The sequence below is a fragment of the Arvicanthis niloticus genome, chromosome 8, assembly GCF_011762505.2.
Source record: "Arvicanthis niloticus isolate mArvNil1 chromosome 8, mArvNil1.pat.X, whole genome shotgun sequence".
In the NCBI taxonomy this organism is placed as follows: domain Eukaryota; kingdom Metazoa; phylum Chordata; class Mammalia; order Rodentia; family Muridae; genus Arvicanthis; species Arvicanthis niloticus.
In genome coordinates this window covers 40,349,423-40,420,966 of record NC_047665.1, presented here as the reverse complement: position 1 = coordinate 40,420,966, position 71,544 = coordinate 40,349,423, and the positions used below count along the sequence as shown (strand labels likewise).

The 71,544-nt window shown below is 41.4% G+C and overlaps 3 protein-coding genes across 13 annotated transcripts; all 3 read right to left on the bottom strand.

Moving 5' to 3' along the window:
* Nucleotides 1-773: 773 nt before the first annotated feature.
* LOC117713644 (zinc finger protein with KRAB and SCAN domains 3) lies at nt 774-16,790 on the bottom strand. 8 transcript variants are annotated; one of them, XM_076939279.1, is made up of 7 exons: nt 16,713-16,790; nt 13,085-15,903; nt 10,006-10,483; nt 8,629-8,776; nt 8,290-8,354; nt 7,736-7,850; nt 774-2,490 (listed from the first exon to the last, which is right to left on the bottom strand). In XM_076939279.1, the coding sequence occupies exons 3-7, from the start codon at nt 10,420-10,422 to the stop codon at nt 1,583-1,585; spliced, it is 1,653 nt and encodes a 550-aa protein (XP_076795394.1). In that variant the 5' UTR covers nt 10,423-10,483; nt 13,085-15,903; nt 16,713-16,790; the 3' UTR covers nt 774-1,582. The 8 variants fall into 8 exon arrangements, with proteins under 8 accessions (XP_076795394.1, XP_034365907.1, XP_076795397.1 ...); XM_034510016.2 differs by having other exon boundaries at nt 15,723-15,903; XM_076939282.1 differs by lacking the exon at nt 16,713-16,790 and having other exon boundaries at nt 13,085-13,255; nt 15,723-16,666.
* An 18,845-nt stretch (nt 16,791-35,635) lies between these two features.
* Nucleotides 35,636-55,636, bottom strand: LOC117713616 (piggyBac transposable element-derived protein 1). Its single transcript, XM_076939310.1, is given in 10 exon segments — nt 35,636-38,678; nt 38,681-38,780; nt 38,782-39,123; nt 39,125-39,267; nt 39,270-39,502; nt 46,469-46,536; nt 46,538-46,577; nt 50,997-51,009; nt 51,012-51,147; nt 51,978-55,636. Coding segments are annotated over 10 exon segments (1,620 nt in total). The 5' UTR covers nt 52,491-55,636; the 3' UTR covers nt 35,636-38,646.
* A 1,128-nt stretch (nt 55,637-56,764) lies between these two features.
* Zscan26 (zinc finger and SCAN domain containing 26) lies at nt 56,765-68,742 on the bottom strand. 4 transcript variants are annotated; one of them, XM_034509954.1, is made up of 6 exons: nt 68,507-68,698; nt 63,865-64,050; nt 63,680-63,739; nt 62,540-62,857; nt 62,177-62,282; nt 56,765-60,197 (listed from the first exon to the last, which is right to left on the bottom strand). In XM_034509954.1, exons 2-6 carry the CDS (start codon nt 63,877-63,879, stop codon nt 59,299-59,301), a joined length of 1,398 nt encoding a protein of 465 aa, XP_034365845.1. In that variant the 5' UTR covers nt 63,880-64,050; nt 68,507-68,698; the 3' UTR covers nt 56,765-59,298. The 4 variants fall into 4 exon arrangements, with proteins under 4 accessions (XP_034365845.1, XP_034365846.1, XP_076795399.1 ...); XM_034509955.2 differs by having other exon boundaries at nt 63,865-63,939; nt 68,507-68,666; XM_076939284.1 differs by lacking the exons at nt 62,540-62,857; nt 63,680-63,739 and having other exon boundaries at nt 68,507-68,742.
* Between the last annotated feature and the right edge of the window lie 2,802 nt (nt 68,743-71,544).

The following is a 71,544-nucleotide window of genomic DNA, read 5'->3' as shown; positions in this document are numbered from 1 at the left end:
CTCATTTAAAAAATGTTTAGATTTATTTGTGAGTGTTTTGCTCCTATGTACGTCTGTGCACCAAGTGTGTGTGATGCCCTCTGGGGTTGCAAGAGGGTGTTAGATCCCCTGGAAATGGGTTATGGATGGTTTCAAGGCACTGTGTGGGTACTGAGAATTGAACATGGTTCATCTCTAAGAACAAGTGCTTTTAACTTTTGAGCCATCTCCCCAGCACTTCACTGAAATGATTTTTCTTTTGTTTTTGTTTTCAGACAGGATTTCTTTGCATATCCCCGAATCTTCTAGAACTTGCTGTGAACCTCGAACTCAGAAATCTTCCTGCCTCTGCTTCTCAAGTGCTGGGATTAAGCGAGACTATTGAAAATACTCTTAAATAAAGACTGAGAGCCAAGCCAGGTGTTCACACAGTTAATTCCCTATCAGTATAGTAGGAGATAGGCAAACATCTATGTATAGTTCTTCCTTGGGAAGCTGGTCATAAAGGACACAGCAAGCTAGCAGTGTCACTGCTTATGGAATGTAACTTATGAAACCCCTGTCCCTGTTCTAAGCACTGTGGGACACAGCACATCAAGAGACCACTGCTGCTTACTCAGTAATGAAGCTCCTGCCAACTCTCACCCCACACATTCCAGATCCTTGAGTAACTCTGCTGTATCATATGGACCACATGGACTAACCCACTGCAGTAGCACAGTGGTTATGACACAAGAGGATGCAGGAGCTCTCCGTTAGGCCCAAGATAACCACCCAAGTGAGAACCAAGAAGCTGAGCTGTAGACATTGATCACTTTATTCTGAAACTGGTTTTCACACTACATGAGTAGGAAAGGTTTTTTTTTTTTTTTTTTTTTTTTTTTTTTTTTTTTTTTTTTTTAAATTTTTTTCTTTTTTGTTCTCTCGAGTAACAAAATTAACAGGGAAAAAATATTAGTGGAATTCCATGGGTGGCACATTCACAATGACTTAATGCTAAGAAAGCTGTTTAAGGCACTCTCACAGAATTCCTAAATTAAAGAATTAAAGGACTCTAGCACAGTAACCTCCCCTTCACCTCTGCCCTGCCAAGTTGGGGTACTTGGCAAAAAACAAAAACAAAGCAGTACTACATTGATTCAATCTAAAACATCATTTTTTTTTTAAAGATATACAAATGGCCTTGGTGAGAATTTCCAGATAATGGGCTTTCAGAGCTATATAGGAAATCTCACCAGTATATTTAATAAATGTTTATTAGCACCTGTATACAAGGCACAAAGCAGGACATAAGAGTTCCAAGTGAAGGGCTCATTAGCCTAACGAAGGGTCAGAGTAACACCCAAAGCATAACCATTCCCTCAAGAGACATGAAGTGCAGGGCAAGGGAAGGCAATTTGACAGTCAGGAAGCCCATTTAATTCCAATGGGTGAGAACTCTTGCAGACAACTCTCCTATGAAATAAGGTTTTTTTTTTCCTAGTCACCTTCTAGAATGTAGAAGATAATAAGTCTCAGCCAGACTCCTAACATCTGAGCATGTACATTATAAATAGAGCCCCAGCCTATGACTTCCGCAGTCACTAAGAGCTCCAGAGTGGCTTCAGTTCAATGACAGTTGAACACCAACTTCGGAATGTACAGCAGGGGTCACTGTGACAGAAGTTTTCTTCCCCGTGTGTCTTCTCTGATGTTGAATAAGGTATGAAGGTCGGGTGAAGCCTTTTCCACAGGTTTGGCACTCAAAGGGCTTCTCACCAGTATGTACTTTTTGGTGTTCAATAAGGCTTGTAATCCTACTGAAACTTCTCTCACAATCATTGCATTGATAAGATACAGGAGTTTCAATATTTTCCCAATGGCTTTCCACCCTACTCTGACTTTCCCAGTAAGGTTCTGGAACAAAAAAATCTTTATCCCCGGTATGGGTCCTCTGATGTCTCAGGAGATGTGAGCTACGTCTAAAGGCTTTGGGACACATGTTGCACTGGTATGGCTTCTCCCCAGTGTGAATTCTGTGATGTTCAAGGAGGCTGCAGCTCTGAGTGAAGGTTTTTCCACAGTCATCACACTCGTAGGGCTTTTCCCCAGTGTGGGTTCTCTGGTGCTTGATGAGATCTGAGCTGTGACTGAAGGCCTTACCACATTCTTCACACTCATATGGCTTCTCACCAGTGTGAACTCTCTGATGAATAATGAGAGCTGAGCTTCCAATGAAGGCTTTGCCACACTCCTCACATTCATAGGGTTTTAATCCAGTGTGGATTCTTTTGTGTTTACTTAGGCCTGAACTCTGAGCAAAGCTCTTCCCACATTCACGGCAATAGAACCGCCTGTTTCCCGTGGCACTCTTCTGTGCTGTCTGTAACTTGCCTTCCTGCTCACTGGCTTCTGCACCTGTAGGAATCTGGACAGTGTCTTCACCCAGGAAGCACACTGTCTGCTCAGGCTTTTGTTCCATGTATTCCTCAGCTGGAGGCAAGTCCCTAACCTTAGTCTGCATGTCCTGATCTGAAACACAAATGCCAACAATTGTCAATTATGCTTTGCATAGGAGCACTGTGATGAATAGCATAGAGACAATAACTACAAAGGTCTATATGTTCAGCAAGGTTAAGCATTTAAGTGCAGAAATTAGGATGGAACAAAAAAAAAGGGGTAACAGAAAAGCTACTGAGACGTGAAGGCAGGAATGAGGTTGTTGGAAGAAGGGCATCACCAGGAATAGTGGGCGTGGAGAGAAAGTGGTGAGAACTAAGGATTCCTGTAAATACATAGTGGAGGTCGTAGGGGAACCCTGAAGGTGTAATAATAGGAATGCAGCAAAGACATGTAGCCAAGATTAAATACTTCACTTTCTCTGCTGGAGCGAAATAGAGCTAAGCCCTTTGGAAGCCAGAATGTCATCAGGGAGTCATAGATCTTGAATACTAAACTACAAAATTTGAAGCTATACTGCTAGACTTTGGCTTTGCTTAAATGTGATTTTTATGGCCCAATGCTTTCTTTCCTTTTGGAGTAAATCATTGACTTGTTCTTTTTTGTTTTTTGTTTTTTTTAAAGATTTATCTAATTTATATGAGTACACTGTAGCTGTTTCAGACACACACCAGAAGAGTGCCTCAGATCCCATTACAAGTGGTTGTGAGCCACCACGTGGTTGCTGGGAACTGAACTCAGGACTGCTGGAAGAACAGTTAGTGCTCTTAACCACTATGCCATCTCTCCAGCCACTTAAATAATTATTTATTTATTTATTTATTTATTTATTTATTTATTTATTATACAGTACAGTGTTCTGCCTGCATGTATGCCTGCCAGCCAGAAGAGAGCACCAGACCTCATTACAGATGGTCATAGGCCACCATGTGGTTTCTGGGAATTGAACTCAGGACCTCTATAAGACCTCTTACAGGACCTCTGTAAGAGCAGCCAGTGTGCTTGACCTCTGAGCCATCTCTCTAGCCCTTGACTTGTTCTTAATTTCACAGGATCTAAAAGTTAAAGAGATTCTGAATTTTAAAGTTTTGAGGTCTTTTTTAAAAAAGACATCGAGATTTAAAAAATTATACTGTTTTATATTGGAATATTAACATAAGGTCTAAACAAGAAAGGAAAGGTTATGGTTTAATAATGGATGTATTTGACAAGGCTCAAGTGACTTGTGCTGGTGACTTTTTGTCAATTTGACACAAACTATAAGGGTATTTCAAGTGATGAATCACCTCCATCTGATTGGTCTGTGGCAAGTCTATGGGGCATTTTCTTGTTTAATCACTGATGTGGGAGAGCCCAGCATATTATCAGTGGTGCCATCTCTGGGCAGGGAGTCCTGATTGTAGAAGAAAGTAAGAGAGTAAGCCAGTTAGCAGCATTTCTCAATGGTCTGTGCTTCAGTCCCTGCCCTTAGGTTCCTGTTTGAGTTCCTGCTCAGAATTCCCTCAATGAAAGACTGTGGGATAAAAATAAAACCTTTACTCCCTCAAGTAGTCATAGTATTTGGGTCATAGTATTTATTACAGAAACATAAAATAAGCTAGAACAGAAATGAGAAGGACTGAACCCAGAAAGCAACAGAAAGTGGCAAATGAAAGATTTCTGTAGTGTTCACATCTGTGATAAAGACTGTACTGGTTGGTATTGTGGCAACCTGACACAAGCATCAGAGGTAACAGCCTCAGTTAAGGAAATCCTCCAGGAGATCCAGCTATATGACATTTTCTCAATTAGTGATTAACTAGGGAAAGCCCAGCCCATTGTGGGTGGTTCTATCCCTGGACTGATGGTCCTGGGTTCTATAAGAAAGCAGGCTGAGCAAGCTGAGCAAATCAAGGGAAGCAAACCTGAGTAAGCAGCATTTGTCCATGGCTTCTGTATCAGCTCTTGCCTCCAGGTCCTTATGCTGTTTGAGTTCCTGTCCTGACTTATTTTTGTGATGAACAGCAATGTGGAAGTGTAAGCTGATAAACCCTTTCCTTCCCAACTTGTTCTTTGGTCATGGTGTTTCACTGCAGCAATAGAAACCCTAAGACAAGTTGGTAGTAGGATTGTGGGGTATTACTGTGACAGACCCGATCATGTCTTTGGGAGGACTGTGGGAGAATTTTGAGTTAGAAAAGCCACTGAGTGTTGAGAGTTCAATGTGATGGGCCATTTTGGTATTTTGAGTTAAGATTCTGTCATTCTGGTTAGCTGGGGTTTAAGAGTCAGCCACAATTAACAAGAGACCAGCACCACTGAAGTGAAACCTTTGTTTTACTAGAACAATTGATACTGGCTAGCTGGAGCTAAGAAATTAGAGGTGATTAAGAAGAGACCAGCATCACTGAGGTGAAATCTTCTGGGAAGTGTTTTCTGAGAATCAGGACTTAGAAGGTATGTTCAGAGGTGGTCAAGGTTGTACTTATTGCTAGCAGCAAGACTTGGTAATATGTTAGAGGCACCCAGGTGGTACTGGTTTTGAAGGCATGAAGGGGCCATGGAGAACAGCTGAGGCTTGACATTGTGAGAGGCCATTGGAGAAGGTGCAGCCTCAGTTGCAATGAAGCCTCAGGTCTGAAGGGATCGTGCAAGGATTTGAAGCTTGGCAACATGAAGAGAGCCTATGAGAGGCTATTTGTGAAAGTACAGCCTAGTTGCAACAGAAGAGCCTAGCTTTTTGGAGATGTCAATACTATGGGATGATCACCAAGAAAGCAGCAGCACAATGGAGTCAGCCAGAGCCTAGAAGATAAATTGTGTGTGATACAGAGGGCAGAACCAGAGAAGTGACTCAAGTCCTTTGGAGGATCCCAGAAGACTGAATGAATCCAAGATAATTGGACATTGAGTCACTTATACTGTTGGTTTGGTTTTGCCTGGTGCAAATGGTTTCTGGACCCTGGTTCTTCCCTCTTGGAGGTATTTCATTTAATTTTGATTTTTATTGGTCCCCACAGCTGAAAGACTTTGGACTTTTTTACTTTTTTTTTTTTTTAAGATTTATTTATTTTATTTATATGAGTACACTGTAGCTGTCTTCATGATACACCAGAAGAGGGCATCAGATCCCATTACAGATGGTTGTGAGGCACCATGTGGTTGCTGGATTTGAACTCAGGACCTCTGGAAGAGCAGTCAGTGCTCTTAACCACTGAGCCATCTCTCGAGCCCGACTTTTAATTTTATTTTTTTCAAGATTTATTTATGTATATGAGTGCTCTATCTGCATGTACACCTGCATTCCAGAAGAGGGCATCAGATCACTTTATATATGGTTGTGAGCTAACATATGGTTACTGAGAATTGAATTCAGGACCTCTGAAAAAAGCAGCCAGTGCTCTTAACTGCTGAACCATTTCTCTAGTCCTCTGGACTTTTAATTTAATGTGTTTAAATTTGTAAAGACTGGGATTTTAAAAGTTATTCTTGAATGTGGAGGCTTAAACATGCTGGCCCAGGGAGTGCCACTTTTTGGAGGTGTGGCCTTGTTGGAGTAGATGTGGTCTTTTGGGAGGGTATATGTCACTGTTGGTGTGGGCTTTGAGACCCTCCTCCTAACCATGTGGGAGCCAGTCTTCTCCTAGCATCCTTCAGATGACTAGGTAGAACTCTCAGCTTCTCCTGCACCATGCCTGCCTGGATACTGACATGATCCCACCTTGATGATAATGGACTGAACCTCTTAAGCTGTAGGTCAGCCCCAATTAAATGTTGTCCTTATTATAGTTGCCTTAGTCATGGTGTCTGTTCACAGCAGTAAAACCCTAACCAAGACAATTATTTTAATGTTATATCTTGGAAATGAATAAGAAAAGAAGGGTTGTAGCTTAATAGTGATGTGTTTGTGTGTCATTAGAGAGGAAGGCGCCTCAGTTGAGGAAATGCCTTCATGAGAACCAGCTGTAAGGCATTTTCCCAATTTGTGATTGCTGGGGAATTGCCCAGCCCATTGTGGGTGGTGCCATCCCTGGGTTGGTAGTCCTGAATTCTCTAAGAAAGCAGGCTGAGTAAGCCATGGGAAGCAAGCCAGTAAACAGAATTCCCTGACCCCCATCCCTCCATGGCTTCTGCACCAGCTCCTGCCTCCAGGATCTTGCTCTATTTGAGTTCCGGTCCTGACTTCCTTCAGTGATGAAAAGCAATGAAGATGTGTAAGCTGAATAGACACTTTGCTCCTAACTTGCTTCTTCTTGGTCATGGTGTTTTGTTGCAGCAATAGAAACTCTAACTAGGACAAAGACAAAGGTAGTAATGTAAATTGCCCTGGCAGTGGCAGGCACATCAGAATAGATCATCAGTTCTCTGAGAAAAACTGGAGGGCTTACCATGCTACCTAGCATGTGACATTTGACAAGTCTGATAACTTTCTGTGTTCTTGCCTTTAGGGTCAGGGCCTATAGCTGGTGTCTAATGCTGCTTCTAACTCTTATACTGTGATTCCACAACCCAGTTCTCATGGAGAGGCTCCTCAGTCTTTTTACTAGTCGTGGACATGAACAGGAAAGGAAAAGAGGAATTTTTGTTTGCAGTTCATTGAAGCCATGATTTCATGCATGCTCAGCAAGTGTGCTGTCCCTGTGAGATGTTCCCCTCAGCACTCAGTATTCTCTGAGCATCTTCTCTGAGCCAGAATACAGGGAACCCTATGCTTTATCCTGTTCACTGTCACTGCAACACTCTGAGTGTGTGCTACTGGTTCTTGTCAATTTGACACAAATCTAGACTTATCTGGGAAGAAGGAATCTTAATTGAGAAGATTCCTGTCTTGACTGGCCTGTAGGCAAGTTTGTGGGCATTTCCTTGAGTAAATGTCAGTGTGGGAAGACCTAGCTCATTGTGGCAATGCTAGTCTTGAACAGGTGTCCCTGAAGTCCACAAGGAAACAGACTGATGAGGCCATGAGGAACAAGCCAGTAAGCAGTACTCTCATGTAGCTTTTGTTTCTACCTCCAGGCTCCTGCTGTGAGTTCCTGTCTTGACTTCCTTTGATGGTGGACTATGATGTGGAACTGTAAGTTGAAATAAACCCTTTCTTCTCCAAATTGCTTTTCCTTATAGTGTTTTGTCATAGCAATAGAAACCCTAACTAAGACAGAGGACAAAGAACAACAATTACAAGCAGTAAGGAGCTAGTCAATAACAGTGTTTCAAAATGTGTTTATAATTTCAAACATAATGAACTCAACAGCTTCTAACAGCCTAACAGGGGAAGTAGGTTCTATTATATAAAAGATAGCAAGAAGCCTGAGAAGAAATTAGTACCCATCAATCTTACCCAGGGAAACCAGGCTGCCAGCGTTCTCCTGCATTTCATTTTTGTAAAGGTTCATCTGAGATGAATCCTGCTCTGTCCATCTTGGGGAAAGGACATCTTCCATTTTCAGCAACCCCTAAAAGAATAAAATTCCACCAAAGAGATGGAATAGAGAATATCTGGGTTGCAAGCTCACAGCCTTTCTATCCCACTCCCAAATGGTGAGACCTCAAGAATGCTGTGTGAAGGGCTAGAGTGATGGCTCAGTAGTTAAGAGCACTGTCTGTTCTTTCAGAGGACCTGGGTTCAATTTCTAGCACCCACAGGGCAGTTCACAACTGTCTGTAATTTCAGTTCCAAGGGATCTGATACCCTTATACCAATGCACATAAAATAACATTAAATAATTTTTTTAAAATGCTATTCAAAGTTAAACAGTAAACAAACCTTGAGATGGATAAGGAAATTCAATCCCAAGTGGGAACTGGGTGGAGACTTGAGGATAGGGATATCGATGAGTGGGAGAAGACACCATTAGTAAAGAATGCTGAGCAGGGAGAACAGCTCTAACTCACCTGCAACTCTGATGTGAGCCTGGTGGCTGCCACTCCATCTTCTCCACAGTGCCCCACCTGGGTGACTACAACAAAAAGACACACTGGGTGAGACACACTAGCATCAGCCTTCTTGTATTGTAAAACCCAGGTTTAAAAACTTGACTACTAAATTTATGCAAATACAAGTTTATAAAATGTTTTCCTTTCCAAATACCTGATTGCTATGAGATCCAAAGATGTTCTCTAAAGATACGCAAAGCACTTAATTAGCATGTGTGAAGTCCTAGATTACCATCTGCACCACTACAAAAAAGGGGGGGGGGGACCCAAACACCCATAAAGCCTAGTAATACTAACCTCTGACTTCTGAAGACAGGGATCCCAAAGACTCCTGTTTAAGCAGAGGCTCCATGGGCTCCATCTGGCTACTTTCTGAGCTCTGAGATGATGTCAACAGTACTGCCTTGGAACAAAGGAGTTCCTGCCCATCGTCATCATCTGGAACCTAGAATTCATTCATTTATTTTTATGTTTCATCGGTTTATTAGACATTTCCAAAGTACTTCCTATCAGCTTGGCACTGTATCCAAATTCTACAAATATGTGCTCATTTAAAACAATTACTTCATAAGGGTACAACGTATCCAAAACCATGCTGCTAAATGGCGAAGCTAAGATGGGAGGTTAGCAAGTATTCCTTAGCTCATTCAGCGCTTATTACATGTATATGGATTTATGAAACACTTTAGGAAAATGGTGATATAAATCCATCGCCTGTAAATTTCTTATTGGAAAACTGAGGGTGGTATTTCTAGTTTAGTCACAGAGTGGGTGAAACCAGTAAGATACATGAAACCACCCATTAATCAGGGCACGGGCCTGTCCTGTCAGATGCAGGTTTGCTTCTAGATCACTAACTCACAGTTTCTACGTTCCTTTCTCTTATGCTATTCAGCCTTTCCACATTTTTATGCAGAATAAAGTTCAGAGAATTGTAGCGACTTTTCACTGTTACAGAAGTCAGGAAACAACTCCCAGAACCTTGGCCTTGGCCACTGCTTAGAAGGCAATGGGTTCTCTGATACAAAAACACTAGGGAATGAAAAGAGAAAATTCTCTGCTAAAACAGGCCAGAAGATGGCAGTTAAACCTGGCCTGATTTCTACCAGAGGTTTAAACAAGGGACCCATAAATTTGGATAGAAAAAAAACAAAACAAAACAAACAAACAAACAAAAACCCCAAACCCAAAACCCCAACCCCCAAAATAACTCCTTTATATTCTAGGTTCTAAGATAACCTAGAATTCCCCTCCACTGTCAACTGGAACTACAAAGGGGCATGGCATAAGCACCACAGTACTCCCAGCAAGCTACTGCAGATGTTGTTACATGTGACAAGCCAAGAAAACACCTACAAAGTCGTTTGTGCCTATTGCCACTGTGCTCAAACCTGTCCTAGTGTCTTACTCAACACACGAGTAAGAAGTACATATATAACCTTTCTTCACTCTGCTCGACACATTCTACCCCAGCTTCACTGGGTCTGAGTTCTCCCACAATCCTTTTCTTCTCCTTTATGCGATTAACTACTCTGAGGGGCCCAGGTCAATTTGCTGGTTGCCTCGGGTTCGAGCACAGACTGGGACTTTGCGGGTTCTGAGCAATGCCTCCCTTGGATCTTGCTTGAGGTTTCTGAAAGGCACAGGGCATGGGTCTAAACCTGTTCCTTCTACCTGTGGAGGTGTCTCATCCAGCTGCCTGTCCAAGTACTCCAGCAGTGCCACCACTTCCTCCCCGCTGTCGGGATGCTGCTCGCGCACCCAGGCCTGCAGCTCCCCTGGCAGGATGGTCAGGAACTGCTCCAGCACCAGCAGCTCCAGGATCTGCTCCTTGCTGTGCATGTCTGGCCGCAGCCACTGTCTGCAGAGCTCGCGGAGCCGGCTCAGCGCCTGGCGGGGCCCGGCTGCCTCTGGGTAGCGGAAAGCACGGAAGCGCTGGCGGGATCGGTCAGGCCCAGGACTGCCCAGCCAACTGGCCTCCTCTGCTAAGGGGGAGGACTCTTCTTGTTCCACTTTTATGACCAGTAGCTCCATCTGGTCCTCTGCAGAGTGTGAGTCCAGGGCTGTGCTTTCCCTCGATTCTCTAGCCATCCCGAACCAAGCAGTTCTCCCGTTTCACTGTAGCTGTGAGCTGTATTTCTGCAAAAGACCACTGAGAGGTAGAGATAACTATAAGCCACTATCATTGTAAATGCTCCCCTTCGCCTAGGCCCAGAACCCCAAGGAAACTGCCAAGGCGCAGCTGTAGAGACCCCCACGTTCAAATGTCTCTATACCATCTTAGGGGATTCAGAATCGTATATGTCTGTGAGGGTGTTCTGGAAGATTGAAGATCCACCATGACTGTAGGTAGCGTCATTCTATGGGCTCAGGCCCCAGCCAAGGAGATAGCAAGTAGCGGTCTCGATCTCTGCTTCCTCACTAGATAGAATGTGAGTAGCTGCCCCCATCTTGGATTGTACCCTCAAACTGTCAACCAAAATAAACTCGTCCTTTGTTTGCTTCTGTTGGTATTTTGTCATCGCAACAGGAAAGTAACTACTGTAACTAGTCCAGAGCAGAGGCCACTGCTGTGATAAACTTGACCATGTGTTTCTTACAACTATGGACTGGTTTGTGGAGAAAACAACAATTTACAGCTATAGGGTAAGATTCTATGGATACAAGTAAAGCTTAACAGGCCATTCTGGTGGGAGTTTGGAATTTCAGAATGCCAGAAATATGTGAGCAGTGGAGGCCTAGCTGGTGGAGTTTCAGAGACTACAGACCTTTCAGGAACTGGAGTAAAACCTGTTTATGTTTGTATCCTAGCAAAGTATATGGCTGCATTCTGTCCTTGCCAAGAGAACTTGAGAGTGAATTAAAAAAAAAAAAAATGGAGTAATTTAGCAGAAGAAATTCCAAATAGGATAGCATTCAGGCTATATGTCATGACTAGTGTTCACAGCTCTTATTCAAATCCATAGGGAGAGACCAAAAGTCTATGAAGAATGTGGTTTGCTAGGAAAAGAATTATACTAGTGTAAGGTTAACAGTGAGGTGCATGCAGACTAAGCTTGTGTAAGAGAAGCTTACACAAGATGCATGAGAAGCGTGTATAATTGTCAGGCTAGCATCATAAAGAGAAATCTTGTATTCTACATTTAGAAAACAGAAAAAGCTCCATGAGGGCAAGATCCCACCCATCATCCAGTCTACTACCCCTTTAAGACCAACACCCTCCAAACTCCAACTCTAGTTTTCTTTCTGCTAGGGTTTCAACACAGATGTAGACCATAAGCCTTAGTAGCCAAAAAAGCTTCTTTCAGTTCCATGGCTGTTCAGATAACCAGGCTGAAGTTATTCTTTGTGTCTAAAAACTCTCTTGTCCCTGGGTTATGGGACCTTTTTTCTTTGTTGCCTCCTTATTTTCTCTTCAATGCCCTCCTTTGGTCTGACTAGGTATGTAGACCACCAAGCTAAGATTCCTGGTCTCAATTCTGGTTTGGCTCAAGCCAATGGGTAACCTTGGTAAATCGCACATCTCTGTGCCTTGATTTCCTCACATATAAATAGGTTAGGGACAACAGATAAGAAATGTGAGCACTGTGAACAGTAGTTAGCATGTGGTGAGTAGTAGTATTAGTGTCAACTAATAAAGTAGTACATTACCATCAAAACCATTTACTTTTTAGTAACCTTTTAAGTAAGAGTGGGCTCTGGCATTCTGTTCTTGATCCCCCACCAAATATTCTTGAGTCCCTTGCAAGATTTTATTTAGCTTCTATTTTTTAGATAAAGACTCTTGATCCCTATCTTGAGTTGCTGCCCAGATAGTTCTGAGTAGAAATTTTACAAACAAATCTAAGTCAATATGCTTCAAACAAAGCTGATTCTCTTGCTTTCTCCCACTTTCCTATTGCAGCATTCTCCACATGCAGCAGCTCTACCCTCGGCATCCTCCTCATCATGTAACCGCCTCTTCTCACTCAGTCTCAACGTGGATCATCTACTCCAATCTGTTCTACCCTGGAATGTCTCTCAGACCTGTTCTGTCTCTGTTCTCACAACTATTAGCATCACTGTTTCCAGCCTAGTCAACACGCTTGCACACACATGTTCCTATTCTCCAAAACTTCCATCAGACAGCAATCTAAAATTCCTAACCAGGGCATGAATGTTTTCATTCATGCTAGCACTAGTTTCTATACATGGCCCCTGCTGGAACTTTGGGAATGTCAAATAAAACTTGTCAGCCAGGCTTGATAGAGAATACTTGTAATCCCAGCACTCATCAGACAGAGACAGGAGGACAGCTGCATGTTCAATGCCAGGCTGGTCTACATAGTAAAATCTAGGGCAATTCAGGCTTTATACTGAAACTATGTTTCTAAATACATAACTAGATTGTCTATCCCACTGGATTGGGAGTTTCTTGAAAACAACTGTTCTCACTTTGTTTTTCTATTTCTCAGGCATTAATATATAGTACAAACAATAAATTTGTTACTGTGTAAGAGAAAAGACTGAATAAACACAAATGCCTTCTTTCTAAAATTCATTCCAAGGCCATTGTTCTCAAGTTCAGGCATTTTAAGTGAGGTTACCTCTACGGTATAGAAAAGAGGGGACTACCTGATAGCTATGAGAATGGTTAACAGCGCTCCTGGACTCTGCCCACTAGGTGACAATAGCATTAAACAACTCCAGAGTAAACCACTACTATGAGAGTCCAAATGTAGGGGCTAGGAATACAGCTTAGTCAGTAAAGTACCTTCTACACAAGCTTGAGGACCTGAATTCAGATCCTCAGCAACCACGTAAAACAGCACATGGTGGCATGCATCTGTAATTCCAGCACTGGGGCTGTAGAGATGAGAAGATTCCCTAGAGTCTGCTGGCCAACTCTTACCCATCTGGTGAGCTCTAGGTTCAGTGAGAGACCCTGTCTCAAAAACATACATAATTAAATAAAAATAAAGGTGGAAAGCAATAGAAAAAGACATTCAATATTGATCTCTGGCTTCCGTGTTTACACATGTGTGCATGTACCAGTATACACACATGCACAAACATTGGAACACATACAACACACACAAAAATGTAAACTTAAAAACTGGAAAACTGGCTGATATATCTTGGTGTTACAAGCTTAGAGAAAACTTTGACCAGAGAAAGGAGTTACCTGGTAAGAAGGTAAGGACGAAGGCTGCCTCCAGTGCACACAGGCAGGCAAGCTTATTTTCATGGACAAAGGACAACAGATGGATAGCCAGATGTACTGGAGATCTCTAACCCATACAGAATGAGTGAAGGAAGCACCCTCCTTTTCCCTCACTGTGTAACCTCAAAAGCTGTAAGTGTCAAATGGGCATTCAATGGCTGCCCAACGTGCCTCACATGGGAGCTAAAGCTGGCATAATGCATGCCGGAGAAGGCTGGCTGAGAATCCCACTTGAGTTACAACATGGCACTGTAATAAGACAACATGTACAGATGCTCTTTCCCTATCACTATCAGATGTATGACCTTAGGAACGTCACAGACTAACTAGTCAGTTCCTCAGTTTTTCACAGCTTCCCAGAGCTGTGAGATCTAGGCTCCCTAAAAGGGACAGAAGATGGGATTACTTCGAATCAAAGGGTTCATACTAGATTTTAAATTAGAACTGATTGCAAAGTTCTCTAGGTACACTGAGGTGGCAGTTCATCCCTCTTTACTCAGGGAAATGAGACCAGAACAGGTAAGCTAGAAGTACTAAGGGAAAGAGTTCCAAGTCTGTGCCCACTTGAATTTCTATTTCTCACTCCAATTTTCTACAATTTATGGGATAACACAGGTGATGGAAGTTCAGTAACCATGACTCATTAATTTTGTTTTTTCTTTTTCCTTTTGGCAATCCTCCTGCCTTACCTCTCAAGAGCTCAGAGTACTGTAGTAAACCATCACACCTGGGTGAACACTATATCAACTGTTACAAAGAATCAGGAAATACTTCCTAATTGGCTGTCACAAGAAATCTGAATATAATTTTATTCAAATAAGTAAACCTAAATTTAATCAAGCCTCTAGATCCACGAACTCATGTACAGGTGAAAACACAACAAATTAAAAGATTAAAGTTATCCTATGCAACAAAACCATTGGGAAGCTTTTAAAGCCTCCTAATAGTTACGCAGCCAAGGTGAATTGAACCAGCCTCTGGGGGTGGGTCAAAGGCCTCAGTTTCTGAGAACTTACTGTGTGATCCAAAGTGCAGCCAAGTTTGAGAATTAAGAAGCTAAAGGTAAGATTTTTTTTTTTCAAAGTATCAGTAGAATTAAGCAGCTGATGTGAGAATATTGAAAACCCAAGTTCTCCCACAAGTGTTACTTTTAAAGAGGAAGCAAAATGAAGGTGAACTATCCTCGATTACAAGGGACAGCAATTCTATACAAACTGTGTAGTTTAAACATAGTATATCTTAACTATAAAAAGACACTTTGGGTCACTCAGGAAAGCATGAATGCAATATTAAGGAATTACTGTCAATTCTGTTCATGTTAATATGTCTAAATTAAAAGTTCCTACATTATAGCACTGCTGTACCTGCAGATGAAGGGATTTGATGCCTTGGCCTCTAGTTTGCTGTAAAAAGAATAAAAGGAAGAAAGGGGACAGAGAGCAGAAAAAGGGAGGTAGATGAGAACAGAAGGAGGAAAGGGAAGAAAAGGGAAACTGCAGGAAAAGCATGACTGAAGAGGATCACAAGATTATGGCCGGACGGTGGGCTTACTATTACAGTTGAGTTGAAGTTTCTCTCTGGCTTACATTTAAATCTTTACTAATGTAATTTTAAATAGTAAACAAAATCCTATCTTCTTTCTTTCCTGAGTACAGTCCAAAGCATTTTGTTGAGGTCAAGGGAGGTGAGAGTAGGTCTGAGGCTGAGAGGGAGTAGGCCATTGGGAGAGGCAGTAGGGAGAAAAACAAACATTGATACAGTCTTAATAATCATTTCACACACTCGTGTTTCATCGGCTCTCCTATCTGGAATCTCACCAACTGCGCAGAGTACAAAGGTATAGGATCAGAAGACTGTTTAACAACACCAGTGTTTGTCAAATAAGTAAACCAAAGACAAGGTTTTTGTTTTTTCTTGTTTTTTTTTTTTTGTTGTTGTTGTTAAGTTACAAATAGAGAGAAGACTACCACAGGGATCCCTGCACACCCTGAGGAAGTTAAAGACCCAAAATCCTTAAGAAAAAAGAAGGAAGATGAAAGGACTTTCAAAGATCACAAGAAGCATCAACTCAATGACAATGGTAAATTGTATATGGTCAATATTAGCTTTTAAAACCTGCAAAAAGAACAAAGGTGTTAGTGTGAAGTCAGTTTCAGATCTGTTTATCTCTAATCTACCATCAATCTACCTATCATCAGTCATATCTATCAGCCATCCATGGGATTCTCAAGCTGGTGAGGATTCTTGCTGAGGGTCAGAAAGCTGGCAGGTTCGCAGCACCGAGCAAAACAGCAATGTCTGATTACACCAGGGTCCTTATCCTTCTTCACTGTTAGATGCTCCTCCTGTTTCTCAAGCTCCTCCTCCCACTAAAAAAATAAAAACAACAACAAAAAAAAGGCATCCCCAAGATTTTGAAACTGTGTGAGTCTGAGCATCACAAGACACTGCACAAACCACTTTTAGTCTTTGCTGTGTGATAGGCTCTTTTCCAGAATGTTTTATTCTCCCTCCTAAAATACAGAAGTCATTTATTACAAAGAGAACTGGTAAACAGCACTAAAATTCAAAAGACAACAGCCAGTACCGAGGCTAATCAATGAAGAGAAAGTGCTGTCCTAGTTAGAAATAGCAACGGTAATAACAGCTATCTTTACACTGTGCAGATTACCCCGTGCCTGGTACTATTTTAAGCACCTTTGCACAAATGAAGCCATTTACTCATCACAACAATCCAGTATATTAGGCGATATCATTAATCCCTAAAAGAGTAAAACACAGAAAGGTTAAGGGACTGGGAGAAGTCACAAAGTAGCAGAGGCCAGATTCGACCAGGCAACACGATTCCAAAGTTCTGGCTCTCTTCCAGTACCCCAGAATAAAGACCTTGGAACTGACCTTGTCTCCAGGAAAAGCAAAACTGTGACGTCTCCCATTTTCAAAGCTTAAGTACAAGACCCGAGAATCCCATCGCCAAACGCCCTGAGACTGACCAGACACCCGGAACCGGCCTGAGGCGAGGCGCCCGAGGCCCTATCGGGCGCTCGGCCTAAGTCGCCACCGAGTTTATTTTCCCGGCGCCACTAGGCCACGGAGGAAGGTGTTTTGTCCCACCCCCACCACCCACAAGCAGCCGGCCCCCGCGGAAGAACCGTAAAAGGAGGGGACCCGAACCCACCCGCGAACGCAGGACCTCGCAGCACCCCGCAGTCACAAAAGTGTCGAAAGTCCGACCCCAGGGGCGGGGCACAGAGCACTTCCGGCTTCTCTAGGCACCAGCGACACTCTATGATTCGTCTTCCCCTTTTCTCCCTCCTCTTCGTGGTTGCTTCGTAAAAAGACTTGTAAAAAGAAAATTTTTAAGCTGAAGTAGAACTACATCACTTTCCCTCCTCCCTTTCCTCCCTCTAGTCTTTCCTCCTACCCTCTCACTCTCAAGCTGATAGCTTTTTTTCTTTATTATTGCTATATTCATGTATGTGTGTGTTTGTGTATATGCACATATGTATGTGCAGGAACAAGTTATATATATACATATATATGTATACACACACACACACACACACACACACACACACACACACACATATATATATATATATATATATATATATATATATATATATATAGTACTTACCTCTATATATTATCTTCACAGGCTAAGTTGGGTTTTTTGGTTTTATTTGTGTGTTATTTGTGTGCTTCAAGATTTCAACGCTGCATTGTACAACTAATAAGAGGGCTCATCCCAAGAAGAGACTAGTCAATAGTTGCCAGTAGTTCTTTGGTTTAGAGTGGTACTCTGTGAAATTTTACCCCTGTCCATTGATATTGATACTATGATATTGCAATTGTTTCAGTCTTGTGTATGCAGTTATTTCTTGGAGACACTGTTTCACAGCTGACTTCCTAGGATTCTGGTTATTACAATCTTTTTTTTTTTTTTTTTTTTTGCCTCCTGTTCCTCCATGTCCTCTGAGCCATAGATGCAGGAAATGTGATATAGATGTATCTGTTGGGGCTAGGACCCCCATGACCTGTCGATCTCTGTACTGTATCCAGTTGGGTTTTTAGTAATGGTCTCTATTTGTTGTAAAGAGAAGCATCTTGGATCAGGGGTGGTAGCTACATTATCCAGAAAAAAATGACTCTAGCACCAAGTGACTTTCAAAACTTGATTTTTCCAAGGACAACTAAGGGAAGATAGTAAAAGAATGAGTCCTTGTATAGCCTGACATCTCTGTGATGGCAAGAAAAAGGAAAATTATATTTGCTGTATCATCACAAAGAAGTCCTAGGGAAATGTGTAAGAAAATGTTTGTCTAGAAACTGGATGAAAAGGAGAAACAAAAGTGAGGAAAATGTGTTTTTAAAAATTTACTAATTGCACTTTTTAATTAAAGTATTAATTATAAATATGTAACAGTTTTAAGAACCATTCTGAATGACTTTTATAGGAAATCCAAGATAATTTTATCTTTAACTTATAATTAGCAAATTTAGCAAAACTACTAAATTTTTAAAATTGATATTGATAACTACATTTTCATAACAAACACAAATAAGAAAACATTACCTAAAAAGCATAATAATTACAGTAGCAAGAAAATATAAAAGAGACCTCAACAGAAAAATAAGGCTTTATTTATTAAGGATAGATCGTTGAAAGCCAGAGAGGTTGGCTCACTCTTATAATCCCAGCATGTGGGAAGCTGAGGAAGAAGAATCACTTCAAGTTACAGCTCCAAGTTCCAGGTCAGCTTGGAGTTCTGGATTACAGGGTGAGATCCATCCTCACAAAACAAAACAGTCCACTCGTGGTCATGCAAGCAAACACAATTAAACTCAGTGGTTCACACACACACAGAGACATCATGTTGTGTGACCCCAGCCACAGAATTATTCTCATTGCTACTTCATAATTATAACTTTGATGTTTTGAATCATAACATAAATATCTGATATGCAGTATATCTGAACCTGGTGAAAAAATCATTTGACTCCCAAGAGGTCACGACCCACAGGTTGAGAACCACTACTCTAGAGAGCATTGTTTCTATTTTTGTGTCATAAGTACACGTGATTTTACATATCTATATGAAATCTAGGAACTACAGGTGAAAACATGCAACATTTGTCTTTTTGAATGTGGACTCATTTGCTTAGTGTGATTATCACTAATTATATTCATTTTCCTGTAAATGATATCTTTGTTCTTTACAGCTGAAAGTCTATCTATCTATCTATCTATCTATCTATCTATCTATCACGTTTTAAACCTATTTCTCTGTTGAATGGATGCCTAGTTCAGTTCCAGAACTTAGCTATTGTGAATAGTGATATAATAAGCATTGATATGCAATTATTGCTGTGTTATGTCTACCTAGAGTCATTTGGATCATGTTCAACAGTGGTATAACTGGATCATATGGTCCATCTAATGAAGGTTTTTCTCCCATTCTAGGTTGTCTTTCTACTCAATTATTTCCTTTGCAGTACAGACACACACACACATGTATATAAAAGCTGTCCTTAGAAACACCAGAAGGAATCAGATTTCATTACAGATGGTTGTGAGCCACCATGTGATTGTTGAGACTTGAACTCAGGACCTCTCAAAAGCAGCCAGTGTTCTTAATTTCTTTAGACACCATTTGTTAACTGTTGGCATTTATTTCCTGAAAGACTGGAGTCATCTTCAGGAATTTCTTGCCCGTGAAGCTTTTTTTCCTACTTTTTTTTCTCCTACTTTTTTTTTCTAAGAGTTTCAGCATTTCAGTTCTTCCAATAAGGTCTGGTTTATTTATAGTTGGTTTTTGTACAAGATCAGAATAAGGATCTGTTTTCATTCTCTTACATATTCAGTGTTGAGATTACAGACACATCAGGCTGAAAACAGTTCTTTAGGAAAAAAAATGATGAGCACCTGAATGGTAAAGCTCACTGTAAATGAGACTTTTTCTTTTTTAATTTCACTATTTTTTAAATATGCATGAGTATTTTTCCTGCATCAACATCTGTGCACTATGTGAATGTGTGGCACTGGAGAAAGCCAGAAAAGGATACTGGATCTGGAATTGAAGTTACATGTGGCTGTGAGCTGATACGTAGGTGGTGAGAATCAAACCCAGGGCTTAGGCAAGCATAGCAAACCCTCTTAGCTGTTGAGTCATCTCTCTATCCCCTATTTCTAGAAATTTTTAATTAATAAATACAGAGGCTTAAGATGTGGTTCAGCTGCTAGAGTTTATTCTTAATGTGTGCAGAGCACTGGTTTCAGTCCTCAATACCACAGAGTATGGTGGCATTGCCTGAAATCCCAGTACTTGTGAGATATATGCAGAAATTTAAGGTCATCTTGAGCTACACATTGAGTCTGAGGCCTAGGATATCAAAAAGAAATTCATATAAATAAGTAGTTCAAGGGCATAAGTTCCAAGAAATAATCTGAAAATATTATAGATGTGTATCAGGTATTTACATAATTAAACTGTTACTTTTCTGATTTTTGCTTGTGATGTCTGAAAGGCTTTAAAATCTGTAACATATGACATGATTTTTTTCCCAGACTAAATCTGCATTTGGTACCTATGTTTATAATTTTGATTTATTTTTCTTAGATATGGTTTCCCAAAGAGTATTTTATTTTGTATTATAAAATTTATGAGGATGAGAGACTTGTGTTCATGATTATTATACACAGCCCAAGAGCAACCCTTTAGCCCTAGATTATGTTAAACCGACTTTGAATAATTAATAAAATTTAAAACATCAACTAATAGCATAAACTTGTAATTCCCATATTTGGTAAGCAGAGGCAGGGGCATCACGAGTTCAAGGCCATCCTGGGCTGAATAGTGAGTTTGAGGTCAGACTGAACTATCTGACAGTCTGTTTCAAAAACACAAAAACATCAGTGTAAACTTTTGACACGTGGTGTCTGTTCTCTTCTCTCGTTCTGTGGTTACTACCTTGATCTCCACTCACATTATTTTCATTAAGGATTCTTCTATTGCAGTCTCTTACCGATCTTCCTGCTCATATTCTTACTTCCTTACAGTCTGTCTTCCAAAAGAGCTGCTACAATAACATTTCTGGGTGGGAATTTGATCACATTACCTAGATTCCTCTTTTGGGGATACAGGAAAAATAAGTGTTGGTGCTATTTGCTGTGCATTCTACTTTCTAAGTCAATCAGAATCGATCAATTCTTTAGATGCATCAAATATCTCAACATAATAATAATCTGGGATACAACTTTCCCAAATAATATTTGCCTAAGCATTTGAAGTACTTTTGTTAAAGCACTTTTAACACTGCAAAAGCACCATTAAAATTCATGATACGGCTTTATTAACATCACTTCTTTGAATGTTTTCAGTTCTATTGAGAACTGGGGCTATTTAACTCACTTAGTAATAGCTGTTTTATTTGGTCCTAGCTGCCCTGAGCAAGGACTATTAGCCACAGCCCTTTGGACTGATCTAATGTCAAATCCGTCTGCCTTAAGCACTCCAAGAATACCTTAAGGAAACTACATGTCACCTGCAGCAGCTTGCTCAGAAGGCACTATCTCAGTCATAACGTTTCAGTTTATGTAAGACCGTTTTAAGTATTCCATGCTTCCATGAACTCTGGCATCCATTTTCATGCAGGCCAGAGGGAAAGTGCTTTTTCTAGTGACCCAACAAAAGAACTATACTGTGATTGGCACAAACAGTTCTTGAATCAAAAACAGCCATGACTGGTACAAACACCATTGTGTCATTCTAGCTATAAAGCAGGCTGTTCAGCTTACTGTTTCCAGTCATCCAGGCAACATCCTCTCATGTGTCCTTGTGGAATTATCTGTTTGCAGGGCCCCCTTTCTCTGCTGTCCATGTCTTAGGACCATAACTGAGGACGTTCTGGTGCCATTTCAGGATCTGGAATAGGAAGTGGCCAAAGCTGGCCATAAGTGCTTCTGTTTCTCTCACCTTTGTGGCTTTATCCTTGATGGGGGATGAATATCATTAAGTTTTTGGCAGAAACGACTTAGACAATTAACATAACCTATATGCAGAGCTGAGCAGGAACCTGATTTAGAGACATACAAAAGGAAGGCAGAGATGACAGGCTTTTACATGGATTTAGTTTCCTCCTGGGTCCAGATGGAGCAAGGCAGTTTTTAATACAACTCTAACTGAATTACAAGGTTTTATTTTAATTCATTTCACATCCAAGTAATCCCTCTGCCATTACTTGCTTCCATACTTGTCTTGTTCCAGAGCTTCTTCCTAACGCTGGGACCCTTTAATAAACTTCCTCGTGTTGTGGTGACCTCCTCCCCAAATCATGAAATTATTTTGTTAATTCTTCATAATTTTAATTTTGTTACTCTTATGAATCGTAATGTAAATATCTGATATGCAGGCTATCTGATATGGGACCCCTGTGAAAAGGTCATTGGCTCTCCAAAAGTGTTGCAGCCCCTAGGCTGAGAATCGATGTTCTACAGTGAAATTCCAGAAGAGAAATACAGGAGGCTTCAGGAGGGAAGGAAAACAGCAAAACAAAAACAACTGCCAAAGATGAACAAATGTATGTTTTTGCCGCCTCTCTTCTCTCTTTACACCGGCAATTAGAGTCAACAGATTTGACTTCGGAATGAGGAGGAATACAGGCTGGGAACTAGCAGTCACTTCCAGTCCTCCAGAGACTGGAGGTTTTTGTGCCCCTGACAGCGCCCCCTACAAACTAAGCCTCCAACGGTGGGGCTGAGATTTGGACCCAAGCTTGACAGCCTTGCGTCATCGAAGCCCAATTATCTTGTAATTCCCAGAGAAAAGCTGCTTTTAGAAAGAGGGAAGGAAGGCTTAATTTGGCGCCTGGCCTCAGGACCGATGACGCACTTCCTGTCTTTGTAGCCGGACAGCTGCTCCGGAGCTAGAAAGTTGAGTCCAGGCAGCTTTGCAGAGTCTCAGGTTTCTAGGAGATTTAAGGCCCTTATTTGGAAGGAGGTGAGGGAACAATTGCGCCGGCGCGATCCAACCCTGATTCGGGGCTCAGAGCCTGGGTGAAATCCGGAGGAAGCTGGATCGTCCTGGCTCAAACCCAGTCCTGAGATACCTGAGACAGTTATAGTCGTTGATGATTAATTGATTGTGCTGGGAGTGGAACCCAGGGCATCTTCTTATAGCAGGCAAGCATTCTACCTCCGAACAGGATCTCCAGCCCTTATTTCTATTTTATGATGTTGGGTCTTGTAACCAGGGACATGCTAACTAAGCACCATTCTACCGGTGAGCCCATTCTACCGGTGAGCTCAACCTTTAGCCATTCCATCACTCTTATCTCATAAACGGAAACGTGAGGTAGCATCTGTTTTATATCATTTTCTTTGTTGTAAAATAAGCTACAAGTATCATGACATGTCACCCCCAGTATATTATTAAAAGAATTATTAATTTTTATTTATGTGTTTGAGATTTTCATCTGAACCTGTGTATGTGCACTGTGTGCTGCCTGGTGCCCACGGAGACCAGAAAAGTGTATGGTACCCTGGAACTAGTGTTACAGACATTTTGTAAGCTGCCAAATGGGTGCTCAGAACAGGGTCTTCTGCAAGAACCACTGAGCCAGCCCTCCAGACTTTAATGCATTTCTACGGACATTTTCCTATATCATTATATTGTTAGCAGACACAATATTAGGAGCAGGAGCCTTCTCTAGTGCTATCTGACACCTAGTTTACACTCAAATTCCCTCTGTCAGATTTCTTTTACAACTGATTTATTCCAACTAGGATGCACTTGAAGGCCACTTGTATGTAGTTTTAAAAACCCATCCCCTGACCCCCGTTCTTCCCATTCCATCAGCTTGTGGAAGAGACCACTGGCTTGTCTGTAAACTATTGTCTTAATAGATTTGCTTTGAGTCTTCAGGTTATGTAAGTTATTTCTCTATTTCCTTGTAATTGTGACCCAGTGTACATTGGGAATTGTGTTTGCAATAGGTGATTGACATTATTGTTCTTCTGTTGTTGCTAAGTATGCCAGTGCTAATGAGAAAATGTTCTTATACTTTTATGATTTTAGCTCATTCTGGGAAGAATATGGGAACATATCAAGCTGCAGTTGTTTCACTGCCTGACACACAGTAGGCACTTAGTAAATACTTACGAAATGATTTTTTTGTGGATTACAGGTAATCCATAGAGACTGGATGTTAAATTTAGGAAGGACATTTCTAGTTTGTACAGGAATATACCTTGAAAACAGCTTCCAAATTACAACTTTTCTTTCAGTGCGTTAGAATCGTATCCAGGAGCTCTAAGCTAGTCCCAGTTCCATAGATGTCTATTGAATGAGGGCACTGCATTTTCCAAACTTACACCATTTCTCCTTTCAGTTGTATCTGTTTTTCAGAACTGGATCTTTTAGCCACCTTACTTAAGTGGAAGTCTTTCTAGATGACCTGCGATAGCTTAGGTCTTACTTTCGCTCAGCTGTCTCTCAGGCCTCCACTCTTGCTTTTGTCACATTGTTTCCACTCGGTAGCAAAACTTTTCAATACATGAAGCCAGTTTTGTCCCTTTTTAAAAAGCCTTTATAATTCCCCCATAATTTATAAAATCTAAGCTCCCGCGTTTCTAATGTCCTGCCAGCCTATGCTTTGTCACTTTTCTCTTCTGACACGGCCATAGACATTCTAGCTTCCTTTCATTCCTGTGGCTATGGCTTTGAGCAGGTTCCAGTGCACTTCACTCCTTTTGTACTTAAGAATTGAACTTAAGTGATCCCCAGCCTCCCACTGCAAATTTCCATGAAAGAGAGTCTAAAATTTTAGCTTTTTATTTCAGTCTAATGAATCTAGTATGGATGTGTTTGTGTGCACACACTCTGGTGCTCCTGTGGAAACCAGAGAATGACTTTCAGGAATTGGCTGTTTCCCAGTATCTAATTCAGTTGTGAGGCATGGTAGCAGGCACCTCTGCTGGTGGCCTGCTTATGAATCTTTTTAATCTCTTGCATCACACATTTTGTTTTTCACTGATATTTAATGTTTCATCACTAAGTCACCAGAACCCCCTGCCTATCATTAGAGACATGATGTGTACCCTTAAGCAGCTTCTCTTCATGTCATTTGTCTGGTCTGTGATATTGGATCCACCTCATTTGTCTTTTCTCACCAGGCAATCCCAATTGTTTTAAACCAATCCTCCTGCACTGCATTCAGTACTTGCTTCTAATCCATAGTTTTCAATGTTTCATGCCCACTGAGAGGTTTTTCTAACTCTTCTTTTGCCCTTTTTATAGCCTTCATTACCTTCAGCTACCATATATTACCAGATATTTGAATCATTACACTGTGTGTTCTCACTCTCTCCTTGCAATACGTGTTTTATTCTAAATTTTCACAACAATCATTTATACAAGTGTACAAACTACATAATCAAAAGCACGCTCATTTTCCTCATTTTTCCATAATTATACCACATCCTCATTCCTGTATTTCAGTTATCTGTTGCTCTGACAGAATAGTAGAATATCACTGGACCTTGGGCCACAGCTGGCCAACAGTGGGCAGGGTATATTTGCATGTTTGCTGTCTGTTATAGAATGGCCACATACTTCTACAGGTCTTAAGATAGGCACACCCATATGTCTATCAATCCCTCCATTTTTAGCTCGTCTAGGCTGGTCTTATCAATAGTTGGTGATTTAACTCTTCTTGAGTCTCAGATCATCTGAAGACTTTTGCCTGGATATAACCTTATGTCAATTTGAGAAGGAAAAAGTAAGCCAAACCCAGTCATACAAGTATCTTTCAGGTCTCTGGTTTTTGGCCCATGAGCCAAGTTAAGTCATGTGTTTGAGCTCAGAGTCACAATTCAAGGGTGGAAAGTATTGCAAATACAAGAATGTAGGGAAGGAGCTAGACTTGAGGTCATTAATATGTCTTTTACCATATGCTTTTCCCAAACATGCAAGTAATATGCAAGTAATACCTATCTGTGCTTAAAAATTATTTTTATTTTCACACAGGCTCTCACTACATAACTCTGGCTAGTCTGATCCTCACTAAGTAGACTAGGTTGGCCTCCAAATCTCAGAGATCTGGCTTCCTCTGCTTCCCAAATGAAGCCAGAATTAAAGGCTTGTGCCACTGTGCCTGGCCACTATTACCTAATATCAATTCTATAAATTGTTTCCATTCTCTGTATTTTCTCACTACTTTTATTTACCATTGACATGTCAGGTTCATGCTTCTTAAGAAGATTGAATCAAAGTGTCTTTAATCATATTTTTTCTTTCAACTCAGTGCTGTAGACCCTCTAAATCCCAGAATGGCTTCACCACAGGGACAGGATGTCCTTAAGAATGTGAAGGTCCAGGAAGGTCCTCTCCGGGACCAACAAAGCTATCTTCCAGTGAACAGCTTTTCTGGCCAAGAGGCTTCACACCAACATTTTAGACATTTTTGTTACCAAGAGACTCCTGGGCCTCGGAAAGTTTGGGGCAGGTTGTGGGAACTCTGCAGACCCACAGCAAGGAGCAGATCTTTGAGCTGCTAGTGCTGGAACAGTTTCTGAGCATCCTGTCTGAGGAGCTGCAGGCCTAGCTGCAGCAGCAGCACCCAGACAGCAGAGATGAGGCAGTGGCTATTCTTGAAGACCGTAGCAAACTTGGAAAGGAGGTGAGGTGAAGAGGATTGTTGTTCTAGACACTGAATATTAAGTGAAGAGCAGAGTTTGGTTGCCTTTGGTTACAAGTCTGAGTTCCCTGTTTCTGTGTAAACAATCAGCCCCTAAATGTTAATGGCTTATAAAAACAAGTGTTTGAGGTTTTGTGAATTGGTAATCTGGCTGCTGCTTACAAGGATCTAAGGTTTTGAATGAAGATATCAGTCAAGACTAGTATAGCTGTCTGATAGCATAAATAAGGGTGACAGACCCCTTCTGGAACATCCCTGTTGTTGTCAACTTCAGTTTCTCTCTGTCTGTCCCTCAGCAGGAAGTTTTAGTTCTTTGCCACACTGACTCATCCCTAGGTCTTCCACACAGAGAATGATCCATGATAACGTTTCCATTTTGAATGTATGAGTTTATTAAATACTTAGCAAGCTGAACCAAGGGAGCAAAACAGCAAGCAGCAGGTAAACAGTAGAATGCCGAGACACATCACCCAGCAGAAATGGCTGGGAGAGCATTGGTTAAGCATTGGTTAGGGTCTCTATCCTTTTTTTTTTTTTTTTTTTTTAATATTTACTATTGTCCATGTGCATTATGTGTGTGTTTATGAATTAAGGCATGCACATGCTATGATATATGTGTGTAAGAAAAGGGCGATGTTTGGGAGACGGTTCTCACCTTCTTTCTTGTTGAGCCATTGTTTCTCTTGTTGCTTCTACTTTTCTGTAGACTCCATGCTAGTTGGCCTTTAAACTCCTGGACAATTACATGTCCAGTTCCTGTATACATTAGTGGGATCAAACCCAGGGTATCAAGCTTGCATGGAGAGTGCCTTTACCCACTGAGCCCTCCTGAGGCTCACAGTCCATTCCCATAGAAGGAGTAACAAAAATACTCAAGGGAGCAAATATGGAGACAAAGTGTGGGACAGAAACTGAAGGAGGGGCCGTCTGGATACCATTCCACCTGGGTATCCATCCCATGTACAGTCACCAAAGGTAGACACTGATGTGGATGGCAGGAAGTGCATGCTGACAAGAGCCTGATATAGCTGTCTCCTTAGAGGTCTGTCAGAGTTTGACACATTCAGAAGCCGATGCTCACAGCTAACCACTGATCTGATCAAGGGTTTCCCAATGAAGAAGTTAGAGAGAAGACTGAAGGAGCAGAAAGGGTTTGTGGCCCCATGAGGAGAACAACAATACCAACCAACCAGAGCTCCCCAGGGTCTAACCCATCAGCCTGGGAGCACATAGGGAGGGACCCATGACTCCAGCTGTATATGTAGGGGAGGATGGCCTTGCGGGCATAGGTGGGAGAGGAGATCCTCGGTCCCATGAAGGCTGAACACCGAGTGGGGGGGAATTCGAGGGTGGGGAGGTGGGAGTAGGGGGGTAGGTGGGGGCACATCCTCATAGAAGCATGGAGGGGGGATGGGATAGAAGGTTCCTGGGTGGTGGAAGGAATGGGGGTAAGGGGATAAAATTTGAAATGTAAATATAATATCCAATAAAAATAAACAAATAAATAAATAGAAAAAAAAAAAAAGAATCTTCCACGGTTCTCAGGAAGTCACTGCAAAGGTGTCATCCACAACTTTCGCTGTGCTGCTCACTCCGGGTGTGAAGGGGGTTCTTCGGCTCACCCTCACATGGATCAGTAGCCCAGATCCCCAGCTCTATTATTTTTTTAATCACTTGGTTGCTTGGATTACTTGTCTCATTCACTAGCAGAGCCATAGTAACTTGTTTCTTTGCAAGAGGAACAGCTTTAATAATCCTGATCCAGGTCCTTGCCTTTAAGTTATCAACCACCCCAGTAAACACTTCACTGGTTCCTTACCTTTTTTTTTGCACAGTTTTTAAGGAGTGCCATAGGTGACTAGGTAAGGTCCTTGAGTCAACAGTCAGGCCTTTGTTCCTTGTACCCCTCCCCCACAGCCCCCTCCTCACAGCCAGTTTCAAAATGAACTTTTCTTGCAGTGACCATCCCCTTCCTTTTCCTGTGTTTATAATGCATGTTTCTTGGCAACGTGACTACAAGAAGACCATCTCTGATATGTTTTGTAAGGGTCAAGGATATGTTTTGTAGAGCACGGTATGCTGTGGTAGGGGGGACATCCCATGTTGAGGCATCCCTTCCCCCTGAGGTGCCAGCCATAAGGTGGGTGTTGTATAGAACAGAGTTTATTTAGGGGCATGGGAACGGGGGGGGGGGAGACACAGAAGGATAGAGAGAGGAAGAGAGAGAGAGAGAGAGAGAGAGAGAGAGAGAGAGAGAGAGAGACAGAGACTGGCCTGGCTGTCCAGGAACACATGGGAGGGGGAGAGGAGGGAGAGGAAAGGAAAGAGAGAGAGAGAGAGAGAGAGAGAGAGAGAGAGAGAGAGAGAGAGAGAGAGAGAGAGGTCAGAGAGGGAAAAGAGGCAGAGAGAGCTAAGAGAGGCCAAACAGTCCCTTCTATAGCAAGCTAGGCCTACCTGGCTGTTGCTAGGTAACTATTGGGAAGAGCCCAGAAGGAATGCTAACTTGCTAACAATCTCCTTTTCTAATTGAACTTTTTACTGTTTTATTCAATTTTGTTCCTCAATAGTTTCCCCACCTGGCTGAAAAGGTCATATTATTTCTCCCTGTAGCCACTTGCAAAGCCTGAGCTACATGATGTAGCTTAAGTCTTTGAGCTTCTTGGACCACTGACTGCTCGTGAAAACCACCCACTTTGCTTGTTCCCAGGCCACCATGCAAAAGGGGAGGTATTCCCAGCTGGGGATTTCCTCAGCAACATTGGACTGTTTCCTCAGAAATGGCATTTTGTAGATTCTGACAACTTTTCCAATTATATTCATCATGGCTAATGATCTAGCATGGCTATGCTTTTGGTTTCAAAATGAGTGAGATTATTAAACATAAGCAAGCAGACGAGAACAAAGCCACAATCAGACGATTAGAACATCAGAGCAGAGCAGATGAAAAAAGACTAAGGCATGCAGTCACATACAGTCAATTGGAGCCTCTGGTCAACAAAGAAGGTCACAGGCAGAATTTCTTCCTCTGGTGAGACTTCACCACGGGCATTTAAAAAAAATTACATATATTTGTTTCTTAAATTTTTATTTTATGTGTACAAGTGTTTTGCGTGCAGTTATGTGTCCCATGTGTATGCCAATTGTCCACAAAATTCAGAAAAGGGTGTTACATCCCCTGGAACTGTAGTTATGGGCAGTTATGAGCTACCACACGTGTGTGAGGAACCAAACCAGGCTCCCAAGGACATGGCGGCTTTATTCTTTAGCAATCTGTTGTCTTTTCCTCTTGCCTCAGGGCCAGGGATGGGGCAGTCTACCCTTCCCTAGACAAAAGGTTCTGAATGATACTTCTAGACAAACGTGCTTGGGCCTGAAGTAGAGGAGCCAAGCCCTTCTCCAGAACCAGCTTTTTTTTAAGTGAGCACAAACAGCACTTAGCAATTTACCAAGGTAAATTACATATAATAAGGATATCGCAATGGGATCGCTTGTTATCATATGGCATGTCAGCTAGTTTTCTCCAGTAGAGAAAAAGCAAGAGGGAAAAGCTACAAAGCTTTTTCAAAATTAGGTATACAGAAGTTACAAGCTGTCACTTCTGTCATATTTTCAGAGAAATGAGCCATGAGCACTCAAGGACAGGGAAATTAGACTCCCCCAACCCTCAGCCCCTTTTTCTTTCTGGTGCTGAGGACTGAACCCTAGCCTTGTACACGATAAGCACGTGAATGTCAGCTGTACTATGTCCTCATCCTTTTGAAATTCTGTATCTTAAGACAAAGTCTCAGGACGTTCTCTAGGTTGCTTTGAATTTGAGTTCTTACTCAGCCTCCTATGTAATAGATTTCAGGCCTGTACCATGGGTCTGTATTAGATTTCACTGTTTAAAGGGAGATGTATCTAATAAGTTGACCTATTTCTCCACCAGTCAAAGATAGTTTTTATATCTAGGTTGGGTATTGGGTTACGCTTCTGATTGAGCATTACCAAACTTATAAATCCTTTGATTAACATTTTAAAAAAATTGTATAAAAGCAAAAAGGAAAGGGGGGCATGGGACAGGGGTTTTCTAGGGAGGGGAAATGGGGAAAGTGGATGGCATCTTAAATGTAAATAAAATATTTTTAAAAATTGTAAAAAAAAATAAAAATAAAAAAAAATAACCAAAAAAAAAAAAAAAAAAAAGTTGACCGATTTAAAGTTACCATACCTTACTGGCTGACTTTTGTTCTCTTTTTTCTGTTCTTGGTGGGATATAAGACTTTGGTCCTATTGAACCATCTTTTTATAACTTTTTTTTTTTTTTTTAAATGTGTCTTCACATAATCCCTAGCGTTGATCATTAGCTCAGGCCCTCGATCAGAAGCATGGGCAACCTGATATGCCCTCAGAAAATGTGGTGCTTTTGAAGGCCAAGGAGGAATCAGCAGCCAACCAGTCCAATGTGACACAGCTCAAACATGAATCTTTTGGCATCCCCCAGTTGCAAGAACAAGATAAGGATTGTGCATGTTCATTCAAATGAATTCTGGTGGCTTTCAATAGGGCTTACTGAAGACTGTGGTTCTGGGGCCACATTGCATGGGCTAGAACTAAGCACTTGAGAGTACACAAGTAGACAGCCTTCCTGTCCTTAAGCTTTTGCATCTCCGACATGGGAAAATCTAAGTACCTTAGGTAAAGAGTTACCTGAAAGTTTAACTGATGTGTTTATAAAAAGATAAAGAGGGAGGGGATATGTTTTGGTGGATGTGTGGTGAGGTGTGGAGAAGATGGTGCCTCAGCATGGGCATCTCTTTCCCCCATGGAGGGACCAGCCTCATGACCATATAGTATAGAATAAAGTTTATTCAGGGAATAGAGAGGGGAGTTAAGAGGGTACTAGAGAAAAGCAGAGAGAGAGAGAGAGAGAGAGAGAGAGAGAGAGAGAGAGAGAGAGAGAGAGAGAAATAGCCAGAGGCATTTGCAAGAATCCAGAGCAGAGAAAGAACTAGACTGAACACAGCCAGCAGACTGGACAAGGCCAGGGCTATCTGTGAGAGAAGGGAGAGTAACCAGAGAGAGAGAAAACACAGAGAGGGCATAATGATGTATTATTGGAAGTGTGAGTGGCTGGGAGAGGATAAGCCTGTGAGCTCCATGGGTTAGGGTAGAGGAGGAGGTGAGAAGGGCGGGATTCTAGCCCAAGCTTTGAAACCTGTAACAGCCACTGCTGAGGGTGCCTGGAGGCCTGCATGGGCTTTGATATGCTGATAGCACCACAGGTAGCCCTAGGGCCTTCTGCGGGAGATAGGGAAAATGACTCCTTTTGGCAAATGGGAACTGGTTTCACAAGTTCCCAGGAATAGCCGGCATTTATCTAATTTTCTGAACTCCTGCCGTGCAGTTTATGCTCATTTCTGAATATTTTATATGACCTGACAGTCTCTAAAAGGGGCCACCTTGGAAAATAAGATTTTCAAGTGGTCTATTCTGTTCTAATTTTTTCCATTAGTTAATTTATTTATTCACTTTACATCCTGATCACGGCCTCTCCCCACCCCCATTTCACTTCTCCTACATCCCCCTCCTCTGAGAAGGGAGAGCCCCATGCCAACGCCTGTCAGGGTTTGGTTCTTAACAATTTTGTTGTTGTTGTTGCTTGTTTGCTTTGGAAAGAATTGTTTTCAAAGAACCAGATATCTGTGTCTTTTGAATCTTTTCTGAATCTTCCAGTCAGCTGTCTTATTCTCATTTTTTTTGTTCATCTTTAAATGATTTCCCTTAAAATAACCAAATCCTGAAATAAATTTGAATAGAAAAGCTGTTCTTAATTAATATTGAATATTGAACAACTATAAGTATTTGTATGCACGTTGTAAAGATTGAGTGAGTTTAAAAAATAATATAAAGTTGGGTATTTTTCTGTAAGACACACATGGCCATAATGCTTTGGGGATAAGAGTTACTCACTTCACAGGTAGTCATTGCTATGGTCTCTCTTAATGATGTGATGAGTGCAGCCTGACAATTGGGGAGTTCAGGGATTTTGGAGGCAGCTGAAGCAAAAAGGGACCAAAGAGCTGGGAAAATGGAGATGTGGAGAATGGGAGACAACACAGGTATGGCTTTTCCAGGAAACTTTCATTTCACACCCTTGAACCCAGAGACATATAAACATCTATATTATTTTTCAGGAGTCAAAAGTAATTTTTTTTAAAACTCCAGAGAGATTTAGACAAAGTCAGCATTAGAGTGGGATCCCATGCTGTGCATGTGGTGGGTGCCTATAGTCTCTGCACTCAGAAGGCTGACGTCTGTGAGTGCAGGATCAGCCTGGGCAACATTCTCACCTTATCTAAAAAAAACCATATAAGATCAAAGCACGTATACATATGATTTTACTATTACTAAAATGAAAGCAGGGTGGGGGCAGCAAGGTGGCTCAGCCAGTAAAAGGTGCTTGCCAGCAAGGTTGACGGAGAGCACTGACCCCACAACGTTGTCCTCTGACCTCACATGCATGCTGTAGTGCACACGCTCATACATATACATTATGCATATACACAGTAATCATTTTAATATTTTTTAAAATAAAAACAGGAAATTTGGAACTGATGAGATGTGTTTGCTTATTTTTATATAAAGAATTAAATCTTGGCTGAAGGTTTGATACTGGAAGATACATTTTCAAAAAATTTTTAAGTTTTAATTATTTGGTTATATACATGTGTGCCTAGGTGGATGTGCACCATGCACTTACAAGTGGGTTTCTGAAGCCAAAAGAGGGAACCAGATCCCCTGGGACTGAAGTTAGAAGTAGTTGTGAGCCACCTAGCATGGGTTCTAAACTAAACCCAAGTGCTCTGCAAAAGCATTGAGTACTAGTCACTGCTGAGATGGTTCCTCAGCCCCATCTTCAACTTTTTTAAGAGTTGGTTGATAGTCTGAGTTTTTATTTAACCTGTATGTGTGTGAGTGTGGGTGAACATGTGGAGGTCAGAAGACAACTTTCTTTTTTAATAATAGATTATTATTAAAATGTCTCTTATATTAAAAAGACTGGAACTTTTGGCATTTGGTGTTTGAAAGTCACGGCTGTGTTAATACACTTTGTGGTCACTTGAGACTGATAGCCTGCTGTGTATTCAGCCTTTTTAATCTGTCTCTAAGAAGACAATGTAAAAACTAACCCCAGTTGCTTTGGATTTTCCATGTTATCAACTTTTAGACCTTTTAGCTAATGCATGGCTTTAATCTAAAGACACGTACTTTTTCATGACTCTGACTCAGAAGACAATATATGTGTCTCTGTGTGTTATGATAACCATGTTTTGAAAACAGAAAGCAAGACAAAAGCAAGTTTATAAAATAAATACCTGCTACAAATGCTGATAAAACCATGGATATTTCTTGATGGCAGTTGTATTTGCTTCTCTGAGTGCTTCAGGGTTAATTGGAGTCAATAAAGTATAATACCTTGTAAAACTCCATTAATGATTTCTGTAAAGTATTTTTCATTCCTTCCCCCATATGACGTTTTCTGATCTGTTCAATAAATACAGAGCAATGCCCTTTTGTTAGGGAGAGATCTAGAAGACAAGACAACATTCAGGTGGGCACAGATTCAGACGCATACAACAGATTACAGATAGGCCAGGATACATACATAGTCACAGTATACAGATACACTATGGAGAAGTGGAAAACATAGAGTGAGAAGTACAGTATTCAAATTTGTGCTTACTCTTGGTCAAACGTAATCCAAAAGGAAGTCTCAGTCTTTAATGTGATGTGGACATATGTTGGTGAGTCTGAATTTTTGTCACTAATGTTAACTGACACATTGTGATGCCTCTTGTGAGGAAACTCTAGTGCATTTAGAAGTTGGTTCTCTCCTTCTACTTTGTAAGATCTGAGGATTGAACTCATGTAGCAAATGTCTTTACCTAATAAACTATTTGTATGTGTGTTTTAAAAAAAAAAAAGACTTTAATTTGTATGAGCATTTCGCCTAAAGTAGTTATGCGTACCTCCTGATTTTTCCTGATTCCAAGAGTCTGCTCAGGCTTATCGTAACTTCTTTTGTATCATCTTTGCCTTTCTCTGGATGGGGAACAGCTGACAAATTTCTTGTGTATTTCAGATGAAGAATCCAAAGCTCAATTTGTACAGATGCCCTAGTATTGTGTTATATCCTCCATCTGCCCAAGGTTGAAAATGTAGAGACAGAGTGCAAGAAAATGAGCTGGCTATCTGAAACAATACAAAACTCCCTTCAGCAACTCCATGCAGGCTTCAGACTCCTTTCAGAGTTCCAAGTGGGATGGAAGTGGTCTGTAGACAAATACACAATAGAAAGGTCTACCTGTGCTGAGTGTACAAAGACTAAACAGTTGTGAGACCTCAAACCCACCTAAGGTTGTACACCGGGAGAAAGTAGCACCATGCTGTGTTACCATAGCCTCCAGCTGGACTGAGTGCTTGGGTTGTGGTAGCATCTTGGCCTGCCGATACCTCAGAACCTGCCAGAGAGGCCTGATATCATGTATATATTATGAGATGAAGACCTGGCCAGTCCTGAAGAAGAAGAAGAGCAGAGCAGAGTGGTCCTGCATTAATGGTGTAGCTGCAGAGCCAGTAGGGCTGCTGTTTCCACTCCTTGTTCTGAGTTTTTGCTTCACTACTGCGTCAGAAGTAAAGCCTGCCACACTCATGAGAAGACTGGGATGGCTTCATGAGGTGGGTCCAAACTTGTCCTGTGCTAACCAGCACAGGGAGGAGAGAATATCTGAGTTCTAGAAGAGAGGCCAAACCTTCAACCAGAGTTCCAGCAATGTGTAAAATCAGAGGCCTGCTGGTGTAAGGAGTTCAGCAGTCTCTCAGAGTATACTTTCTAGTTCATAGCATTGTGGACATCAGTTAAATGTAAGGTTAAGGACATCAGGAAAAGTAAGGTTAGATTGTTCAGTAAAACAATGAAGAGCCTAATCCCCACAAGAGGAATGATCACTGCTGTAAAAACTGTCTTTCATCAGAACTCACTTGTGCCAGAAGTATTCAGATGATACAAAGCCTGCTGTGTCAGACAGATGCTGAATGTCACATGATAAATAACTGACTGGAGATTGCCTTGATAATGACTCCAGCCTGAACCTGGGAGACAAAGTCAAGTGATGTATACAGCACCATCACAAATTTCATTAACCTGAGGACTTCAGTAAATATATCTCAGAGAACAATTTTATCATGTAGCTCAATTGGGCATTGTCTTTCTTCCAGACCCAGACTTCTGACCTCTGTGACACTGCATGTGGTCAAGAAGTCCCATGTAAAAAAATTACTTTCTACTACTTATATTGTATATTTAGGGTGTCCTAGCCTGAGGTCCAAGTCTGGAGCTTACTTCAAAGTATGTAAGCAGATATGCAAACCAGGGATCTAAATGATATAATCACCTACTGATAATCAAAGAACTTTAGTCCCTGACCACATCCTTACTTTTTCTCATTTATTATCTTACTCTACTGTCCTGAAGTACACGATAGGGCTGGTAAAATGGCTTGCTAGGTAAAGGATTACTGCCAAACCTGAAGATCTGAGTTTGATTCCTAGAACCCATATGAAGAGAGCTTGTCCCCTGAACTTCACATAAACACACATACTCATAGCATGTATTCCCACACACATACAAATAAATGTGATTTAAAAAAAACAAACTTAAGTTGGCAGTTGAAAAAAAAAGATACAGCTATTTATTTGGATCAGTTAAAATTTTCAATTAAGTTGCAAGGAAGTTCAAGTATCCTGAATAGTACATAGCAAGTAATTTCAGGTCCTGTGTGGCTGTAGGGGACATTCTTTGAAGTTTATTTTCTAGTAATGGACATACACTGAAAAACAGCCACCATGTAAGGCACTGTTTGAGCAGCACCATGTTCACGGTGTGGACAGAAATACCGTGTGTTTTGTGCAGGGGCACAGCAAGGTAAACGGTGAACGGATCAGCAGGAACCTTTGAAGTCTTTTCCTGAGGCCTCCTCCTGAAGTGCCTCTTTCGTGGCATCACTTTAAAGTGAAGCCAGATGAGGCATGGTGGCCTGCATGTGTCATCTCAGCATTTAGGAGTCTGAGCAAGGATTCCCACAACTTCAAGGACAGCTTGGGCTATTGATTTTGTTTTGAATACTCTGACTGAAAAGGGGAGGGGAAATTAGGCAGGGGTTGGGGGAAAAGTGAAGACACACAGAGAGAGAGAGAAAGAGAGAGAGAGATTAAGATTGCACAGTCTACTTCAGTGACAGGAATATAGTCTGAGGACCTTCTGTGGAATAAATGAATTTACCATTACACTTGCCCTTCCAGAGGACTGCAGAGGTGGCTCAGTGGTTAAGAGCACTAGCTACTTTTTCAGAGTACCTGGGTTCAATTACCAGCACCCAAATGGTGGCTCACAGCCATCTGTAACTCTAGTTCCAGAGGATCCAACACCTTCTTGCCCCCATGAGCACCAAGCACTCATATGGTACACAGACATATATGAAGCAAAAGACTCATAGGTTTAAAATAATAATGACAAATTATAAAAAAAAAATCCCTTTGTGGTAGTTTGAATAATAATGACCCCCATAGGCTCATATGCTTAAATATTTAGTCCCCAGTTGAAACCATTTGGGAAGAATTAGGTGTAGCCTTTTGGAAGAGTTGTGTCACTGAGGGCTGGCTTTGAAGTTTCAAAGCCCATAAAATTCCTAGTTGATGCTTGTACTTGTAGATCAAGTTTAAAGACTCAGCTATTGCCCAGGGCCATTCCTGCCTGCCATACACTCCACAATGATGGTCATGAACACGAACCCTCTGAAACCATGACCCCCAATAAATACATTCTTTTATATAAGTTGTCTCAGCAACTAAAAAGTAACTAAGACACTCTTCTACCACAGATACATACATAATGAAACAAATACTGAGAGAAAACATAGAAATGATGTAGAATCCTTGTCTTTAGTCTAATCTACCCCTACAAGACTTCAGCAGTATGGAGTCATAGTTCACTTGCTCCAAATAATGTTTCTCCTGGATGAATAACCACTGATGACCTCAATCTAGACTCATCTATCTTATGAGACTTTAACATGGGCTTTATGTCAATAACCTTATGTTTGCTTTCTTCTCAGGATAACTATTACTCAGATTGCTCCATTACCTTCCTCTCTCTGTCTTCTCCCAACTCACAGTTATGCAATAACATTTTCTTCAGTATTCAAGGGCACAGCTTTACACACACACACAGAGCAATTTTCATGCCTGGCCCTGTCTCAACTATATACATACAGAGCAATCCAGCTGAGATATAGACCTGTATCTTGTTAGAACATCCTTCCCTCATGAATTGTATATCTGTTTGTGTCTATTTTGGACTATGGATTCGGTGCCATTCTATAGAGTGTGATATTACCTGCATTTTTCAAAATGTCAGTCTCTAAAACAAAACTGACAATGGGGAAATGGTAGATTTTTGCTCTTTTAATATATAAAATAATTTAACAAGTCATTTCTGACACAAAACTAGACATAAAGGCAACAAAAATCCAATACTTACAACATGTTTTTTTAAGCATTGTTTGCTGTAACAATCTTGGATGTAAACAATACCAATTATGTAATCACCCCTCCATCACATTTGCTTTGGTAATGTAGATATAACTACAGTTATAATTGTGTGTGTGTCTTGTTACTGTGTACTTTATGTGTCCTAATCAGACAGATTAACATCATGTCCCAAGTAAAAACATGCCACACATTTCTGGAAACCCAACAGATCTAAAAGAGAGCCTGGGTTACAGATTCTGTGTAACTGCCATGCATTGTTCATGGCTACATTGATCACGTAACTGACCAAAACCAAGTACCATTTCTTACTTCTTAGTCCCACCCTGTATTTGGAAATAATTCAATCCATTTTAGCTACACCGTTCCTGCATTCCTCATACAGTCTCACAGTGGATGGTTGGCTCACCTGAAGGAACTCTTTATCATCAGCTGTATAGCTGATGATATATAGCTTGCTTCACTGACTGGTTCTATGCCTACAGCATTTGAACAGAGACTAATAAAGCCATCACCATGCCAACAGCATAAAAAGATCTCATTTTCTTCCACCCTGAAATCAAAATATCCCATTTTCATCTTTTTTATGAGTTCCACATTCATAAGGGGACTTTTGTTTTGTTTTCAGGAGTCGATCCTGTAGCCTTCACTCCTTTCTTCTTCAAAGCTGACATCAGTTTAACACTTGTAAAGAAGCTATCAAAACAAGGTGATAGGGACAGTGACCTTTCTCCAAAAGAACATCAGCAAAACTCATTATTAGATTTCCACCTAGTCCAAGGTCCAGCTCCTTATCTATTTCCACAGCTGAGTCTTCTTGGTAGTGCTCAAACCAAACCAGATAGCCTTGTGTAGTTGTAGCACATCAATTTTTATAGCCAATTCTAAGAGGCTTTCCATTCAGAAATTAGTCACTATCAAAGCAGTCACACATTGACTTGTCAAAACAACAGTATTCTTCTAGGGGGGGCATACAAGAGGAAATGTTTATTCATTTGCTTTATGAGAGGCCTCAATTTTGAAAACTTATCTTTTTGATCTAGGTGACTATTATCTGCCAAATTGAGGTATCAGAAAATTAATTCAAATCTGTCCCTTTTAATTGCATTTCTAACCAGGGTCTGATCAGAATCAGAGATTTCCCAATACATCCCCCTCCTGGGATGTCTTACAAATCCACTCCAGAGCAGGACACCAAACACACACGGCATTTCCTGTACCATGACTCCCAGGTTGACATTTTTCTAAGCAGCATAATTATTGGTTTCATTGACAATCAAGTTGAATGTTTCATCATCAAAAAAATAATTCAAAAAGCTCTACTGGGTTCAACTTCTCACTCTTGAGATTCAAAAGTTCAGAATCCAGTGCTGACCAGCTTGGAAAGTTGGGCTTAATGTCTCTTTTAGTCCAGCTCTTCTCAGGGACGTTGGATGCCTTTACCTTCTCTCTGGCTACATCGCAGGCTTGTTGTCTTCCTCTGCCTCCGAATCATCAGAAAACGCAAGGCCTTGGAGCAGCTCGATCACTTGAGATTTGTCTTTCTCCCTCCTTCTCTGAGTAATGTCTTTGGCGGTGTACTGCAAGGACACAATGTACGTCTTGGCCCAGGAATCACCGAGTGGATGGCAGCTCCGGACAGCGTTCAAATTGGAGACTGTCTTTTCATTGGGGCAAGTAGTACTACTGAAAGAGTTAAAAATCTTTAAACCTTCCACAGATGGAGTCAAGAGTGCAGATCAGCTTATACTGCGCTCTGGGTCCTAGGAAACTAGCTATCCACAAGACAATAAGAGTTCAGAGCTTGGAGTTCAGGACAGCGTAACCAAACGCTATGGGTACCAGGAACTAAAAACTGACCATAAGATAGATTGAATAGGGTTTGAGCTGGGAGTTCAAGTTAGCGTGCCTGTGCATCCTGGATACCTGGAACTTGGCTTATAGATGGCTGATTACGTATAGGCTCTTAGAGAATAGCCTGTTCTTTATACCCTGTCACAAACTGAATAATGGGCTGGGACTTTCCACAGGTGTTCTCAATAGCCCTCCTTTACTCCCCCTGGGTTGTGGTTTCCCCCCTGGGTTGTGGTTTCGGGCTTTAAATTCTCTCTGTCTCCAAAGCCCCGGGGTCAGACCCCACTGCCCCTGCGTGGGCTACAGGTCTTGACCTCAGTATACTGATTAAAATATGCCTCTTTCTGATTACATCAAGTTTGGTGTCTTGCAGTTAGTGGGTGGCTGAGAATTCCTGAGGCTTGGGTGAGGTCCTCCATTCGTGGGGGCCTTACACTACCAGGAATATGGGGTGCACAATCTCTGGGAAAGAAAAAAAAGAACATATGCTACAAACAAAACAAAATACCCCAAATCTCTTTCTTCTACACGTGATAAATACAGAGTAGAGCCGTTTTCAGGGGAGTTCTACTTCCTACTCTGTGTGTTTCCCTGGGAAAAGCTTGCTGTACTTGGCATTCTGACTTTTCCCCATCGTGCACTCACTCCTCAAGTGTAATTGCAGAGTTGGGTGCCAGATGCTGGCTCTCTAGCACAGTCCCTCCCTCCCTCTGTCCCACAGGAGCAGGATGCAGACCTTCTATGCTGCTTTTGGTATGCTTTGGGCTGAGCCTAGTTGGCTCTGAGTCTTATTTAGCTCCTTATCAAGCCTAGCTTCTGTCAGAAGTCCAGAACTATCTGTCCCATGTGTCCCTGTCCTCTCTTGGATGCACTCATGTGTCAATTGACCATTTACCAGATCTTCTCACAACTCTCAGGATTTTTGAGCAAGGAAGGACTGGGCACCCCTTAGCTTTACATTCATCTGGTGGATACATTTCTCTGAGGAGAAACTCAAATTCTTTGCAGTTGGACTAATTTGTGTGGGATCTAGAAGGAAGCAAGGTAATATTCAGATGGAAAGTATTATTTCATTACCAATTATGACACATTGAAGTTGTTTATTATTATTTTGTGAGTGTGTCATACTGTTTGTGTGGAAGTCAAAGATACCTTAGCAAAGTCATTTTATCTCCACGTCCCTGTGGGTTCTGGAGACTGAACTCAGACTCTCAGGCTTCAGTGCTCTACTCTTTACCTGCTACTGAGTCAGCTCAGCATTTCATTTGTTATTCTATGCTTTGGGGGAGGAAGCATATGAATACTAGGTTAACATATGGCAGTCAAAAGACAACTTTTGGGAGTTGGTTCTCTCCTTCTATCATGGGACCCTGGGATGAAACTCAGACCTGACTGGCTAGTACTCTTACCTGCCGATCCTCTTGCTGGCTTTCTGATGTTAAGATTTTTATTATATTTTTAAAATTGTGTGTGTGTGTGTGTGTGTGTGTTATATAGATATAAGTGCAGGTGTTAAAGGAGGCCAGGTGTATCAGAACCACTGGAGGTAGAGTTACAAGGAGTTGTAAGCTACCCAAAGTGGGTGCTGGGAACTGGACTTACGTCCTTTGAAAGGGCTGCAACAACAACTGTTAATTACTGATTCATCTTTCCAGCCCCTACTGCTTTTTAAATAAAAGTCTTTTTTTGACACATAGCCTCACTCTGTAGCCCAGGTTGGCCTGTCACTTACTCTTGTAGCCTAGGCTGAGCTTGAAATAAGGGCAATTCTATTTTCTTGCCCCAGCCTCTGATTCCTGGGATTATAAGTATGAGCCACTACACCTGGCTCAATACTTATGATACTATGAATTCTATCATGACATTGAAGACTTTCAGTGCTGAGATCTAAGCCCTACGACCTATGATGCATTAAGGCCAGTATGGTGAGGTCAGACTCTGGGAGTAGGAAATAGGGAAGAGTAAGGTAAGGGAGAGAGAGGGCTTGGATGTGGGACTGGAAGAGAACCAGGGGGCTGCCAGAGGCCAGAGATCAGAAACCATAGCAGGTCTGCTACAGCACACTGTAGTCACCTCATAGTGTTTGCTACATGAAACAATAAAGCATTTTTATTCTGATCGGTGCTATGAATCATGGTTTCAGGCATCTGACAGAGGAAGAAGGAAGAAGAGAAGGAAGGAGAAGGAGGAAGAGGAAGAAGAAAAAAGAGAAACATTTCTATATTATCTCAGAATCAGCTTCCTGTTTTCCTAAAATTGGTAAACGTAAGCAGGGTGAATCGCCACATCCTGCCGTGTGTGTGTGTGTGTGTGTCTAATTATCTTGCCTTTCCTTCTGCTTGCCTCATACTTGCACCAAGTTGTTGAGAAGGTAATTGCTTCACTGGAAGCCAACCATCTGCCTGGGATCTGGTCCTTTCCTTTTAGCTTTAGGAGGATGTGTGTTGCATCCATGTATGCTCCCAACCAACACTTAGGAAGCACCGACTACCATAATTAATTTTTCCATATCATATTTGCTTGTGATCCATCCCTAGGTAGGGCTGTCTACCCTAGGTCCTCCCACAGCTCTGTCTTAGCCCTGTCTTAACTGTCATGGCAGTTTCACTCTTATCTAAATTCTCTATTTGGGTTCTCCATTTTCACTTCCATAAAAATACAAGGGACAAGTGATCAGGCAGGACAGTACTGAGGAGGCGCTGGAGGTGACTTGTTTTGCACTGATGGGACATCCTTGCACACGGGTCTTATGACCACAGCAGAGAGGTACCCAGTCTGCATTGTTCCAGGGAAGCAGGCTTTGGCTTACTGGTTTTCTGCTTCCATCCCACGTCATATGTCTGCAGGATCTAAACCACTAAGGACATAAACATTTACCTGTTGGGCATTCTTGAGTTCTTCCCACCTTGTGTTCTTCAAAAGGGTCCAGCTTTAAATTAACAAAACCATCATCAGTTGCAATTCTTCTGTTAAAACAATACATTATTATCCCATAGGTTGCAATTAAATGCAATTATTCCATAAATTCAGAAAAATAAAAGAAAACAATCTCTCAGAGCATTGAATAAATGTTTCCAATGAAAACAAGTTAAAAATATCAATATATATCTCAGAATTGTATGTTTGCAATACTAGAAAATATAGCACAGGGCTGGGTGTAGTGATGCATGCCTTTAATCCCAGCACGTGGAGGCCATGGAGGTTGGATCTCTGAGTTTGAGGCCGGGCTAGTTTATACCGTGAGTTCCAGGCCAGCCAAGGGCACATAGTGAAACTCTGTTTCAAAACAAACAAAAGAACACACCCACCTAGCTCCAAAAAGAAAAAAAAAAATGTAGCACAGCATGGGAAGATAATAAGAAAGGCTAACTAAGGTACCAAAGCAGGTAGAAAGAGGTCCCAACAGGGCACTGCACAGTTAAGGGACATTAGACACAGACTGTCGGATCGTTGTGCTCAGGAAGGAAAACTTCCTCTGGGGTGAAAGGATCGGGCAGAGGCACTCACAGGACTTCTTTGAAGTATACTTTGAAGTATACTTTATCTGCAATCTGGTACCAGGGTGGGGATGAAAAGGGTGCAAAGTTGTCACCAAGGCAGTGAGTACATAAGGACAGTAACCGTGGGTCACAGGGACAATTAAGAACAGGAGACAACATGACTGGGAAGGGTGCAGAATGGCAAGGTCTCTGATAGGTGTGCAGTAGAAGGCAGGATGAAGCTGCAATAACCTGTAGCATGTGTGGGCTCCCAATAGCCAAGGAGGGGTGGGGATAACCATGGGAAGAGAAGAGCAACCAGCTAGTGGCTGTCCTTACTTATCACACTCGGGACCTCCTGCTGAGCTGGGTTTCCCCACAGAGCATCCTCTGCACCAGATGGGACCACTCGGGTGAAGTAAAGTCCTGGGCTGTTTCTTCCCCAGTTTTCACCAAAAAAGAAAAGAAAAACTAAACTGGGCGGTGGTGGCGCATGCCTTTAATCCCAGCACTTGGGAGGCAGAGGCAGGCAGATTTCTGAGTTTTAGGCCAGCCTGGTCTACAAAGTGAGTTCCAGGACACCCAGGGCTACACAGAGAAACCCTGTCTTGGAAAAAAGAAAAAAAAAGAAAAACTAAAAACTGGATAAACAAAAACTGGCTAAAAGAAAAAGAAAAGCTGGATGAAGAGCTAAAGGTGATGTGGTGGTTTGGTAAGAATGGCCCCCAATAGACTCAAAGGTGAATGCTTGATCATAAGAAAGTGGAACTACCTGAGAGGGATTAAACAGTGGTTCTCAACCTTCCTAAGGCTGCAGCTCTTTAATACAGTTCCTTGTGTTGTGGGTGACCCCCAACAATGAAATTATTTTTATCACTAGATTCTAACTGTAACTTTGTTACTGTTATGAATCATAATGTAAATATTTTTGGAGCTAGAGGATGTTAGGAGGGTCATGACCCACAGGATGAGAACCAATAGAGTGGGGGATGTGTCCTTGTTGGAGTACATGTAGCCTTGCTGGAGGAAGTCAGATACAGAACTCTCAGCACCTTATCCAGTACCATGTCTGCCTGCATGCCACCATGCTTGCCACCATGACACAATGAACTGACCTCTGAAACTGTAAGCAGGTCCCAATCAAATGCTTTCTTTTAAAAGAGTTTCTGTGGTAATAGTGTCTCTTGACAGCAACAGAACACTAAGACAGAAGTTGGTACCAGGGAATGGGGTATTGCTATTGTAGGTCTAACCATGCTGCTTGTTGATGGTATGTAGACTTTGGATTAAGAAAGTAGTTGAATGCTTTAAAGGGGGGCTTAATGGGCCATACTACTAGGAACATGGAAGACAGTAGTGCTAAGAGCAATTTAGGTTATGATGACCAGGCTCAAGAAGTTTCAGAGGAGAAGATATTAGTAAGTGACTGATATTTCTTATGATATTTTGGTGAAGAATGTGGCTACTTTCTGCTCAGGTTCAAATAAAAAAAAAAATCAGCCTGAGGCATTGGCAGAGAGATTTCAAGACAGCCTAGTGTTGACTGTTGTGTGGTTATTAGCAATCACTCTTGTGCAAATCTGTAATGAAAAGGAGCAAACTGAGTAAGGAAAAATACAGAATGCATACTTTGAGGAGAAAAGGAAGTGTAATGGTACTAACCCCAGTACCAGAGAAGATAAAAGGTTTAAAGAAAAGCCTGATCCTAAGTGGAATGAAGGGAGTGGTGGCCTCAGGGCAAGACCCCACTCAGCTAAGCTGCCAACTTGTGAAAAGGAACTAAAGAAAAGCTTAGGCAGGAAAACATCAACAGCAAAGGGCTGGTGAAGATGCCTTCGAACAAGGGGGCCAAGTTGCAGCCCCAGCAAGCAGCAGGACTTGGTAGCTTCAGCCACACGGTTCTGCTTTTAGAGGCAAGGATACAAGAAAAGGGTTAGGGAATCTTCCTCTGTGGCTAAGGAAAACTGTTGAGGCCAGGTGTTTGTCAGGGGTGTCCCTGTACTGAGGACCAGAAAGGTCATTGCATAAAACTGTGAAGGTGAAGCCTGGATTTCATTGCAGACCCCAAAATGTTGGAGGTGCCAGAGCTGAGGGATACCTGTCAAGAAAAGCTGCAGAGTGGGTGTGGAACAAGCCAGAGAGAGCGAGAGAGAGAGAGAGAGAGCGAGAGAGAGAGAGAGCGAGAGAGAGAGAGCGAGAGAGAGAGAGAGAGAGAGAGAGCGAGAGAGAGAGAGAGAGGTTGCAGTCAACAAAGCTGAAAGAAGTTGGAGATCTAAAGAGCATTTTGACATCAGACATGGAGAGGCAGTGCAGAGTTTGCCCTGATAGTTTTCAGTCCTGTTTTGGTCCAGTGTTTTCTCACTATGCTACCTTTCCTCTCTTTTGGAATGGTAATGTGTATTCTGTGTATGTTGGAAGTATGTGATCTGATTTTAAGTTTTGGTTTTCTAAGGGTTACAGTTAAGAGACTGTTGAGTCTCAGAAGAGACTTTTAAACGGTATCTAGACTATTATAGATTGCATTGATTTTTGAAGTTGGACGGAATGAAGTTTTTGTACTATGTTATGGCTACAAGCCTATAGAGGCCAGGGAGTGGAATGTGTTGGTTTGAATCTCCCATAGATTTGAATGGCTGGTCATCAGAGATTGACACTACTTGAGAGGGATTGGGAGATGTGTCCCTGTTGTGTGGTTTTGTTGGAGGAAGTGTGTCACTAGTGGTGAACTTTAGAGTTTCAAAAGCCCAAGCCAGTCCCAGAGTCTTTCTTCCTGTTACCTGTGGCTCCAGATGTAGAACTCTCAGCTACTTCCCCAGCACCATGTCTGCCTGTGTGCTGCTATGCTCCCTGCCATGATGACAATGAACTAAACCTCAGAAACTTTAAGCAAGCCCCAACTAAATGTTTTCCTTTGTAAGAACTGCCATGGTCATGGTGTCTCTTTACAGAAATAGAACATGGACTAAGACAGACGGTATTAAAGATGTTGAACATTGTAAACCTGTGGTGCCAGCCACCCTGGGGATGTACTACTTGTGTTCAGCACCAGCACATGCCACTGCCATCAGGGCTGAGCAAACACTGGACACCTGACAATGACAGCCCACACAATGGCAGTGCTGTCCACATGGTCCAGGGCTTCGGAGTGCCCTGCTAGACTAACCCCGCACCAATACACAGATCCACTGCGTCTGTAATAAGATGTCTGAGACTGTTAAGAAATAATACCAAAACAAAGAAAATAACTTAAGAATGTTACTTAGAAGAAAGCTTGCACAGAATAAAGACATTGTCACAAACATCGACTTGACTCAACTCAAGTTCAATATCATTTCCTGCTGTTGTTGAAGACGTAACATCAAAGGTGTGACAAGGAGATTTGAGGCGCTTTATAAATAGATTTGGATCTCTGTAAATGTAGAGACCTTGTAAAATTTTCATTAATAAAAATTATTTAACATATTGCATTATCTATTATTTTAAAATTATATGCTATAATAATTATTTTGGTGGTTGCTTATCATTCTTCATCTTTATTTGATAATGTCTCCAAAAGTCTACCACATAGTTTTTCATTAATCTCTTAACTTTTGTTTCATGTTCTTATTTATACTCTTTTCCCATTGCCTAAAAAGGATACAATATTCAGTTCTTCCCAGACTGGATGTAGGCTCTGATAAGAGGTCTAGTGAATTTCAAGATTGGATAATTTCTGGTTATGTCATCACTACCCCATCCCAAAGGACATACAGACTACTCTGATACTACAAAGCTTCCCTTTTTTATTTTTTTAAAAAAATTACTTCTCTTACCTTTTGAGATGTTAGAATCCCATGTCCTTTTCCTTCCTCCAAACTGTCTTATATGCCCCTTCTTTCTCTCATTTAAATTCATGAACTAGTTTTTCATTAATTCTTGTCACATGAATATATGTATATATTTAAATACATATGCATTCCTAAATATAACCTGCTTAGTCTGTATAATGTTACTTTTATGTATGTTTTTCGACCCTGACTATTTAGTATTGAAAAGCTTTCCTTGTTTAAGTAGTATTACCTCTTTTTACTATCTCCCTTTTGTTTATCAGCATAATTTGCCTAGAAAGTTATATTGGTGTTCTTAGTCTCTTGTAACAGGGCACAAACTTGATAGCTTTAAAAAAATGTATTCTGTCACTGTCCTGGAGCCTAGAAGTCTAAAATCAAAATCAAGGAATCAGCAGGTACCATCAGGGCCATGCTCTTTTGGAAAACCCTAGGAGAGCATCTTCCTTGCCTCTTTTCTTGGTTTCTGGATGTTATCAGCAATCCTTAGTGTTTCACTACTTGTAGAAATGCTGTATTATCTTTGGCTCTGTCATCCCAGGCATCCTCCCTGTGGATGGCCTTTACATAAAGACATCATAGGGTTTAGGCCCATTTAACATGGTTTGACCTCCTCTTAACTTCACTACATCTCCAAAGAGATAACTGTCAAGCCAGGCCATCTTCATGGGCATCTACAATTAGAACGTACCATATCTTTTGAGGGAACAAAATTCAACTGATGTTAGCTCAGCTTCAGTTAAATTTTGGTCTGTTTGGTCTTTTATAATTTGATTTAATATTAGCTTTCATCTTCTGTGCACACACACCTCTACCCTCTGACTTTCTTGAACACGTATATTATTCCTTCTTAATTTTCAATCACTGATTATACATTGGTGCAAACATCTAACTACTTTGTCCTCACATATAATCATACTGAAGTCTTTATAGTCTGTAATAAATACTTTACATTATATATATAATGTAAAGTATTTATATATATTTATATATATATAATTTACATTATATTTATATATAATGTAAAGTATTATATATAAAGTATTATATATAATATATAATATATATAATATAATATAATATAATATATAATATATAATATAATATAATATATAATATAATATATAATATAATATATAATATAATATAATCTTACTGTTTTCTTTGCAATCATGTTACATTACATTTACAGCAATTGGGTTTATATTTAAAGTATGTATAAGTAGGTTGTATTTACAGATAGGTAAAGTAGTTGATAACAACATGAAGTATGAGGTCTAATGTGATTAACAAGAAGTCACGGAAAAGCAGAGAAGACAATATCATAAAGACAATGCCTTGAGAGAACAAATGGAGCAAAAGACTTACATGGGAAAGAACCACTCTATCTTATGTGTATCTCTTTCCATTTTTGCCTCTTTCTGTCTCTGTAGCTCTGAGATAGGATATGACCATGTAAACCATGCTGCCCTAGAACTTGCACAGTGACCTTCCTGCCTCTGCTCTCCAAGTGCAGGACTTATAGATGCATGCCACCAAGCCTGGCTGAATAGAGAGTCTTATACCACCCTCTTTGCCACTATACCTTAAGATCTGAATGTACCTCCAAAACATGGCAGAAAATAAGGCAAAAGCCATCAGCATAGGCTCTCTGGATGATGAACATATATGGTCTGTGATAGTATGAGACAAAGTGAACGTAAAGGCACCTCCTTAAAGGCTTTTGGGCTGAGGGAGTGGGCCAAGAGAAAGGCAACAAACAGGTCAAGGGAAGGGAGGATCACCACTAAGTTCCCATAAACCTGGACGGCAGCTCACCTGGAGTCCAGGTGAGTTAGACTCAGGCACTGCTGCACTGTCTTTGGAACTTTCTTCCTGGAGACAGGCTACTCCTTGAGGGGCACATCCTATAAAGAGAGAAGACTAGAGTCCTTCATAAGAGACTATTGCCTTGGGAAGTTCTCTTTGTTTGGATCCACTCTCTCAAGTCTTCTCTTTTGAAAACATCTAAACCAAGATACAGATGTTATAGACTGAGCTAAAAGCACTGCAACTGTTTCTAAGATTCTGAAGTGAGTGAGAGACTTAGTAGTGTATTTTACTCATGTATGCAATAAGTTAAAACCACCGGTAAGAGAGAAGGGAGGAAGAAGCTGCTGCTGCTGTATGCTCCCTTTGGTCAATTCTCACACAAGACCTGCTCTTCTGGTACAAAACAAACATGCAGTAGATGGAGGCCTACATTTCAGAACTAGCTCTGAATCTGTTGGCGTTGGGCAAATCATTTAAATTGAATTTTGGTTTTCCTAACTAATTAATTGAAGATGTTGGGTAAGAACATGTTATAACTATGGGCTGGCAAGATGGCTCAGCGGTTAAAAGTACATGCTACCAAGTCTCAGGACCTGATTTTGATCCCTAGGATCTATGTTGTAGAAGGTGAGAATTGATCCCCATAATTTTCCCTTTGACCTATCCACACTTGCCAAGGCATGTGCACAAACGCTCCTCCCCACCAAGATATACAAAAATAAATTCAGTTTTGTAATTTTGTATAATTTTTCACAATTGCTTAGATATGGGAATAGACTGTTGGTCAAAACCATAAACTTATAAAAAGAGTAAGTAATGGATATTTAATGACTAGCATGGTAGCTTACATGAATAATATGCTTGAGTATCATATATTATTATTAATATGTAGAGACAATGTCTCACTATGTAGCCCAGGCTGGTCTTGAAGTCCTGGATTCTGGTTAGCCTTTGTGGTATACCAACACAAACCCAGCACTTAGGAGGTGGAGGCAGAAGAAGAAAGAGTTCAAGATCATTCTTAACTACACAGTGAGCCTGAGGCTGGCATGGGATACATGAGACTTGTCTCACTGTGCCCGACCCCCCAAAATGGGGATATAGCTCAGTTGGTAGAGTGCTGTCTAGCATATATAACCTGGATTTGATTCCTAGCACAGTAAGAAAACAAAAAACAAAACAAAGCAAAACAAAAACAAAAAAGCCCCCTCCCCCCCAAACCAAAAAACCACAACAGAGGTGCCAAGAAGATGGCTCAGTGGGTAAAGGTGCTTGCTGCCAAACCCATGGACCTGAATTTGATTACCAGAACTCACATAGTGGAAGGAGAAAATTGGGTCCTGAAAGTTGTCTTCTGATCTTCATACTCGTGCCATGGTTCCTGTGAGCACACAAATACACATGCACATGGTGGTATATATCTTTAATCCCAGCATTTAAGAGGCAAGAGAATCTTTAGTTCAAGTCCATCTTGGTCTACATAGTGAGTTCCAAGCCAGTCATGGCTACATAGTGAGACCCTGAATCAAAAAACAAAGCAAGCAAACAAACAACCCCCACAACCAAAACAGTAACAACAGTAATAGCAACTTGTATGCAGGTTCTCTCTCTCTCTCTCTCTCTCTCTCTCTCTCTCTCTCTCTCTCTCTCTCTAACACACACGATGAACAAATTTTAATGTACAGGTGATTTGCTTTAAAACAAACAAATGACAAGAAGCAACAAAAACAAACAAACAAACAAGAAAGAAAGAAACCCTGGGCTCAAGCAATCTTTCCCAGCTCCTGGGACATGTGTCATTATTTTATGTGTCACTAATTTCATATTCAAAATTTATTAAGTAGATCTCAAAATAGTTTAAGTTTTTAAACAGTTTTCTTTTTTACTTGTGTGTTTGTGTACAGGCATACAGGCAAGCACATAGAGGTCATAGAACAGCTTGCAAGGGTTGGTTCTCTTCTACCTTGTGGGTCCTAGGGATCCTTACCTTATGATGTCAGGCTGAGAGGTGAACATGTTTACCCTCTGAGCCATCTTTTCAGCACTTACATATTTTAAACACACACACACACACCGGCAGGGATAAATACCTTAATTACTTTGTATGCAAAAAACAAGCAAGAAGACCCTGAGGGGGGAGACAATCATGCTTCCATCAGCAGCCTCCTTCCAGGGTCCTCACTAAACTCATTCCCTAGCACTTACCTCTCACATCCTGGGGGAGCTCTGGAGATTCACTTGTCCAGGGTGTGACCCCAGACTACAGGAAATGGAGGCTCTGATACTCCTCCAGAGAGGCTCCTTGATACTCTGTCACCACTAGGTGCATGTCCTGTTCCTGAACACAGAAAGTAGCCTGGAGACAAAAGATTCACTTTGAAAAAGTAGCCTGGTGGGAGCCAGAGACTCCCTCCCACAAGGGCCCCGCAGAACAAGCCCATCCACCTCTCTAAAGGAGGAGTAAGAAATGACACATATTCCTATTAGCACTGCAAACTCACCAGACAGGTCCTCCTCAGTATCTGGGGACTCAGAAGTCAAGGCAGGAAAGATAGAAAAAGGACCTATCCCCAGAAACACACAATAACAGCATTCCTGAGCTGTTGGTAAAAATGTAATGAGGCCTAGGGTCTGTACACTATCTCAAAATGTCTTCCACAGATTACAAAACAACTACGAAGGATAAAACAACTCTAGAGAAAAAAAATCTGACAAGCACTAGCATGAACTGTGAGTGAAGGGCAAAATCATCCTCCTGTGCCTCCTGAGAGGACCGGCAAAAGGACACACTGCCTTCTGTGGTAGACATCTAGCCAGAGTGTACAACTTGGGTATCATACTAAGATTGTAAAAGCATGTCCTTGCTCTTCAGAAATACACACTGAAGTACTGGGAGGTAAAGGGACATATTTACAATTACTTGTCATCTGGTTCAGGGGGAAAGCTGCATAATTGTGCATGCCTATGCACAAAAAATGAAATTTGGTTTGCACAAGAATATGAGTAGGGTAGGTGGGGCATGTCATGGAACCAGTGTTATCAAGAGCTAAATCTAGGTGAAGAGGATACTGTTTTGGTGGCCTTTCTCTAAATTCTGAATTATTTCAGAATCCAAGAGTAAACACTAGCAGATACACGTTCCTACCCCACTACCTTCCCACACTAGCACACTCATTATTTTCCCACCTGCTGCCTCGTGTCTCCATGTTCCAAGGCTAGATTCTCCAGTAATGTCGCTACCTCGTCACCTCTCTGCAGTGGATATGTCTGTATCCAGACTTGGAGTTCTTTGGGTAGGACGGTCAGGAACTGCTGCAGTACCAGCAACTCCAGGATCTGCTCTTTTGTGTAGGTCTCTGGCCTCAGCCGTTGATGGCAAAGTTCCCGAAGCTGGGCCAGAGCTTCCGGGGGCCCAGGAGCCTCCTGGTAACAGAACTGCCGAATGTTGCAGCCCGCTCTGTCCACAGGTCGGGATCTAGCAAGAGAGAGAGTGGGGGGAAGAAGGGAGAGAAACGCGAAGAATGGAAAACAACCCAGAGGATCTGTAGTCAAGTCTCCTTTACTGTCTTCAACACACACAATTCCTACTCTACTATACCACCCTACTCCACTACTACACCACACCTTACAAGGAAATCCTGGGTATTTATAAGCACAAATAAGAGAACACAGGTGAAAACATTTTACCATGTACACCATACAGCTGGGGTCACTAAACAGCAAAACAAGCTATGTGGGATAAACAATATATCAGAGTGTGCTTCAGCTGTTATAGGCTTTTGAAAACCAAGTCTTTCATCAGGGTATATGGTTCCAGATGGCTGCAAAGTTGATCTAGCCGCTTTCTGCTTAAAGTCAGCTCCCAACAGCTGAAATCATAGGCGGTAAAGTTCATGAGCGCTCACTCTGCCCTCCTGTGAGTTGTCTGGCTGCTACCTGGTGGAGTCTTTCACCTTCATTGTCACAGGCTGCCTTCATTCTCAGGACCAGAACCCGGCAAAACTTCATACATGTTGAACTTAGAAGCTGCAGAACGGTTCAGCTGTCTGAAGCCTGTGCTTCAGAAATGTATTTCTAAATGAATATCTACAGTGTAAGAATTGAACAGAAAATTAAAGTCAATTTAAAACCCTGTGAAACATATTTTTACTTTTGTCTCCACTATGCTGTGCTCAAAGCACAGCATAATGCTATGCATTAAAATCATATCCCGAACACTAAAGGAGTTGAGCCCAGAGGCAAGGGATGTACTATGAGAGAAGAAAGGCTATCTAAGAATACCTGCCCAGACATGGTAATGCATGCTTCAAATCCCAGCATGCATGAACGGAAAGCTAGTGTAGACTACATAGCAAGTTCAAGGTCAGCCTGGACTAAGAGCCTCTGTCTCAGTGAAACTGAAAACAGAAAAACCTTCCAAACTAAAAACAAACAAACCCCAGAATGTTTGAATGTATTACACCTACTCTAGAGAGGAGAGATGATTTGACATATGGAGAAGCCAGAGAGCTATGTTGGCAGAAACAGTACAATTCAAAGGTCATTTATCGATATGCACTGAATATTTCACTTTCTGTGCAGATCTGGTATTGCTCTTCCACAATTTCCCATCACCAATGCCTTCTGTAGTGAGATCTTGCCATAGCTTCCATAATTACTGTCTCAAATCTGTGCTGGCCTATGATTTGCTTTGATAAACAGAGTATAATAGACATGATGCAGAAAAAGGAAGTGCCTCTGAAGCTTTTAGGACACTGCCATAAGACAACCATACTGTGAGGAAACCCAAGCTAGTCATGTAAAAGTTACTGGGAATCAGGCCTCCTAAGCTAAGCCCCAGAACCTATATGATGTATAAGCTAAATACAGCTATATGAACCACCCCAAGCAGGACCCACAGTAGAAATGGTCAATCAATCTGTAGGACCCCAAGACACTGTTTTCATTATTAGGGTTTTGTTTTTACTCTTACAGGACGACAGACACCTGAAGCAGTAGGGGCTCAGCAGGTCCCTTCTTTCCTTCATCTCTCTTTCTCCTTTTGGGATCTCAATTTCAGCACATCTGTTTCAAGGATATCTGCATCTTTTCTGGCTCCAAGTTTTCTTTAGACTCCAGGCCCACATTTTCCAGTGCCAGCAGGATGCCTCCAGCTTCACATTTCTCCTGCACTATCATTTCCACACATATTGAAAGGAAATCCAGGTCACCTCACAGTGGGGTTCCTTATGTATTTCTCCACTTCTATTGAGGTCAACCACTTTCCATGAAGTTAGGCTTAACATCAGGTCCTAGATGATCACTGAGTTCAGCTAATTATTTCTATAAAATACCTCTGACAGCTATCCCTTCTTCCTGTTTCCTTAGTTACCATTTTCACCCACTATTGCAATAGTTTTGTTTCTTCTATCACGTCATTGATGTGTATTTCCTAAAGTGCAATTTTGATCTTACTTCAACAAATCTCCTGTGTTAGTGTGAAATACATCTGGTACTTACTGTTTTCTTGCTTGTCACTCCTAAAATCCTTTGGATGGAATAAGCTATAAGTTAAATTGATGATCACCGAGCAATTATTTAATTAACTAGGCCTATATAATAATGTCTCCATCAAAATCGGCAGGGTTTGTGGAGCTTCTAAACAGTTGGAGATTGATGTCTCCACAGAGGGCATAGAAGTAGCACACCCCTTAATCTTAAACACAAGGACACCTTCTGCTTCACCTATATCCTTTCCAATATGCTTTATAACACATCAGTAAGCAAGTTTTCTGAGTTCTGTGAAATCTGAGCTCTGGGAGCAGTTAGTAAAAACCTTGTTTTCCAGCCAGTGGATCAGAAGCATAGGTAAAATAAGCTGGAACTTACAACTGATGTTGAAAGTGAGAACCAGTCTTGTGTCTTGTATACAGAAGCCTCAACATATAGTAACCTTCCATCTACACTGAATTAGAGAGCTGTAAATGGTGTTCAGAGAGGAAACATTGCTTGTCAGACTGCCATTACACACACACACACACACACACACACACACACACACACACACACGGCCATCAACAGACCACTAGTTTCAGAAACTTCTCCTTGAGCTATCTTCAGATTCCCAGAATCCAATCTTACCTGTGTCTTCCGTTTAGTTTACCACCAAGTATATTAAGCGCCCAATTCTTTCCACGTGTAAAGTTAATCCTAGAATAAAAGAAGTTAGTTCCTACCTACCAGAAAAACATGGGCTTCCCAATTCCTCGAATTCACCACAGGGTGACAGTTTTCCTTCCCACCTTGTATTGCTCCATCTTTCCAATGTAAATTCCCACTGACATATGACTTGCTCTGTATGTGCGTAATCTTCTGTGGCCACCCTTAAACCTGATATGCGAATGGGAAAACTGAGCTACACAGGTGGCAACCGGGTGTGCACAGCTGGGTGCACGCACTCCGTTCTCCAGCTTCTATCGCAGATCACTGCACAGTCACTCCTGCTTTTGGCAGACCTCTACATAGACTCTAGACTCGCAGCACGTACCTGGTAACAAACAAAGACCGGCACACTTCTTGAGTAACGTAATAGATATACCTGTAGTGCATCAGCCATGGCTCTAACGTGCCCAGATCTATGCTAAGACTATACGCCTGCGGCCAGCAGCTAAGTGTGTCTATTTGCTTCTTAAAAGTTTAGGGAACGTGTGCTACGAGGACCTGTTGAAGCTCATGAAAAGGGCTGCTACAGGAGCCAAGAGACCAGAGCGCCACAGCCTGGCGATATTTGCTGTTGGTCTCCGAGTCTGAGACAATACAGCTCGGCAGGAAGGGGTCTAAAGGGATGAAGGATGGGGCACTTCCTGCAGAGGAGGCTGGGCACCGAGGGGACACTTCCTGTAGACGGAGCTGGAGACCCAATGGCAACTTCCGGCTGTCGCTGTGCTCCTTAGGAGTCTGGTACCAATCTCTGGTGCACCAGTGGAGCCAGGTCGTGGTTTTCCTGTCCCGCATTTCTGGTAGAGACCAAATTCACTTACATTTACATAAATCATTTCAACAACAACAACAAAACCTGTGGGATGTTCCTGAGGGAGAGAGCTCTTGTTTGACATACCTACTGGTTTCAGTCCCCAACACCACGAGAGATTATTCCTAGACTGTCATCCATAAAGACAAAGCCAAGTTGGCCTTTACAGGGTCTTGTGCGGATAGTCAGATGGCTAAATACCCAACAATAGAGATTTTACATGCGTGTGAAAATCCATGTATTCGAATGGGAGCTCATATGACAACCTGGAGTAGGTTCTCTCTTGCTATGTGGGTCCCTAGGATTGAACTCAGGTTGTCAGGCGTGGTGGCAAGCGCCCTTACTCGCGGATCCATAACCTTCCTATAAATGTTTTTGTTTGTTTGTTTTTGGTTATTTTCGAGCCTATGAATGTTTTATAAATTCTCAGGACAACCCGGAAAAGTTTTGTTCAATGAGAATAATAGCTTTTGGAAATCAAAATGTAAGTTTGCACTTTACTTATTGGGCTAAGACAGCATAGAATTCTTTTTCCATAGCAGCTTAAAAAAATATATTGTTCTGTTTATGAGCGTCCACATGTGCATGTGGGTGTGGAGGCCAGAGGTCGATGCCAGAGGCTTTTCTCTATACCTCTTCACCTTATTTTTTAGACAAGATCTCTTATTGAATCTTGGGGCTCATTGATGAGGCTGTACTGGCTGCCCGCAAGCTCCAGGGATCCCCCAGCCCCAGGGGGATTCTAGCTGTGCATTACCATCGCTCCCATTTTACATGGGTAATGGGAATCTGAACTCAGGTTCACATGTCACAGGCAGGCATTTAATCAACTAAGCTTCTCTCAGGCCCATAAGCATAGTTTATAAACATCCCAACAATGGAACCACTGTATAGGGCACAATAATTAACTACCCTCAACAATGCAGGTTTAGGTTATATTCTTTATAAATAATCCTGTAGGAAACACCATTCAAAAATCTTTATTTTTAAAGCTTTAATTTTATTCAAAAATTACTTTGAAACTTTAACTCTTTACAGATTGTTTACAATACTGTCAACATCACTATTTCCATAGAAAAGTATTCTCTTCACACTATCAATAAGTATATTTTTATGTTGCTTTAAATATATTTATTGGGTAAATACAACACACACAAACTGACGAAAAGTAATGTACATTTAAAATTTTGATAGTTCTCTAATTGTTAAGGGCCATGCTGTTTAGGAGTAAAAGGGGAAGTTAAAAGAACATCACTTTCACACAAACAGTGATACATGATTAATCAATGCATAAAAGTATGCTCAACAGTAGAAATATAAAGCATGTTCTAAAACAGGTGCTTTCCTCTGAGGTTTAGGAATTACAAGTGTTACATATGCCTGTTACATGCACGTTTTGGTATGGACATGAGTTAAGCATCAAGGAGACTGATCACATGCTAACACTCTTAATTTGGTGGTGTTGAGGACCTAACCATAGTTCATGCCATCAGTTTTTAAGGCCATAGGACTACTGAAGTTGCAACTATCACATGCATATTATGGGCAAAAGGTCAAAAAGAGGTTCTTCTTGGTTCAGCCAGCCCCTTTGTGTAGCTTTCCCCAACTTAGAGTGTATCTTAGGCCAAAATGTTAACAACGAAAGAGGGTCCCATTTTGTGCAGAGCTAAATGTTTGGCTAAAAGGGATTGAAAAGGATGATTAATGTCAGAATTGCACCTAACAGTCCTTGGCCTGTCCCCTCCTTAGATATGACTGGCACCAAACTGACTAGATTCAGATTTAGTGATACCATGGCTCTGTCTTGGACTGACTCTATCCTTTTCTATTGGACAAGAAAAATAAGCTTTTCTAAGTTGCTATTTATTTGTAAGCCAAGTGTAGTAAAACCAAGTTGTAATCACTACAAGGGTCCCCTTATCTTCTCAAAGCAACATAACTTAAGCCCTTTTCTTGGAGAATACCCTGTGCAATTACCAACCATAAGCTTTATTTAGAAGTCTGGTAATATGCTTAGGAAGACTCCAAGGTTATTACTTTTCATCACTAGCAAGACAGTCAATATGACAGGACTATGATCATCTCTCCAAGGTGATCTGATTTTAATGGTCAAAATGATTTCAAAGTAAGTATCATTTAAATTTGCATCACATGAATCAAAGGGGAAAAAAAACCCTATTTTTCCCCATGGGACATTTATTAAAGTGTCCTTCAAGCAGTCACTGTACTGGCACTGCTCAGTAAGAAAGCTGCTGCTTAGAATAATTTAACACAGTTCATTCAAATGACTCAAAGTCTTTTGCATAGTTTAAGTAAAACTTTTTTTTTAAATAATTTTAAACACTGTGATACTGTGGTTAAAATGGGTAGGAAATGTAAAATGACGTGAGCTAATCCTAACGGTAGGTTCTACAGTCAAACAGCAAACACTATCTTTGCTTTTAGAAATGCATCCATTGATGGTACAAGGGTAAAGTGGATATGAAGCCAGTGTGTATGAACCCAAAAGGGAAAAATGTTCAGCTAAGCTACATTAGTAGACCCTTGCGAATGTGCATTTCCAAGCATTATTAGATTTATTTTGGGCTTAAAAATATTTTACCAGTTTTGTGTATCTGTCCATCCACCAGTTTCTGTGGACCATTGTGTACAGGAGTCTGAGAAGGCCAGAAGAGGGCCTCAGATCCTTGGAACTGGAGTTACAGGTGGTTGTGAGCTGCTATGCTATGGAGGTGCTAGGAACTGAAAATGGATGGGTCCTCTGCAAGAGCAGATGGGTTAACTGTTGCCTCATCACTCTAGCTCCTTAGGATTTCTTTCACATGTATGTTGTTTGCATGTATGACTGTACATGTGTATGGATGCATGTGCACTTAAATTATCATCAGGAGTCTTCCTCGATAACTCCACTAACTGTTCTCCAAACTCTCTTACCTGAGTCCAAAGTTTGCGAATATGGCTAGTCTGGCTAGCCAGCTTGCTCTAAAGGTCCCATTTCTGCCACCTGACGGGTGGGACCACAGGCCACAGGCTGGCCACTATACTCATTTGACTTTACATGGGTGCTGGGGGTCCAAAACAGTCCTTACACTTGCATAGCAACTTGGTTTAACCACGGAGCCATCTCCCCAACCCTCATTAATTTTATTTTTTAGGAGCCTGTTGCTATAGCACTTGCAAAAATATCAGCTTGATCTCATTCTGTATAAATCTATAGGCACTTGACTTGCTGATTTAAAAGACTTCATTCATATATAAAGCTAGTTAAGAGATAACTAATCACGTACTTATAACATCGAAAGCTCTGAAAAGTTCTGTAGTGAATAATTGTTTAACTCTGATTCCACTATTAGGGTAAAATTATTATACTCCAATTATGGCTTTAAGTAAAGCCAAGAGAGGGAAAGAATGGAGGCAAATGGCTTCCAAGAACACTGAAGCCGCAGTGACTTTTTGTTTATCAATGTAACATTCTGATACTTCAAACAGAAAACCTCATCAAGCCAGTTTGCTTTTATGGTGATGTCTCTGATGCTGAAAGAGACCAGACTTCTGCCTGAAGGCTTCATTGCATTCACTACACTTGTAGGGTTTTTCTTCATTGTGGATTCTGACATGCTGATCCAGGTGTGAATTTAGACGGAAAGCTTTCTGACACACGTTACATTTGAAAGGTTTTTCTCCAGTGTGAATCCTGTGATGTCGAATAAGGTCGGAGGTCAAACTGAAGGCTTTCCCACACTCGTTACAGTGATGTCTTTTGGAACGACCATGGACTCTTTGATGGTGGGTGAGGAAGAGGGCCCGACTAAAGGTTTTCCCACACTCCTTGCATTCTCGGGGCTCATCTTGACTGTGAATTTTTTGGTGTCGATTAAGATGAGAGCTTCGCCTGAAGTTCTTTCCACAATGGATACACAGATAGGGCTTTTCTCCAGTATGGATCCTGAGATGCTCCAAAAGACCTGCATTCTGGCTAAAGACTTTTCCACACTCTTTGCACTGGTAAGGCTTCTCACCAAGATGGATTTTCTGATGTCTGATGAGGTGTGAACTTCTCTGAAAGACTTTCCCACACTCTTGGCAGGGGTGACCTTTCTCTTTCGAGATTTCCTGATGGTCAGGAGCAACAGAACTCTGATCCACTACGGAGTCACAGGACCTTTCTCCTGTATGTGCCCTGTCAAGTTCAATCAGGCTTGAGTTCTGAACAAGTCTCTCCTTAGTTTCCAAGCATTGGATGTTAGTTTTCTCCTCAGGCATGGCTGGATACTTTTTCAAGCTTAGGTCCTCACACTGGGCCTCGATGGGTTCAGACATTGTATAAGATGATTCCACTCTTCCACAAAAGTCTGTCCCTGCAATGAGCTTCCCATTCTCACTCCTTGTCTCTTTACCTGAAACATTAAATATATATATCACTAATTATTTTTTGGTGTTCAGGGAAAGAAATCTGCAAATAGGAGGAGATACTTAAATAAAACCATATATATAAAAATTGTTATGTGTGTTTTATTTGCATGCATGTATATATACAACATGCATGTAGTGCCAAGGAGACCATAAGAGGGTATCCAGTTCCCTGAAACTGGAGTTACAGAATGTTGTGAGTTACAATTTGGATGCTGGGAACAGAAACCAGGTCCTCTGTAAAAGTTTTCTTAAGAGATGAGATAAAACATCTCTTCAATCCCCACACAGTAAAAAAACAAAACAATTTTGCTTGTGATTATTAAAAATATATGTATGGAGTGATTTACGAGAAATTGTGGTTTTGTTTTCTGAGATACAGTTTCACTATGCAGAATAACCTGGCCTAACCTAAACCATGCAGCAATCCTCTTCTCTCAGCCTCTCAAGTCCCACAATTACAGTCATGTGCCAGCACATCCAGCTTGACATCCAAGAATTGTTAACCATATTGGCTTTGGGGAAGGGTAGGGGTTGAGGTGAGAGGTCATTTATTTTAAATGTTCTAAACTTTATTATGTGACCTACATCACACATACAGAAGCTACTAAGCATGACTGCATATTCTTGATCATGATTTGTCACCTAGGAAACAAAAAGCACCATAAACTAGGTCATCTAAGGACCATCAAGTTAAACAGGGAAGGTACTTTGAGAAATGAAGATGTGTTAGTATAGTGCCAATTTTATCACTGAGTAGTATGCAATCTTGAAAAAATTGTTTAAGTCCTTATCAATAAATCAACAGTACCAGGATCATAAGACCTTGAGAATAATCATTCACAGAAACCTCATGTTGAGATATGAAGTGTTCCCCTCAGAGGAGAACAGCAGGTTTTCTACCCTTTTCAATTGTTGCAAGGTTTTCTAATATTGAACCGGGAAGCAGAGGGCAGCTTTAGAAGTAAGAACACCCAGTTAGTAGTAGGTACTGTTAACTCAAGGTAAGGACCTGGAACAGATTCAGGGCACAAAACCTGACTCTTTAACTATGGAAAGAGAGAAAGAAGCCAGAAACTGGAAGGTGACTTCCCATGAGAGCACAGGTGAGGACACTGACCCAAACAGTGAGTGAGTGGGGGGGCCAGGAAGGAGGAATGTGAATGAGGCAGGAGGGACCCAGAAGAAAGAAACTGGAGGGGAATGTGCCTGAGAGTGGGAGGCACAGCATTATTCAGTATTCCCTGGGGGGAGGGGCTGCTGTATCTCTCTATTCCTCTTCCCAAATTGGCCATAGACCTTCATGTGAAAAAACAGAATAGCATTACCCAGTTCGCTGGGATCTAAGTGAGGGGAGATATCAATACATTTGTATTTAAGTGACAGAGAAGAATACAAGGTAACTTAGTGAAAGTATCAAAGACACTGGAGAGTTCAAGGCCAGCTGATCTACACAGCAGTAGTTGAGACCAGCCAGAGCTACACAGGAAGATCCTGTGTCAAGAAAAGAAAGAGAGACACTAAAAGTAAGAAACAGAACAGTAATAAAGCAGAGCCAAGCAAACTGACATGACCCCACCCCCAGCACTGCAGGTCACAGAGACTGGAAGGAGACAGGAAATGAATAAGGGAACTCTGCTGAGATTCTTTGCCTCAGGGAAGAGCAACAAGTAGGTCCAGCTCTACTCCTCCTGGGTGTGCTGTTCATTAAAATTGTTTAGAGTTGTAGATTGTTTAAATCTTGACTGTGCTACTAAGTTTATTATATCTACAAACAAACCAACCAACAACAAAAAACCAAAACCAAACCTTCACTGACTAGAGCAGCTACAGTGCAGATTGTGTATACAAATTAAGCCACAACAGACCTGATAAAAACAGACACCAAAATACTAAGGGTGCCAAGGCAGAGATACTGCTTGGCTTACCATAACTCAAATGCAAAAAAATACCATTTTGTTCTGACCTCTGTCCTCAGGCTTCTGAACTGCATACTCAGGCTGCTCCTGTGCTTCTCTGTGAAGGGCTGGCACTCCAACCAACACAGTCGGTCTGGTTTTTTGGGCTGAGTCCTAGAGATAAGTACAGATAATTAGGAAACTGGTTTTTAAAAACACTTCAGTGTCAGAAAAGAGAACCTTTAAAGAGGCTAAGAGGCACAACGGAGAGCCTCCGAACACTTCAGCCTCACAGGGGATGGCAAGGGCAAGGCAAGGCTGACACTGACCAGCAGTGAGCAGTGCCCCACCCACAGCTGTGCTCATGTCCACCTATGTGACCTGGGGGCTCACTTCTTACTTTCCTGCAAATGGGCACCTGTACCCCTTACCTTCTGCTCTTCTGCTTTTCCACGGTCCAGCTGCAAATCTTCCAGTATTCCCACCAGTTCCTCCCCAGTCTCTGGGTGGTGCTCGAGCACCTGGACCTGCAGATCTCTTGGCAGGATGGTCAGGAACTGCTCCAGTACCAGCAGCTCCAGGATCTGCTCCTTGCTGTGGGTCTCAGGCCGCAGCCACTGTCTGCAGAGCTCCCTGAGGCGGCGTAAAACCTCTCGAGGTCCAGTGCTTTCCTCATAGCGCAGCTGCCTGAACTGTTTGCACAATGGCTCCTGCCCAACGCCTTTTCTGTCCCCTTGAACTTTGAATCCCTGTTCCCAAGCACAGTAGTTTTAACAGTGGCTTAAAGCACACACTTGGATCTACAACTATATCTCCTTGGCTACCTTAAACTTTGAGTCAGATTTCTACTCAACTCTGATGTATACCCTCATCATTTAAGAAATGTCTCTCTGACAACTGGCGAACAAAGCTTGATAGTCCATAATTTCTCTAGCCTTGCTAGTAGCCCCACTCCTCTTTTCTTTTTTCTTTTGTGATGCACTCTTACTATGTGGCTCTGACTGGCCTGGAATTTGGTATATAAACCAGGCTGGCCTCACAGAGATCTGTTACTGAGTGCTGGGATTAAAGTCCTATACCACCACACACAGCTTCTAGTCCCCCTTTTAAGGCTAATGTCACCAAGATAAGAATAAATTATTTTCAAGACACAAAGAACTCTGCAGACAGATCACCCATGATGGGATTTACTGACCAGCACTGGCTGCCTCAGACATAATGACTTTGCTGGAGGTATCAGGACTTTACAGAACCAGCATTAAATAATGACTGATCAGTTTGTCCAAAAACAGATTGACAAGGACTGCTATTTGCTCTCCTTCACCCCTTCATCTCAGCTTTTGTCCTTTCCCCATTTAATTCTGAGTCAGGGCAATGAAGACAAGGAGGGCTAAGCACACTGTCTTCCTGTTTCTTACCAATATGGACTTGCTAAGTAACTGATTCTTATCTTGTTTCACTACCAGGAATCTCTCTCACTGGACTGAGTGACAAGTCACTAAATTTAGTCTGTTAGGACCCCCCCAAGGCCAGACCTCTGATACCATGAACAATAGTGATTCTCTCATTACCTGAAGCTCCTCCTTCAGATTCAGGGGAGCCAAAGAGTATGCACGCTTGTTAGGGTGGATCTGGGAAGAGGTATGTGTGGGAACAGAATATGATCAGAACATGTTGAAAATTCTCAAAGAAGTTAAAAAAAAAAAAAAAAGAAAAGAAAAGAAAAGAAGAAAAACACACATGAACACACACTTACCAAGGCCAGTGCCATCCCTTGCTTGAGGCACTTTTTTGGGAGACTTTTCTCTAGACTGTATCCTGAGAGACACTCCTAAAAACACAAGTCACAGAAACAGCCTTGCTAGTAGTAACAACAGCAACAAGTGATCTTTCCTGAGGGTTGTTTCCTTCTAGCCATTTGTGTTCTCCAAAGCAGCTACTCCTAAGAATATATAAGCAAAGTGAGAAAACTTTTATAGGGTTGCTTTTGGGAGCCGACTTTTAGCAGAAAGCGGCTAGAAAGCAGCTAGAAAGCAGCTATCATCTTTGCAGCCATCTCGAGCCACATACCCTGACAAGAGACTTGTTTTTCAATAGCCTACAACAGCTGAGCACACTCTGATAAACATCTTGTTTATCCCACATAGCTTGTTTTGCTGTTTAGTGACCCCAGCTGCATGGTGCACGTGGTAAAGTATCTTCAGCTGTGTTCTCCTGCTACTGCTTATAAATACCCAGGATTTCCTTGCAAAGGAGACAATAAGGAGGAGACAATAAGATAGAGAATATAAGACAGTAAACAAGACTTGACTACAGACCCTCTGGCTTGTCTCTCTATTCTTCAAGTCTCTTCCTCTTCTTCCCTCCACTCTCTCTCTTGCTAGACCCTGACCCTAGGACTGGAGCAACAGAGCAGTCTGGGACATTTTGACCCCCAACATGGGGCAGAGTGGTCCTCAACAGGTTGCCACCCAAACTAGAAATTGAAATAGATAAAACTCTCAAATGATTCAGTTGAGAGCCACAAATGAATGCTAAAACCACTGGGTGACGAGGGAAGAACAGAATGTTCTCGTGTTAACTACTCTGTTGTGTATCAATAAAGAGAAAAATAAAAGTATCTGGCAGTTGCAAGTGTAACCAAATGACCAAGTGTAGCAGCATCAATAGTAAGGCACCAATGCCAAGTACCCTATTACCTATGGAACACTTTTAATAAATATTATTTATCATGAATTTACTGAGGAAACTTTCTGAGAAATCCAGAACTCAGTCCATCTATATAACAGACATGAATCTAATTCCCCCAAAGCAAAAAAAGCAAAAAAAGGTCTATTTGGAGGTTACTGTTTTAGATTAAGGAGACATAGCTAGATGAAACACTTGAAATCTGATGCTTGCATTAAAAACAAAACACCAGACATTTACAGCAGAGATGATACTTCAGGTCTATATCCCAACACTCCAGAAGCTGGGCTAGGAAGCTTACAGCCTAATAATTAAATTTAAAAGCCATTACTAGTATTTGTGATGTGGTCTGAGCTGAAACAACCCTCTCATTCCTACCTCTCAAGTAGTAAGGATGTGAGAGGCTCCGAGCAGCATGACCTATTGATAGAGGCTTGAGAAAGTTCAAGGAAGTGATATTTATTGGTCAGAAAATATCAGGTTGGTACTGTGGTGATTAGTTTATAAGTCACCGTGAGACACAGGTGAAAATATTTCATCAAAATTATTTTGGATTTAATATTTAAGTTAATAGACTGTCTTAGACAGAGTTAAAACAGGCTAGCCTTCATAACGGAGTAGGCCTTGCCGCCAGATCAATAGAAGATCTGAGAACAAAAGGACTCATCCGCTCACAAAGAAGAGTAAGACTTCCTCTCTAGTAGCTTTCAAGTCAGATACTAGTGTTTTACTTTTTCCTTCAGCTCTGAAATGAGAACTCAGTTCTTCTGGATCCTAAGTCTCTTGCCTTCAGACTTGAACTAAATAACCAGCTTTTGTGGGCCACAGGTCTGTTTGGCTTGCACTAAAATGAAATTATTTGCAGTTCTGTTTTTAGCTTGCTAATTCTCTCTGAAGATCTTAGGACTTGATAATCATGAGGTACTCCTTGTAATAAATCCTTGGTTTTTTTCCTACTCTTTTTAAAATTAGCATTTATTAACTATGTACAACAATGGATTTCATCACGACGCGCCACACACAATAATCCTCTTCCCAATCTTTCAACTGTCATGTTTTCATTTTAATAAATCTGTTTTTAGACATCTGTTGACCAAAGTCAATATAAAAATTGGTCCTAGTTCTTTAAATGTATCTCATAAAGGGGCTGAGGAGATGGCTCTGTGGTTTCTTTCAGAGACTACAGTGAGGCTCCCTGAACCCCTTCTGGGTGGCTCACAACACTAGTGACTACAACACCAGGAGAGCTGAGTACCTTTCTGGCTTCCAAGAACAACTGTACTGGAGTGCCCATACCTGGGCATAAATAAATAATTTAAAAACAAATCTCTTTTTAAAGGCAGTAAGAGCTCTGATACAGGCATAGCACAAAAATTAGTGGTGACTCAGTTCTACAAAGTGATTAAATATATATACATACACACGGTAGTTTAACTTGACTTTGTCAAGGAGCTCCAGCTACCTTGACATTTAAGCCAGAAGACTGACCATTTCTCCCTGCCTTCTTTCATATTGTGTGTGTGTGTATATATATATATGTATGTATGTGTGTGTGTGTGTATGTATATTTTTTTAAAAAATGTGGTGTATGGATGTTTTGCCTACATGTATGTCTGTGCATCATCACATGTGTGCCAGAAGAGGGTGTAGATCTCTTGAATTTGGAGTTAATAGTGGTTGAGCTGCCCTGTGGGTGCTGGGATTTGAATCTGAGTCTTCTCGAAGATCCAATAGTGCTCTTAACTGCTGAGCCATCTCTCCAGCAGCCCTGAGTTCTTTTGGTTTTATAGCTTCATATCCCTCATACATACTCTTCTTATATTTTCTTGATGACATGCTTGCTTTCCCACTCAGAATACTTGAATTCAGTGGTTCTCAATCTATGGGTTGTGACTCCTTTGGCAAAGCTGTCTCCAAACATATTTACATTACAATTCACAACAGCTTCACCATTACAGGTATAAAGTAGCAATGAAAATAATTTTGTGGTTGGAGATCACAACACGAGGAACTGTATTAATGGGGTGCAGCATTAGGAAGGTTGAGAACCACTGCTCTAAAGCTGGTCTTCCTGACACCAAGTATTTCCAACATCTCAGATCTTCCTAAGGGGGAAATGAAGCCTGCCGCATACAGTGAGTTGCCATCACCATCAAGTTTAACACATGTAATATGGTCTAAATCTTTCTTATGCTTTAACGACCAAACTTGTGTTACATTTGTTGTTGTTTGTTCTTGGTTCCTTATATATGCCGCTCTTACAGCGAAAACCCCTTAAACTTTGTCTTCTTATTGATTAGTCACAGCTCATGTCACAACCAACAAGCCAACAGAGCTGCTCCCCCCACCCCTGTGTTCCCCTTGCTCACTCAATCTCCACAACACCCAAGAGCCACCTCCAATCTTACACTACAGACGAAACTTGGTGAGTTGAGGAATTTATGATTTTACACAGGTTTCAAAGCTAATCTTCAGGTTTTGTTTTCTTTTTTTGCTCCCCCCCCCCTCCCGTTTTCTCTGTGTAGCTCTGCTAGTCCTGCAATTTGCTCTATAGATCAGGCTGGCTTTGAACTCACAGAGATCTTACTGCCTCTGCCTCCCAAATGCTGGGATCAAAGGCGAGCGCCACCAACACTGGACTGAACTTACCTTTGATCCCCCCACTCCTTTTTTTAATTATACAGACCCAAAATTGTGAATTTATTTTTTTCCTTCTCTCTTGTGTGAGTGCATCTGATCCAGAGGCAAAAGCTATGGATCCACCTAGCCACAGCTATCACAGCAGTCAGTCTCCATTTCCTGCCAGATTTCCTGCCAGTTTTCCTTTTTCCCAAGGATCTCACTCCCTAGTCAACAATGGGCAATTCTCCTCCCAAGTGCTAAGATTATAAAAGTCAGTCCCTATGCTCACATGCAGGTTTTTAATTGCACCCAACTTTGATTTGCAACCCATTCTTGATTTCATTTCTGCCCATCCTTCAATCTATCCACATCATGGATGTCCAGTTACAAAACCTGTTACAGTATGTCCTTCTTTCTTTCACCCCAAGACCAAATTACTCACACAAACCAAATGCCCACTTTGTCCGCGTACTTATCCTTTGTGGAAATCTTATTCACTGCGCTGGAAATACTCTGGTGCTCTCTTTATTCCGTAAATAAGACAGACAAGCTCCAGCTTTAGGCCCTCTATATTCTCTGTTCTCTCACGTATGCCTTTTAAAGCGGCCTACGTCTACCCATCTACTTTGGATTATCTACTCAAATATTCTATTTACTTACAGTGATAATTACTTAACTACTTAAACATGCAGAAGCCACGTGTGGCAGCGCCACCTTATGAGCTCAGAGCTCGGAGGTGGGAAGATAAACAGGCGTTCAAATCAAGAGTATCCTCCGCCACATGAGGCCAACATGGGCTTCACGAAACCCTCTCAAAAAACACACAAAAAAAAAAAAAAAAAAAGAAAGAAAGAAAAGAAAAAAAAAAAGGGAAAAAAAAACCCCTCACAACAAAATAAAAGCAACAGAACCCAGGAGTGCTGGCAATAACAGCATTAGAATGCTGAAGCAGGAGATATTCTGGAGTTTGCGGTCAGCTTGAGCTACACGGTGTGTTCCAGAATAAGCCTGCGCAACAGCAGGAACTGCCAAACAACTACGTCCTGAGCCTCCTCCCTCTCCCATGCCCCGTAGCTTCTGTCACGCACCAGCTTCTGGTTCTCCCAGCTCCAAGGTGTGGTGAGTTTCTGCGTATCAGTCAGACCTGCCGCTCGACAGCCCCAAGTTTGCGTTCTCTCTCCGCTGGAACCCGATCGCTGTACGTGCTCCCGCCCTGGCCGCAGGGTCAGTCACACGTCTCTCAAAGTCGGTGTTCCAGCCCAGTAGCTTCCGGCTCCGCTCTAGGAAAATGGGAGGACCAGGACTCAACTCGGTGGTGTCCTGACTGGGTCCAAGTTGAAACATTTCGTTTACATAAAACAGATCATTTCATTTGACTGTTTTCACACACAGACGTCATTTCTATGACTAGAATAACAAAGCTCGGGCTGTAATCACAGCCACTAACAAACAGACACAGAAATTGAATCTTTAGGTTAGGCTTTAGCCAAAAGCTGGCATGATCATGTAAATTGGATCTAAAATGACCACTCCAAAGAAGTCACCTTAATACCTCATCTCAAACCATCAGTTTTCTAGAGAACCAAAGTTGATAATTAATGCTCAAGTTTATTCTTCATTTCCCCCACCCTTTCTCCACCAAGTTCCAAATCTCCTATCGGTGCCTTCTTTATCTTGTTTGGCCTGAGTGTGGAGTTTAGAATTTAAAATTCCATGATCTTTGAAGAGAAGATGGGTCAAGATGTGACAATTTTCTTTCTAAAGTGTGTGTGTGTGTGTGTGTGTGTGTGTGTGTGTGTGTGTTGGTGCTGCTGCTGCTGCAGAAGTTAACTTTGTTATCTTATGCTTATCTTGTTTTGACTTCGAACCTAGGCAGCTAACAGAGCTTAGTCTGGCTAATGTCTGGTGGTGTCAGTTATGTGCTCTACAGTCCTTTAAGCCAATGGTGTGTAAAGTTAACTCATAATAAACCTGGCATTAAGATGGTTTGTGTGCAGATTAACTCAGAACAAACAAATCATTTAAGTCCTTCCTATAGTGTCGAACACAAAGTCCCCTATCATCCTCCTCACCCCTATTAGCCATGTACTTTGATAAATAGTCCATAGTTTGAGGTTTATCTCCAATCATTTGAGTGAGAACACACAATAGAACTCCACCCTTTTCATGTAACTGAAAAGACTTTTGCAAGCCTAAAATCCCCACAGTAGGAGCAGATGTCAAATCCCCTTTCAAAAGTTCAAAACTCATAAATATTTCTGGGTCTATTCAAAACTTCATAAAGGGGCTTAGCCGTGAGATCAAAAATTGGGATAAAATTCTACAGTAGCCCAGGAATATGTTCATTGCCTGAGAATTGCAGATTTTTGTTCCCCATTTGTCTAATTGTCAGTTACTTCTTTTCAAGCAGGCTCCTTTTTCCAGGTTAGAGGAAGAAACCCAATAATTTCTCAGCCTGCTGACAGATTTGGGCCTTGCAGGCTAATAGTCCTGGTAAATAGTTTAAAGTCTCCTAGTTTCCAGTTACCTGAAAGTCATTGGCATCCTGCTGCAGCATGTCTCCTTTCAATATTAGGGCTTTTAAATCTTAACCCAGAGAGATGGTCCAGATGTGAGGAGCCTTGCTGCTCTTCTAGAGGACCCAGTTCACCACAGTTAGGCTCTCAGCTTATTATAGCCTACAACTCCAGCTCTAGGGCATCCAGTGGTTCTTCTGACCTTCTGCAGCGGCAGCACACACACACTTAGGAAGAAAGTTGGCACATCTTGATCCTTCTTCTCTTCAAATGTCATTGAATTCTAAATTCTAAACCACACCCTTAGGCCATTTAATCCTCCAAAATTCTAACATCTGTACAGTTTAGAATTGTAAACTGTTAAGTCTGGTTCCAGCCATTCAAAGATGAAAAGAATCCTCTAATTCTAGTAATAAAAAATTGAGGAGTTCCAGGGACTGTGGTTCATCAGACTGTACTGGCTGAAAATAGCAGAGTATATAACTAGCAAAATATTAAGAATTTCCTGCATGTCTTATATAAATGTACTCATGAGACAGGGGATTCTATATGAGTAATATTATTGGCAATACATGAGTATATTACCAACAAGTCCTATTTCAGAAATTAACCTAAAAAAATCTTTTTTTGTTTTTTTTTTTTAAATTGGGTATTATATTTACATTTCAGATTTTATTCCCTTACCCCACTTCCCCCCACCACCCAGAAACCTCCTATCCCATCCCCCCTTCTCATGCTTCTATGAGGCTGTGCCCCCACCTACCCCCCCACTCCCACCTCCCCACCCTTACATTCCCCCCCCCCCACTCTGTGTTTGTCCTTCATGGGACCAAGAATCTCCTCTCCCACCAATGCCTGACAAGGTCACCCTCCCCTACATATATAGTTGGAGTCATGGGTCCCTCCCTATGTGCTCCCAGGCTGGTGGTTTAGACCCTGGGGTGCTCTTAACCTAAAAATTCTTATTTCGTATATGCCTATATTTCAGATAGAACAAGCTGCCTTGCCTCAAGTTTTTAGACCTTGTGGGACAGAGAATCAAAAAGAGAAGTTATAATGTTTGTTTTATTTTTCTTAAAGGTGACCAGCTATTAGGACTCAATCATGTACTGGTCTAGAAATCAATCCAATATTGGAAATAACTGTCTACACTTGAAAGGCTGGATCTGGACATTTTCAGAGACATATTTGAAAGTTAGCTGTAGTTCACTATGATGTTATGATAGCAAGAGATAAAGTTAGAACAGGATCTGGATTTCAAACAAGGGTTAGTTCATGTTTTAAGGCTCTTGTAATTGTCAATCTAAAATTGGTTTTGTTTCTTCTACAGTATTTATTGTAAGTTGCATTGACTGTATAATTTTCAATTGTGTTAGTGTGTTGAAACCTGGCATATCTGTTATGGGGGTTTATCAACCAGCTTTTGTCTTACTGCCCTGAGTATTAGAAAACCTTGATTCTTTAAAAAAAGCTTGAAAGTGCTGGAAGAAGTGAGTTAAGCTTTACGCAGAAGCAAAAGAGTAGCGGGCTTGATTATTGCTGGTATAACAGCGTTAATTTCATTAATTGCTAGCACCACTGCTTTTGCAATAGCATTGACACAAGGAGTT

Bases quoted from the DNA above. Each gene is read 5' to 3' on its own strand.
- Zscan26 (XM_034509954.1), bottom strand. The intron at 62,858-63,679 runs GTAATGAGAGAA...GCTTGGGAACAG, and splicing joins ATCTGAAGGAGGAGCTTCAG to GGATTCAAAGTTCAAGGGGA. The intron at 62,283-62,539 runs GTAAGGGGTACA...ACTTATCTCTAG, and splicing joins GAAAAGCAGAAGAGCAGAAG to GACTCAGCCCAAAAAACCAG.
- LOC117713644 (XM_076939279.1), bottom strand. From the start codon at position 10,422: ATGGCTAGAGAATCGAGGGAAAGCACAGCCCTGGACTCACACTCTGCA. The intron at 7,851-8,289 runs GTGAGTTAGAGC...TTATTCTTTTAG, and splicing joins GGCTCACATCAGAGTTGCAG to GGGTTGCTGAAAATGGAAGA. The intron at 2,491-7,735 runs GTAAGATTGATG...TTTGTGTTTCAG, and splicing joins TGGCAGCCTGGTTTCCCTGG to ATCAGGACATGCAGACTAAG.